The 72,089-nt window shown below is 45.8% G+C and overlaps 1 pseudogene; it reads right to left on the bottom strand.

The window, feature by feature from the left end:
- Nucleotides 1-35,748: 35,748 nt before the first annotated feature.
- LOC138293944 (protein bicaudal D homolog 2-like) lies at nt 35,749-37,958 on the bottom strand (annotated as a pseudogene).
- Nucleotides 37,959-72,089: the final 34,131 nt, after the last annotated feature.

Genomic DNA, 72,089 nt, shown 5'->3' with positions numbered 1-72,089 from the left:
ATATTTATACTTTGGCGTTAGACGCGTCTAGCGCCAAAGTCCATGGAGTTTGCGTCATTTTTTAGCGTGGACACCTACTTTGCGTTAATGAGATGCAAGGTAGGCGTTCCCGTCTAAAAAATTGACTCCGAGGCATGTGCGCCGTATTTACACTCCCGGGCAAAATTCACGCCCGGGAGTGGGCGGGTCAAAAAAAATGACGTACGGCCGCTTTTGCGCAGTTTTTTAGCGCCTGGACAAGGCAGGCGTTAAGGGACCTGTGGGCTCGGAAGGAGCCCAGAGGTGCCCTCCCATGCCCCCAGGGACACCCCCTGTCACCATTGCCCACCCCAGGAGGACACCCAAGGCTGGAGGAACCCATCCCAGGGACATTAAGGTAAGTTCCGGTAAGCATATATTTTTTTTTTTGTGGCATAGGGGGGCCTAATTTGTGCCCCCCTACATGCCACTATGCCCAATGACCATGCCCAGGGGACAGAAGTCCCCTGGGCATGGCCATTGGGCAAGGGGGCATGACTCCTGTCTTTGCTAAGACAGGAGTCATTTCTATGGGGGTTGGGAGTCGAAAAAAATGGCGCAAATCGGGTTGAGGCGAAAAATTTGCCTTAGCCTGACTTGCCCCATTTTTTGGCGCCCAAGCTCCATATCCCCCTACGCCGGCGCTGCCTGGTGTACGTCGTTTTTTTCCACGCACACCAGGCAGCGCCGGCGGCTAACGCCGGCGGCTAACGCCGGCTAACGTCATTGATTAAATACGGCGCCCGCATGGCGCTCAGAATGGCGTTAGCCGGCGCTAATTTTATTGACGCAAAACTGCGTTAGCGCAGTTTTGCGTCAAAAAGTATAAATATGGCCCTTAGATGTTTAAAACAGACATTATATGTAACATTGAACCCATAGCATACACTTTACAGCTAGCATAAATCAAATTAACAATTGGCCACAAATATATGAGAAACACTCATTGACTGCAGTGTTTAATATCCATACAATTGTTGACTGAAAGCCAAAATAGTGAATGCAAAGGGGTTTCACTGACACCTTTAAAAAATGTGTTTAGTAGACTGTGGGGAGGCACTGGCCTCTCCATTGGGACCTTGCATGAATGAGACCATTGTGTAGAGTAGGGTGTAAAGAGGCTCTGACTCTTCACTCGCACATTCTTCCAAGGGTCACTGGTATGCATAGTAGAGCAGAGAAGGTACTCACCTCACTATTAAGACCTCACTATTCCACAACAAGTATAACAAGTACAGGCCTCTCAACTGAGACCTTTCCCCAGAGAAACAACCATACATATCAGTGTATGGCAATGTATTTGACTGTCCAGTCACAGTTATCCCCAGCTTAGCCACTAACACCTATCTCCAGGACAACATGAATGTCCCATAGGGTGTGGGCAAGCATGGCTTCTCTGCTGAAACCTCTTCTTAGAGCAACAGGTATATGCATTGGTGTCTGGGAAGGGAGTGACCTGTCCACTAATACATCTTACCACAGTGGGAGGTGCCTGTAATAGGCTTTCAGAAAAATACATCTCTCTGTTCATACCTCTTCCCATGCTGACAGTTATGCAATGTAGGCTGTGGGGAGGAACTGCCTTGTTTGCTGACTCATCTGTCTTGCATGATAAGTCTGCATTCTACAGTGTGGGGAGATACTGTCCCCTTTCCCTGTGAACTGTCTCTTGGATGATGTGTGTGCAAATTAAACTGTACAAGGGAGCTTCCCTCTCTGGTCACACATCTCCCCAGGATGACAGATGTAGAAATGAAATGATGTCTATGCTAAGAAGTCTGTCTTGCATAACAACTAAGACACTGTGTTATGGAACATACTGCCCTGTCAGTGGAGACATCTTCCCAAAGTAATATATGTTGAAACGAAACTGAGAGTAGAGACTGTTCTCTATGCACATACTTCTCTTCATAGAGACACATGTCTATAGTAAAGTATAAAGTAGAGTATCCTCACTCTTAAAAAACTTTGGCCCATATTATAAGAAGCTTCCGTCACTGCATCATAATTATTTGACACAGCAGCGATGCATTGACTGCAGCATATTTACAAAGTGTTGCATTTGCTGAAATACATCACTTTTATCTCCCGTACATATTTTTAAACCGCGCTACAAACGACTGCGTCAGTTTGCATTAATTAGATTCAAGATAGGTGCTCTCACTCAAAAAGCCATGCAGAACTGATGCATCAGTATTTACATGATTTGGGGAAAGTGATGCAACACTGGAAAATGACACATGGACTGAAAAATGTGTCAAAATTCCTGTGTATCGGCAAGCCAGGTGTATAAATTATGCATTGCCACTGGTACATAAGCTAAACATGCACAGAACACTCTAGCAAGCACAACGTCACCATGGGGCTATTACTACTCCAGATAGGAGCACTAAGAAGAATCAGACACTACCACCACCTCCACCACAGAGGCAGCACAAGAGAAGGGAGTGCATAAACCACTAGAGGTCTACCCTCATTGACCTTAGGGAGGAGGAGGTCATTACATTTTATAGATTCAGGAGGGAGTCCATTGTGCAGCTCCTACACCAGATTGTACCAACGCTGCAGACAAGATCAAAGAGGTCCAACAACATCCCTCTGCAGGCTAAGCTGATGGCTGTATTGCATATGCTGGTGTCTGGCTCTTTCCAAATCACCACAGCCAGCGTGGCAGGAGTTTCCCAGGCATATTTTTTGACATTTCTCCTATCCATCCTTGATGCCATCATCAGCCTAATACAACAGTACCTCATGTCCCCCATTCCACACATGAACAACTGGAAAATAAGCAAGGCATCTATGCCATTGATGGGTTTCCACATGTGTTGGGGACAATGGACTACACACACATGCAACTGGTGCCTCCTGCTGCTACATCTCACCTGTTTAGAAACTGGAAACAGACATATTCAATCAACGTGCAGGCCATAGTGCAACATCTAGGGATGTTCATCAATGTGCTCACAATGTATCCTGCTCATGATTTATGCATCTTCTGACATTCCATCATCAACAAGCACTTCCACAATAGGAGATATGGGAATGGCCTACTGGTATGTAAGTACATTCAAAGCACATGAGTCACCTCATTACAGTCAATCATGTTGCTCAATCTAGACATATTTTGGTTCAGTGAATAAGACAGTGTATATATAGCAGGGTGTGTGCCTCATACGTGCAAAGTGACAAACGGTGTATGTGCAATATAACATATAACTCACACGTCATGATCTGTTAAATCACTTTGACCCTCAGTACAAGAAGCTTGTATTGCTCTGGTGTCCATTTCCGTGATGCTCTGGTGAGCCATGGGATTCCAATCATACATATGAGGCTATGCCAAGTCACCTTGTGTGCCTTGGCATGGCCTCATGGATATAGACAAAGGCAAGGCAGTGCAAAGTGCAGCATTATCTTACTGTGCATCAAGGATGTGTCACATGTGCTTCATGTTGAGTTTCTCCATGCAGCACCTAATGCATCTGATACATTTACAGATGACCAAAGACATAGTGATCTGCACAATTTCCCCATATATACGTCTCTGCAGCGGAGCTGTAAGAAGAACAACACAATTTAATTTGAATTGGTACTCACTCTCCATATGTGTGCTGCATTCTGCAGTGTCATAAGCCTATCTTGTCTGTCCATATGCATAAAGATTTCCCTATGGCATAAAAAAAAGTGAGTCCGAAAGGCAGACACACCTGCACCATGATGCAAGGGGGCATGTGTTCCCACCTAACACCAATCAGTTATTTTGTAATTGCAGGAGATACACACATGTGCTGTATATCATTAACATGACACATTTATGCCCTTGCCATTTAATTCAGAGCAGTGCAGCTAAGTGACTCCTTGTCTGCCCTGTGCCAACAACCTTGAAAAGAGTCCCTAGGCATGCCACAAAATTGTGTAAAGGTCCTGAGCAATTCCACAACATCAAAAAAGCTGTGTAAAAATACTGTGATCGAGGAATGGACTTTTAATGTCTGTGGGTCCACAGGGAACTGTCATGGTCATGAGGCATATCATGTATTGAATACCTAGTACACTTTATGAGGGACAAATAATTGATCATGCCCAGACAATGTGCACCCTGTGAAAATACCTCACTCATCGTATTAACTCACCTGCTATCCTGTGTCTGATCCATTTTGTGACGAAAAACAAGGGGCTTATTTTCAAGCCCCTCAGCACTGCCGGAACGTTACTTTTAGTGATGGTCCAGCAGTGCACACTGCAGGACTATCTGCAGCACACATAGAAAAAAGCAAAACATCTCTCTTGATTGTATTTGTGAAGGAAGGTGTCCTTTCTTTTACAAAAACAATCATTCCAAACACAGACACCCTTGCACTATGGTGCCTGCATTGGTGCATAGCAGCCCATTGTACACCAACATAAGGTAAAGGGACAGGGAAGTGCAGTATCTATAAATAAGGTGCATTCCTGTCCTTTTCTTCTGTCACAGGGCAGTGCAGCACAGCAAGATGTCTTGCAAAACTGCCCTGCGCCAAAACATCCTTAATGAGGCACCAAATCAAACTGTATGCCAAGGCTTACCAATGTGCTGCAAGGAAGGCCCTTATGCACACAGTTTAACCCATAGACCAGGCAACCTCGCTTTCACTAAACCCACATTTTGTCTGTCTTTGTGCAATGCTGTCCACTGTCTGCAAGTGCAGATGGGAAACAGATCACAATGCATCATATTGAAAAATCTTTCCAACAGTGTTCCTAATAAGTGAGGCAAGGAATTTATGAGAACATCATAGTTGCACTGCACCCCTATGAACTCCAAACAATCTTGCAAGTTTGTTACTGTCAACACAGTGGACACAGTGCACTACCATGTGTAGACTATCAGGCAGCACAATGATGTGCACTTAGAAACCCTCCCTGTCTGTAGCTAATGTACAACAGTGAGTGTTACTGTCACGTCCAAATATGTGTGAATGACTGGAATAACATCACCAGCACTTGTCAACATTTGAACCATCCAACATGTATGAGGTCATGATATGCCAACATAAGTTTTAAAAATATAAATATATAAATATATTGAAGTGTCAGGCCAATTGCTAACTGACTATCCATAAGACTGCAGGATTGCCATTGGTATGGCATTGACACTCACAAGTTAGAGAAATAGTAAATGTAACACCAACGCTGGTACACTTGAATTTGTCATACAGTGTTAGTCATACCAAAACAAAAATGCATGTATGTCAATCAATGTCAGTACACCTTCATACTGCCTGGAAAGTTAATGAGTTAATCAAGACATTAAACAGTATGCAAATTATTGTGGGCATAGCAAACATTATGACGATTGCCTTATTGTTCCCCTCCTGACTTTACAGCTGACCACAGATATAAGCTGCAGCCATGGGTCATGACCCTTGTGCACATCCCAGACGGAGCCACAGTACAACTACCATAATGCCCTCAGCAGGACCTGGTCCATTGTCAAGCTGACTTTTGGGATACTAAAATCTCTCTTCAGGTGTCTAGAGTTGTTTCAGGGAAGATTGCTGTACTCTACCTCAATGGTCAGTAAAATCACCCTTGTCTGCTGCATTCTACACAACATCTATGTGAGGACCAATGTGCCCTGGGATGCAGAAGATGTGGAACAGGAAGGGTCTGATGAAGAAAAAGAGGCAGGAGAGGGCCTGAGTCAAATCAAGCTACAATTAAAGGCCATGTGTACCTGATTAAAGGATATTAAACAAACATGTATTTTGTACCATTTGCGATGTGTAAGCATTCTTTTTCTAAGTTACAGTAAAACACAAAAACATCATACTTAACCTGCTACTCATTGGCAAGCAACAAACGTTTGTAGCAATGTGTAACAAACAGGGCTGGACTACATCATCTTCTCAAAAAAGAGTGAGCTGTGACAAATTCAGGTCTGTTGTGAATACAGATCACAAACAACTATTTTACTGTGGCAAAGTCTAGACAGCTCATTATACTGTGTTATGTAACACTGTCAATAACATCAGACAACACAACTCTCACACAGATTGTGTAAAAATACATTTTCTCAAAATACTATGGCCCTCATTACAACATTGGCGGTAAATCCAGCTTACCGCCGTGCAGAAGACTGCCAACACACTGCTGCGGCAGCGGAATTCCGCTACAGCTATTACGACCCACAGCTCAGAATCCGCCAAAATCCAGACACCCACACAAGTCCGCCACACCAAAGGTCAGTGATAAACTGGCGATAACAAAACTGACACTGTCACGCCAACAGGAATACACCCACACTATCATGACCCACGAATCCACACGGCGGTCTTTTATCCGCGATATTCCATTGGCGTTACACACCGCCGCGCTCAAAATACACACACATTTACAAAACACAACCACATTGGACACACACCTGATACACATACACACACCACTCCCACACACCCAATCCAATATAAAACACACACCCACAAACCCTTACTACAAAAATTGCGAAAGAAGGCCAGAGAGAGACACCACCAGAAACAACACTAGCATCCACAGGCACGCAACACCATCACCCACACCACATCATGGCACCTCAACGACACCCCAGGTTCTCTGAGGAGTAGCTCAGGGTCATGGTGGAGGAAATCGTCCGGGTAGACCCACAGCTATTCGGATCACAGGTGCAGCACACCTTCATTGCTAGGAAGATGGAGCTATGGTGCAGAATCGTCGACAGGGTCAACGCAGTGGGACAGCATCCAAGAGCTAGGGATGACATCAGGAAGAGGTGGAACGACCTACGGGAGAAGGTGTGTTCTGTGGTCTGCAGACACCAGATTGCCAGTACAGAGGACTGGCAGCAGACCCCCACCTCCTCCCCCACAACTAACAACATGGGAGGAGCAAGTCTTGGCTATACTGCATCTTGAGGGCCTCGCAGGAGTAGCAGGAGAAATGGACTCTGGTAAGGCAAATCTTAACTATTACATCCCCCACCCTACCTGCATGCTATCACATACCCCCACCCTCACCCTCAACCCCATCACTCCAACACCACACAAATGTCCCCCTATCACAACCCACCCATCCCAACACCAAGCCCTGCATGCAACACCAAAGCATGTATACCCATCACCGAAGCATGTCCACAACAGATACCCACACAGACCCCAAACCAATTATCACACAAGGTCCTAGACAAGAATGCAGGCACTGGAGTACAGGGTCACCCACCCATTGCACACCATGGCACACACAGATGCAATAATCATGCCTTTACACCCCTGCAGGACCCCTATTCAACATCACCAGACAGGAGGTTCCAGACATGTCCACTCCCCCCACAGAAGAGGCCCACAGTGATGACAGCAGCTCTGTCCAACTGGATCAAGATGACCAGCCCAGCCCATCAGAGACCTTGGGACAGTCGGTTCCCCTGACACTGGCACATGCCACCACAGAGCGTCCCCCCTCCGGAAACACCAGCACAGCACCCACCCAGCAGGCCCATCCCTCTGTCCCCAGGACATGTCAAGCAGCAGTGTGTCCACCACTACAGGGAACCCAGGCAAACCCACCACCCCAAGAAAATCAGGGACCAGGGGGCAGTGGGCACACGGTTCAGGGGACAGAGGCACAGGAAAACAGGGGAACTGGGAGGACTGCTGTGCGACAGTGGGAGGACAGGCCCAGGAACCCACTCTCCCCGAGACCCTCTCCAACATCATGGGAGTGTACCATCATTCCCAGGAGACGATGGCAACGGTACTGGCCAACTTTCAGGATACCCAGCGGGTGCAGGAGGAACACTATCTGGGGATCAGGGAGGAACTCAAGTCTATCAACACCACCCTGGTCACCATTGTAGGGGTGCTGAAGGTCCTTGTCAACACCAGGAGGGACACTGTGGCACAACAAGGTGCCCCTGACATTAGCCTGGATGATGAACAGCCCACCACCTCCGCCGGCGCTAGTGGACAGGAGGCACAGCCAAAGGAGCACGACACCAGTACCCCAGCCCCTGCAGATGGAGAACACCCCTGCAAACGGTACCTGAGATCCAGGAACAAGACAGAGAACAATGCCAAGACCCCCCTGAATGTCATCCTTCTGTCCCACTTTGTCACCCTGTCCATCCATCAACTGCTCTAGCTCCACTTGCTATGCCCTAATGGACAATGCACCTGTGAAAAAAATAGACTGGACTCTGCCATGGACATTCCTCCACCATCACCCCTGCCCATTTTACAACCCCCTCCACTAATTTGCACAGAAATAAACACCCTTGAATCACAAAACAATCTGGAGTCAGTCTGTGCTTTCACAAATGTGTATTTGCAATAACTATGGAATACAGCAATGTCAATTGTATTGTCAACATACCGATGTAACACAGCTCTAGCCCATGAGGTAATATAGCAGAGGTCACACAGTGGGACCCACATCTGTTAAATGGAAAAGCAAAGTGACAAGTCAGGGTCCATACACTGGGTGAAAGTGACAGACTTATGATATGTTAAACAATTGTATGAGATGTGTGTGGCAGTGACATCTTCTTACCTGTGTCTCACTGGAAGTATTGCTGGATAACGTTGTTTCTGTTGTAGGTATCCTCTTCTTCTACCTCCTCTTCTTCACTGTCCACAGGCTCCACAGCTGCCACAAGACCTCTTTCTGGACCATCCTCCTGCAGAAAAGGCACCTGTCGTTGCAAAGCCAGGTTGTGCAGCACACAGCAGGCCACGATGATCTGGCACACCTTCTTTGGTGAGTAGTAGAGAGAACCACCTGTCATACGGAGGCACCGGAACCTGGCCTTCAGGAGGCCGAAAGTCCTTTCGATCACCCCCCTAGTTCGCCCATGTGCCTCATTGTAGCGTTCCTCTGCCCTTGTCCTGGGATTTCTCACTGGGGTCAGTAGCCATGACAGGTTGGGATACCCAGAGTCACCTGTAAATGTCGAGGGACAACTGTCAGACACACACTAACCTTTAGTGACAACCCCAGACCCAGACAACAATTCACAGGGTATAGGGTCCTTGTCCTCACCTATTAGCCACACACGGTGCCTCTGGAGTTGCCCCATGACACAAGGGATGCTGCTATTCCTCAGAATGTAAGCGTCATGCACTGAGCCAGGAAACTTGGCGTTCACATGGGAGATGTACTGGTCGGCCAAACACACCATCTGCACATTCATAGAATGGTAGCTCTTCCGGTTTCTGTACACCTGTTCATTCCTGCGGGGGGGTACCAAGGCCACATGTGTCCCATCAATGGCACCTATGATGTTGGGGATATGTTCCAGGGCATAGAAGTCACCTTTCACTGTAGGCAAATCCTCCACCTGAGGGAACATGATGTAGCTGCGCATGTGTTTCAGCAGGGCAGACAACACTCTGAACATTACGTTTGAGAACATTGGCTGGGACATCCCTGATGCAATGGCCACTGTAGTTTGAAAAGAGTCACTTGCCAGGAAATGGAATACTGACAGGATCTACTTGAAAAAGATGGCCACAGCACACAGAATATACAGTCCAATTGTGTGACAGGGAGAAACAACCCTGATAGTATATTAGTGAAGCGAAAGGTAGACTGGAATCCAAATTCTTGTTTTGCAGATATTGTCTTTAATAGTAGATGCTATAGACCATAGTGTCATCAATGAGATACAGCCAACACGTGTTTCGTCACACAAGTGACTTCATCAAGGCTGCAAAACAGTAATGAAAAACAAAAAAGAGAAATGCTAATGTTAGGCAAACATAAGTGTGTGGTGTGAAGCGTGAGCTCATAATGAGCGTGAGCATGTGAAAGAGACTCTCAGTGGTTGGAAATCCAAAGCCAGTGATGTATCTGTGAGTTAAGTGGACTAACAAGAAAAGTGAGGTGAGTAATGGCAAAAGTGCTACAAGTAAAAGTACATGAGAGGGACCCTAGGTGCAGATAGTGAGTAAGAGGGTAAAAAACAATGGCTGGAAGTTGTGTAACCTGGAACTAAGGTGACGAACGTGGTATATCCAAAGTTTGAGGGTAGAAAACTACACAAGTGTCCTGGAGTGGTATCTACGAGCCTAAAGACTGAGAAAGAACAAGTAGAAGAGAGGCGAAGGGCTGAGAGAGAGAACCGACAAACGGATGAGTATGGGCACATAAGTGAATCAAGTGAGTGGAGTAAAAGATAGAAATTTGGCAGGCATTAAGTACATAGAACATACCTGGGCCAAATGGCCAGAATGGTACGTGACATGGGTAAGTAGCGAGGGAGCCCCGTGATCAGTTAGCTGGGCTCCAGAAAGTCAATTGTAGCTGGTAGGAAAGATAACATGGGAAGGGAAGAAAAAATGAGAGAGTGCACAGTGAGAGTAAAAGTGTAGGAGTAGAAGCATAGAATACATCAAGCAGGGGGAAGGAAGAGGTATAAGCGAGCGGTGTGTAAAGAGAGAGGGAGAAAGTAAGAGGAATAGGTCACAACAAAAACATACCTGGTAGTAATGGACCTAGTGGTCATGTGTCTGGGTATGGTAATGAAACCGTAAGGAAAGGACAGTAATGGAAGGCCCTGATAAGCCTGTGGTCGAGAGCCTAAAATAGTAACGGAGAGAAAAAAAAAAAAAAGGGGGGGGAGAGGGAACGAGGAGTGAGCCAATAGAACTACAAGAGGAGACCATGAACATAAGTAATTAGTAAAAGAACAGGTCTAGCTATAGCGGTGTGGAGTGCGAGAGTTGAAAATAGAGATGTGAGCACCAAGATCTTGCTAGATAGGTAAAATTGTCCTGGCGTAATCAGTTATGACCAAGCAGCGCAGATATTTGATCAGTTAAAGGAAGTGAAGTGAAAAGTAAGCGCGGTAATGAAAACTGAGAAAAGTTAAACTAATGACAAGGCAAATCGTACAAAAAAGTCAAGGCGGGTTGGGCGAAGGATAGTCAGTGGAAAGCAGCCCATGTGTAAAGGGCCGCGTTGGTGGCAAAAAACACGTAGTAGTCGAAAGAGAAAAAAAGTGGTGAGATGTAAAAAACCATAACGCGTCGTATGTAGCCCCTTCAAAAATCGTAAAATCGGGATGAAGCAGAGAGTTGTGAGTGTGCAGCTAAAAGAAAAATAAGCGTAGAATCGCCTTAATGCACAGTGAAACCTGGCAATGAGGCGATGAAAGAATGAGTAAACCGCCAAACAGACTTGCAAATGAGCGGCATTTGTATAGGACAAGGAGGCAAGCGGATAGAAGAGGAAGGCTTACCGGAAGAGTATGAAGTGTGGCACCAAGTAATCGGAGCGTTGTGTTTGTCCGTGAGGACGTGTGATCTTCGTTTAAAAACACGGAAGGAAGTGTGGGAAGGCGGATTGCTGACATCAGGTCTGGCTCCAAATGGGCACACAGTTCATGGATCGTTGCACGATCAAGTCTGTAGGTGACTATTACTTGTCTCTCTTCCATTTTCAACAGGTCCACCAGCGGTCTGTATACCGGAGGATGACGCCATCTCATTATCTGTCCCAGCGGACGTACCCTATGGACAAGAACAGCGATCAGAGAGTCAGCCAACACTGAGGTATTACAAAATGTCATTAGCACACGTTTGTTAATCCGCAATGTGCCTGTAACTGGGTGTATGCAAAGCATAGATAGGTGTGACGCAGTTATTTGCCATGTGGCCCCCTGAAATGGCGGCTGCCTGACCTGTAAGGTGGGACAGGGGGATACGAGGTAACATCGTTGGCGTTCTACACTGTCGCTTTAGGCAGGCGAAGACTACGGCTCAATCCTGCATTGGTTAACATCGGGCAGTATGGGTCCCAGGAGCCAATGATGATGTACGCCGGCGGTGACGGTACGCACCGCTGCGGACATGACCGTCATTTTCTGTCCGTTCACTCACTTGATACCTGACCTTCTACAGGAGAGGACCTACACTCCAAGTGCTGCTGTGACCTCAGTCTGAAAGCGACAATGGCTCATGTGTCTGGGAAAAGGGTCCCTGCCTTCACTTCGGAGGAGTTGGAGAAGTTAGTGGATGGGGTCCTCCCCCAGTACATGCTACTCTACGGTCCTCCAGACAAACAGGTGAGTACACTGTGAGCATGCTGCATGGGCAATGGCTGTTTGGAGTGGTGTGGATGGAAGATACATGGGGGGGGGACTGAGCCCTGCATGAGCGGATGGTGAGTGTCTGTGCGTCAGGGCGAGGGTGGGAACGTGGGCCAATGACTGTGACGGTCCGGATGGTTAAAGTTTTCCTTTTCCCCTGTACTATTCCTGTAGGTCAGCGCCCACCAGAAGAAGGATATTTGGCATGTCATCGCCAAGGACGTCCGGACCCTGAGGGTCCGCCACAGACGGAGCACCCACTGCCGGAAAAGATGGGAGGACCTTCGCCGCTGGAGCAAGAAGGCGGCGGAGGCCCAGCTGGGGATTGCCTCCCAACGTGGGAGGGGTGCACGTCTCACCATGACCCCCCTGATGTTCCGGATCCTGGCGGTGGCTTATGTGGAGTTGGATGGACGCTTGAGGGCATCACAGCAACCACAAGGGGGTGAGTACCATCACATCCATCTGACTGCGCGCATTACGAGGTGTCTGGGTGGGGGAGGTGGGCAGTGGGTTACCCTAGGCCAGGACGAGCTTTGTAGGCAAGGACCCTTTGTGAGGCAGGCTTTGTGGCACCCCAACCCCACCAGTGGTGAGGGCCATCTACACCTAGTCAGGCTTCTGTGACTTCCATGTGTGCAGCAATCGGGCATATGCCTTGTACCCCATGGGCAAGTGATTAATCTAGGAACTATAAGTGCATGGCGTAGTGCAGAGGGCTGCTGTGTCTGTAGTGTCCGCCAACGGTAGTGGTATTGCATGCACTGAACATGTCTTTCTTCTGTCTCCCCCCCCCCTTTTTGTGGTCTCCCTGTTCTTGTGTGCAATAGCATCATCAGGCGGAGGAGCAGGGGCACCGGAGTAGGAGGGAGCTGCATCCCACTTGGCCATGGAGGGTGAGACAACGGAGTCTGAAGCCACCAGTGGGACAGAGGGCGAAGTGAGCTCCACAACGGGGACAGGAGGTGTCAGAAGTGACAGCGACTCCTCCTCTGATGGAAACTCCCTTGCGGTGGTGGTCCCCCATGTGCCCCCGCATCAACAGGTACAGCAGCCACCCACCCTACCAGCACCCCCCTCCCAGCAGCCCCTCAGCGTGTGTCCCGTGGCTGCTCACCCAGGAGGGTGGGCATCTCCTTCGCCCCAGGCACCTCAGGCCCTGCCCCAGTCAGCCCTGCTGCCCTCAGTGAGGAGGCTATTGGCCTCCTGAAATCCCTCACTGTTGGGCAATCTACCATTGTGAATTCCATCCAGGGTGTTGAGAGGCATTTGCAACAAACAAATGCATACCTGGAGGGCATTCATTCTGGCCAGGCAGCCCAACCGAGAGCATTTCAGGCTCTGGCCTCAGCACTGATGGCAGCCATTGTCCCTGTGTCCAGCCTCCCCCCTCCAACTTCCTCCACCCAGACCCAATCCCCTGTACCTCAGCCTATCCCAAGCACACCATCAGACCAGCCTGCACACACCTCAACACTCAATGGTGGCTCTGGCAAACATAAGCACCACACATCCCACAGGCACTCACACAAGCATCATACCCATGCACACATACCAACATCCACTGCCTCCACTGTGTCCCCCTCCTCCACATCGTCCTCCTCCCTCCCTCTCTCGTCTCCACGCACACCTGCATGCACTACATCTTCAGCCACTACCTCCATCACCAGCACGCCCATCACCAGACACCGCTCACGTGCACTCACCATCCACACTACCATTCACACATCCCCTGTGTCCTCTCCCAGTGTGGCTGTGAGCCCTCCTCCCAAAGTACACAAACGTAGGCACAAACCCACCCAACAGCCATCCACCTCACAACAGCCTCCAGCCCATGCACCTCCACCCAAATTCAGCAAACGTACACCTCCTTCAACCACTACCTCTTCTTCCACTCCCAAACACACTCCATCTACCCTTCCCAGTGTGTTGAAAAAACTTTTCCTGGCTAATATTGACCTCTTCCCTACACCTCCCCCCGTCCGTCCACTAGGGCCAGGCTTTCCAGGTCCCAACCCAGCACCTCAGTCACCACATCACCAGGCACAGTGGTGCCAGCAACTGCGGGCTATTGGAGTGTGCCAAGCATCAGGGCTCCCAGTGTGCCACGGAGCGAGGGCAAGGACATTCCGCCACCTGCAAAAGTTAAAAAGTTGCCCACATCCCGAAGGGAGAAGCCGAAAACATCTGCACCAAGGGCTCAGGGAAAACGAAAGGGGATAGTGGCAAGACAGCTGCGCCACCATCCAAGGTGGGGAAGGGCCAGAAAATAAAGGGCAGGTCAGGAGAGGGCATGGTGGCACTGACAATGGGACCAGTGTCACACCTTCTGTCCACGTCGACGGCAACCTGTACGGCGGAGAAGGCCGTCACCTGCACCACCACATGCACCGCCACATGCACCGCCACCAGCACCGCTGTCATTGAGCCCGCCACCAGCACCGCAGTCACTGAGCCCGCCACCAGCACCGCAGTCACTGAGCATGCCACCAGCACCACCGCCACAGAGCCCGCCACCAGCACCGCAGTCACTGAGCCCGCCACCAGCACTACCACCACAGAGCCCCCCACCATAGAGCCTGCCACCAGCACTGCCGCCACAGAGGCCGCCACCACCACCGCCCCCACAGAGGCGGCCGCCAGCACCGCCGCGACTGACACTGCTGCAGCACCGCAAGCAGCCCCGTGACATCCTGAGCCTGTGGCACCACTGCAGACATGGCTGACATCCCCAGTGGTCAGTCATCCAAGCCTGGTGGTTAGTTCCAGGAGCCTGGGCAGCTTCAAAGATGCACCACTTTCAGTGGAGAAAGGCATCCACTACCTCAGTCCTTGGCAGGATGAAGCACTCTGGGCACAAAGCCCCCTCCAGAACCAGTGGAGAAAGGCATCCACTACCTCAGTCCTTGGCAGGATGAAGCACTCTGGGCACAAAGCCCAATCCAGAACCAGTGGAGTATCACATCCACTTGAGAGACTGTGGCTTTGCACTCCCCAGGATAAAGCAGTGGGCAAACCACCCACTGGAGAGACTTGAGAGACTGTGGCTTTGCACTCCCCAGGATAAAGCAGTGGGCAAACAACCCACTTGAGAGACTTGAGAGACTGTGGCTTTCCACTCCCCAGGATAAAGCAGTGGGTAAACAACCCACTTGAGAGACTGTGGCTTTGCACTCCCCAGGATAAAGCAGTGGGCATGGAGCCCCCTCGTGGAGCAGTGGCGTTGTGCACTCATCCGGCTGAGGTGCACCCCCCCTTCCCCCTGAGGTGCCTGTTTCATTTCGATCTGATGCCCCTGCAGTGTTCTCTCCGTTTGAAGTCTGGTATCATGTGTGGGCCTCGCCTATGCATTTTGGGCCCATTGGTCCACGGACAATAATTGGTGCACTATCGGACTTGTGTAATTGGTGTACATAATTGTATATACTGTATTTCGCGTTTTGACTACTGGATTTTTCATTATTACAATCGTTTAACTCATTTCCTTTTGTCCTTGCGTTCTTCCAGTGGGGGTGGGGGGGTGTAAATGTAATGTTACAGTATGTATTTGTGTGTATGTTGTTGTGGGTGAGGGTGGGGGTGGGGGTTTTGCGTGTTGCGTGTGTGTGTCACTCTCTTGTCCCTCCCCTGTGTTGTAGGTTCAGTACTCACTGTGGTCATCGCTGCCGTCTTTGGTGCCCCTGATAGAGGAGCAGGAATACCATCGCAGGGAGTATCTGGAGTTCTGGCTCCATGGCGTCCTGGTTCCTCCTGGGGTGTGGAGAGGTGAGTGTTTTCCCTTCCAAGTCCTATTGCCGCTGTTTTTTTGTTTGCGTTGGTTCCGCCCCGGAAAAGGTGGCGGATTGGCATCTTCTGATAGTGTGGGCAGTACATTGTCTTCCGCCTGTCTGTTGGCGATGACCGCCACGCTGTTTGTTTGTACCGCCGTGGCAGTCGGAGTGTTAAAGTGGCTGTCTATGTTGGCGGTTTCCACCACGGTCGTAATCCCATTTTTTTTCCGCCGGCTTGTTGGCGGTATTACTGCCGCTTTAACACTGACTGCCAGGGTTGAAATTAGGGCCTATGTGTATGTTATTCAGCTACCCATGTGTGATGCAACACACTTGTGAATGATAGTAGAGAGAAATCATAGTCTGATGGCTGTCAGTTGAGGCATTTAGTATGTGCATGTGAACACAGTCCAAGCCAAACAGACAACTTATGCTTCATTACTATGTCTGTGAAAATATGATGTACTTTGTGACATATCACAACACACATATTACTTGTAAACAAATAAAAAAGTCAGTAAAAGATTTTCCTTCTACTAACAAAGTTGCCACATCAGCCCCAGTAGGCGATTATGGAAATGGACCAAGCACGGATTTCACCAAACATTGCTTAACTCCGCTTACAACATGCCATGTGTGATCGTTACAACGCAGCGCAAAGAGTCTAAATATGTAAGCATTACACAGAAGCAAAGACTTGATGCAAGATTAATATAGCCATGGAGCCATGCACTGATGCCTTCCATGTCAGAGTGACAGAATGTGACATTAAATGGACAGCTTAACAGAATTTGTGAATGCATAGCCACAGCCGAAGTCCAAGTTACCCCACAACTTTTATACATATGGTAAGGCCAGCCAAAAACAAACAGATCCTTCCTTCAAAAATCTGAACCCTTTGTTGCTAGCCAAGTTGGCCTTGTCAACACAAAAATGAATCTAAGGCTACATATATTCAAAAATTGAATATTAACACTGTGGCCATGAAGTGCATTGTGTGTGTGCCATAACAACATGTAGTAGTTGATCAACATGACTCTCTGCTACCTGTTGGTATGCATGTATCAACATGGACCTCAGGTGGAACACGCATCTCAAACATATCCATGAGGGCATGCCAAATCATCCTGTGTGGCTCATCCTTGGCACCACTTGATCAACTTGGTGCCATGTGTGTGTTCCTTGTGACTTGCATGGTATTTTGACAGCCAAGACATATGAATATCCAGGATGACAGAAGTAAATTCAAGTATTAAAAAAGGAGTAGCAGGAAACACTCATGCTTTCATCCAATGTGATGTCAACTTGTACCTAAGTCACCTATTCAGCTTACTGTACCCAAAACATTCATGGTTTTGTTTGGCATATACCATGTGTGCTGCATGTTGCAGCAGAGATTTTTTATGACAAGCATGTTTCCTAAAAATGCACCTAGTCACACCTATTCTGGGGATGTGTAAAGCTTAGGCCCAGCACCAGGTCCATGTGAACCTAAGAACATGAGTCAGTGTCAAACTCCCTTGGTCATCATTATGAACTTTCACAGCAACGTACATGCCACACTTCCTTGATACGACTCAAGGTATGCTGTGCTTCACGCTTCATTACCTTACCAAATGATCACGAGTTGACACTTAGCTATGCAGGCTTGGTTTGCATAGCACAACCAGCATGATTAACAGTCCTGTGCACCAGAACAGTCAAGAAAGGAAGTTTCCTGTGGGGTTGGATTGGTCATAATAAACAGCATAATGTCAAGAAATGTAGATCATTACTGCCTCAATAGCACACCAATCTGTGTCAGCATTGCACCACTATTGTTACATATCTATTAGCCAAAAACAAAACTCAACACAAGAGCCATCTAAGGGGTAAACTGACAACCCCTTGTGTGTGTGTGTCTAATAAATGTTTACAAATCTGTGCCCAGTGCTGCAATGCTTTACATCTCATTCAGAAATGCATTCCATGTGGGGAACATAGCCATCATCCAACATCCACCCAAGTCTTTGAGGCAATAACTGATTAGACAAGGCCTGAAACCCAGGTATTGCAAATTTACCAATGCATCGGGGAGGATGGCGTGACTATGGGAGCAATATGTCTGAGACATTGTCATTGACTAATCACATGTGTGCGATATTATGCAGCACACATAGGTAAAGGGAAAACATTTTCATTTGTTGTCTTTTGAATGACGTGGTCCCTTCCTCCATATAATCAATTGTGTAAACAACACAGACACTATTGCACCATGCTTCAAGGGTGCCTTTGTTGGTGCCAGTCTGCCTGCAATGCATCAGTGCAAGAAGACACAGCCAAAACACTACATCATCATGTTCTTTGAGGATTCCTGAACTATCTATACCACAAAGCACAGGGCATCAACTTGCTTTCTTGCTTTTCTTCACTGCATAGTGACAATAATTGTCCTGCAAGAGGATCAGTGATAGGCTATGAAATGGCAGCTCAGTGCTGCATGCACAGTACAAAATGGAGGCATTTAAAAAAACAAAGCTCTGCGTAACACTTCACCGTGTAGCCACCAGGATAATGCAACTCTGGCCCAACTCTGGCCTTAGTTCAATTTTAAATATGTGTGCATTTTCAAAGTTAATGCAGGATGCACTCCTTGAAAGCTGTGCGGTTAGTCAATTTGAAGAAATGTCCAACTGCACTCTGCAGAACCATAGAAAGAGGAAAACATCTCTTGCGATTGTTTTCTTGCAAGAAGATGCACCTTCTTTCCCAAATACTATCAGCCCTCCAACGCAGACACACTTGCACCATGATACAAAGGTGCCTGGGTTGATGCTAGGCAGCCCACTGTGAGCCAGCAAATGGGTAAAAGGACAGCAATCTTATATTATAGGTACATGCATTCCTGTCCTTTTCTTTTGACACAGGGCAGTGCCGGAAGAAGGGTTGCTGCACTGCCCTGTGCCAAAAAGTAGTAAATGAGTCCTCATGCATATCCCCTCCAATAGTCTTGTGCAATACACTGATCTATGCGCTTGTTGACATGTATTTCAACATACAATACACTGTAAAACAAACATTTGCACAAACAGATAAAAAAAAAAACATAACATTTGTATTAAGCGTGCATTTTTGCAGCCAGCGCTTCATGCCGATTAGACGCATCCCAGCAGATGCATCAGCATTACTACATGGTGCCTTTTCAGGCCATGTGCAAAATTCATGTATTGGCAATGTAGTCATTGGAGGCTTGAAAAAATTATGCATTAGCTGAAATGTGACACATCCACCCAGGAAATGATGCAGTGGCTCTGGCATGCTGCAAACCAGTAAAGGAGTAAAGAACAGATGGGAAAAGGTGCAGTACCACATGCTTTGCATGTTCAACGTAGAGCAGATGGTCTATTAACTGAAATATCGCTGGGCGGATGAAGTTAGCCATGAGCATGACCTCCTGACCTACACATAGTCGGTAGAGAAGTTGTTAAGTACACATATTTGGTGACACCTTCCCTGTGTTTCATATGAGTTGGGTTTATAGGGGCATATGTACAATCTTTTGATGCAGGGCAGTACCACAAGGCTTCTTGCTGCACTACCCTGCTTCAAAAGAAAAGGGCAGGAATGTGCCTCCCCTACAAGATACAGTGCATTTCTGTCCTTTACCCATGCACTGGTGCACAATAGGCTGCTATTTGCAAACCTAGCCATCCTTTCACCATGGGATAGGTGTGTCTGCATTGCTGATCCAATTGTATTTGGACAGGAAGGGATATTCAATGCCTGTTGCAATTTGTGCATTGTAATGCAGCATGCATACAGTTCTGAAATGTGTGAAGATAAATGTTGAGGATCTTCCTTGCTATGCCTCCCCTGTTAGGCACTCAGTGATGAAGCCTTTCATGCTTCATATTTTTTGGGAATTCTGAGAAGGTGTTGAAACACATTTATGTTGTGTGGGATATCAATTGCAATGGCAAAGGTCTGAATTCTTGGCGTAGAGCATGGCTATGCTGTACTATGCACTACCTGGCCTCACTCCATACATCTGATTGCATGCCGGGCCATGCAGGGTTGCATGGAAGTGCCTTATAGACATGACTGAGAGGGCTGAGCCACTGGAGTGCTTCTCATAATTGACAGTCCAGTTCTTCATACCTCTTGTAAAGGAGTCAAGATGTATGTTAAAGGGGGCCTCCTTCACTTATAAATTCATTATTGCTGATGCGTGCCATTGAAACAATTACGGCAAAATGAATGAAGGGGAAGATGTAACTTATTTTCAATGTCCAATGACACCTTTAATTGTCACTGGCAATAAGATTATTACCTCAGTTAGTTATTTTTTATATAAAGGAATCAAAAGACCAATTTTTCACCAGAACCAACACCAGAATTCAATGATATTCAACACATGTATTCATAGCATAAGCATATGAAAACACACTTAAAATGTCTAATAAAGCATGTTGCTTCCTGGGATTCCTTGTAGTTCTCCAATAGTTCAGGCTCGGACGTTAGATCTTTTACAATGGACTTTACTGTGTGCCATCCTAGGATGTCCCTAGAACAGTGAGGCAAGGGTGAGCAGTAATAGTCGGCATATGGATTTCATGACAGCCTGTGATAGCTTGTTAAATACTGTGTAATCAGACATTGGTTAGTTGACTAGTGTTAATAATTTGCTGACCTGTGGACCTGGCAAAACTATTTGAGGAATTGCCTCATAAATGTTATTGAGAAAATGGATTTTAGTTCATATGTTTATTAGACTCTTTAATGAGGTGATGTTAGATCAGTGACAATGGACTTTAGTTCTTAGTCGACATAATGGAGTGCATGACAGCCTGTGATAGTTTGCAAGATATGGTGTAATCAGGCGTTGTTCTGTTGACTACTAGAGTTATTAATTCTCTGACCTGTGTATCTGTCACGACTTTTTGAGGGATTGCCACACTGATTTTATTTAGATGTTCCTACTGTTATATTACATGTAAATATGGCCGCCAAACAGGCCTCAGAGGGTAAAGTCACATCTTCTATGTTCATGCCCAGAAGTCTATCTGGACAGTCTCGTACAGCTTTTTCTTTTTTGGGAACAGGTCCGGTTGGAGTTGTGTTCCCGATAGGACTTTTAGAAGAACTACTTGGATGCTCCTACACGCTGGATTTAGTCCCAGTTTCATAACGGTGATCCCTCAAATTAGGCATGGGAGACTATAGGTGACAGAGTGAGTACTGGGAGTGGGTGACGCTAGTCTACAGTGTGTGCATGGCCCTTGGAGTTTCCTATTGCATTTGACTTTGACTCACAGTAGCAAGGCGCTTCAGATTATGGTTCTCTTATAATGTGTCTAGATTTCTTAGAAGAAGGGTGATGACAGTGTTTGGTGTTGTTTATCCATGCAGGACAGGACAATTGCTTGAACAAAATGCTTCCAAGCCTAGGGAGTAAGCATTCCCCCATCTATTTCATGTGTGATATATGCGTTGGTATTGAATTGGCACAACATTGGATTTTTTTTGTTTTATCTAGAGAATTCCTTAAATATGGAACTATTTCCAACACAAATCTGATGGGATTGGGATGAGTGGTTTTACTCCCCAGCTGGTTAAACTATGCAAATAAATATGTGCACGATATTGCAGGCATGAATGAGCATGGGTCAGTTGGTATATTAAGATCTTGACCACCACTAGGTGTACCTTCTTGTCCCTGATTTAATAAAATGAGATGCTTAGACTAACTTGGTTTAGACTTTTACAGGGTGATTGCTTCTCTTTATTAATATTCATGTATGGGCATGCCTTACTTTATGGAGTAGGAGAGGTGCTCACCAATAGCATGTGGAGGTTGTTTCCTTGTTTTAGCATAGGTGTTTAAATTTTGTATAATAGTGGTATATATTTTTATAGGTCTTGAAGAGTTTTTCCTTGTCTTTCAATGTCCTGATAAGGCTGAAGTAGTAAAGGTCAAAATTCGGTGACAAGCTTTTGAAAGGAGTCCGGAAAAAATTATAAAGCTTTAGTTAGTGTAGAATCATACAGGCAATAGAAAAACATTAGGCCATAAAATCCTTGGCAGATGATGGACTACCTGAGGTGGATTTCATTTGCTGAATGACTGGTTGCAACCACCTAGGCCTGAATTATTGGAAAGCTACAAGGAGTCTCAGGAAGCAACATTTGAATTGTGTTTTCATGTGTTTGTGTTAAGTGTATATGTGTTGATTATAATTGAGTTCTGATGTTGCTGAAGCAGTAAAAAACTGGTTCTTTGATTCTTTCATATAAAAAATAACTAATTTAAATAATAAACTTATTGCCAGTGACAATTAAATGTGTCATTGGACATTGAAAATAAGTTAATTCATCCCCTTGATTCATTTGTCGTAGTATTTATTTCGGTGAGTCCAGAATCCGGGGGTGATGGGCACAACCCTTCTTCAATGGTGGTATTGATGTGTGCCATTAAGGCATGTCAACTATGCATTTTGATTTATCAGAACTTGAAGACTTATATAGCCAATTGCTATTCCTATTTACTGTGTTTCACTTTCCCACAGTGTATGTGTTCGACAATTTCAGTGCAACGTATCATGTTATGTCTTGTAGGTGGACCTTAATCCTTACACAATTGGTGAGAACAAGAGCATTAAGGACCTGGATATTACCAATGAGTATCGTCCTGAATGCCTATTGTGCAGCGCAAGGATTGTGTGTGATGTAGTATAGTGTGTACAATGCCAAGTTCAATGTGCATCCCTCACACAAAGTAAATATATGTCATATGAAGGTTAGATCTGAAACCTGCATTTGATTTCAAGCATGTGCAGTCACATCTGTGTGAATATGTTGCCAATATCTGATGGATCACATGATGGGTGGTCTGAAGGAGGAGACATGACCAAGATGCCATAATCGGTAAAAGCATGTGGTAGTACGTTATTATATGAACATGGCTGGGGATGGTAACACTTCAAAATTAATGTCAGATGCACAATTCTAACATAGTTGCTAACATTGCATCCTCATTCCAACTTGTTTGCCTAGTCCACGCAGAAGGAACGGAATGACACAACAGCAAGGAAAGGCAACATATGGACTATCTTTAGCAGAACTTGGAATGCCAGACATGGTGGTTTTAAGTATGCTAGTGAAAATGGTCCTGCTGTCTGCGCCCCAGGCCCATCACTAAAAGTGAGGTTCTGGTGGCAGAGAGGGACTTTTCAATAAGCCACCAAGTGTATCAAGCACAGATTTCACAATTTCACATATATTAAAGCTTTTGAAGGCCCTCTCATGTTGTTTAATGTACCATTCTCCATGGTGGATACATGAACATTATTTTGCCCTGTATATATTTCTGAATTGTCAAGGTATTTCTGATCAGAGGCATGTCCGCATAGCATAGTTATCCAACATGCCATTGCCCAATCCATCTTCAGAATGTGTTGCACATGAGACTCCTCATTTTTTGTCCCAACTAGGATCACACTTTCTACAGGAATTGGTATTTACATCACAAGATTCCTGGGATAATGAGATGTAGAGCATGCAGGCACACACCTATCACAAGGATGCGTGGATGTGCAGCAAGGTGACATAAATATCTGACATGTAAGAACAGACACTAGGCTGTGTTGAGGGATACATGCTATTGCGTTGGCTGTATGTATTGAGTGATGGTATGCTCCCCTATGGGCTTACATCAGGAGATGTTTCTGACCTCTCTGTGTGATATGAACTAGCTATCCATACTCCATTCAGCGATCTTATACCTGGCACAAGTTAAGTCTATGTAGCAATGTGTCCAGACATGTCTCTTTGCCATATCAGGTACCCAGTGTTGTCACACAATACTTTGCAGACATTGGTCATCTTACTGTGGCTGATGCAAATGTAATTTATGGAATTGCAGGATGCAAAAGGGACACTAATGATCAGTAATTGTGACATGTACCATAGCAATGGTTACACAACAGCATTTTTCCAAGTCGGTACTCATATGTACTCAGTCATACCTAGATGTGTCAGGATGATGCAATAGCATTGGCCAAACTTTGGTAAGCCTTGGTACTTTGACCTTAGTCAGTTTGGTAAAGGGAAATATTATGTGGCTGTATGTTCACTATCACCTTTGGGTTCATTTTTAGGATTAGGAAATTCCACTTGGGATGTTTGCAACAGATGCTAGGTTTCATACTGATCGACCCATTTGCTACTTGTGCTTGGACTGACAATTTTTCATTCTGCTTCCACAGACAACATGACCACAGAGCACAAGAGGGCACACTACTTCCTGGCTGAACAGTGCATCTACATTCAGCTCATATCGAAGGCCTATAAGGCAGTGGCCAGGCAATGTACAGAGAAGGCCTCTGAGAAATGGTGCACCTGAGGCACCCACCAAGAAAGACAAGCCAATACGAGGCAGGGATTATGGTGCAGCCCAGGGTGGGTCAGCCAAACGAGTTGCCAGCACCTCCAAGACCCAGCCCACAGGACCTGCATTTGCCTCCAGCTCCAGTTGCAGGACAGCTTAGCTCCTTTGAGCAAATGATTCTGAAGGACATTTTGGACCTAAAATAAAATAAAGGCTAGTTAAGCTGGAACATAAGGTGGACACAGTGGTCCTGCTATTGCAGGAAGTGAAACAGGCTGTCCAGAGACCTGCACCCCTCCCCCCTCAATGAGCCACAGGAACCATTTCTGTTCTTCCCCTTGTATACAGTTTTTTTTAGGTAATAAAGTTTAAATAGCTTAGTGTAGGGTTAGTCAGTAAAGATGTAGTGTACGTTTAGTATTTTATAGTTTTTAGGTGGGGTGGGTACACTTTTAGTGGGAAGGGGAGTTAGGGGTTTTTGGGTGGTGGGTTCATATGTTGTATATGTCATTTTGAAAAAACAAAAAAAATATACATTTTTTTAGACTTATTTTTTGGAGGTAGGTTTTGTATAGGTGCAGTGTATGTTGTTTTTGTATGTCGATGTGCATTAAGGTGGATGGGGTTGATGTTTAGCCTGTCATGTTATATGTTTAGAATATCCTAATTTATGTTAAGATAGATTTAGATCTTTTTAGGATACGTTAGTGTAGGCCATATAGCATAAATTTGCACAGGTATAGTTTAGTTTCAGTGGGTTAAGGTAGTGTAGTTAGGTATTTTTTATTCTCTGTTTAATCTTCAGATAACATCTGTTTTAATTCAATATGAGAGTCTAGTTCATGTTTTCTGTGTAGGTGTTAGTGTGTGTGCCTACGTAATGGTAACTTTATGCATTTGGATTTGGTAGCATTGATTTTTGGACATATGTGACTTAGTGAAATTCATATGGGAAGAAATCTGTCAGGTTGGGCACAGATTCACTTACCTTACGATTCACTAAATAATTTGTGCTGTGTAAGTGGCACTGTTATTGTGAAAGGGAGACAGACCAAATCATATTTTATCATTTATTGCTCTGTGTGTGTGTGTGTGTGTGTGTGTGTCATGCTACATGCATTGTAGGTGTGTTGATGTAAAACCATTGTCAACAATACGGTCACTCTGTGGTCCCACACTGTTTGACAGCATATTGCACCCTGCACCTTCCCTCATTTGCTTGTCACACCAGTGTAATGTGTAGCCTAGTGTCGATTGATAGAGTCCCCACTAGTACTATGACTTTATTGCACCCTCTACATTGACTACATGTTACATGTTGAGCTTCATGCTTGGGACCTTGGGTGAATACATGGTAGTCGACAGACACACATGGTTCACATGAACTATCTCCCTCAGCCAGTAGAGATTTGTTCATGGCACCATTACACATGTGTCCCTTTGTTGAGTTACCTTTTATTTTTACACAATACACCAGGTTCAATTAACTACATACTCCTACAGATATACAACACACAGTTTTGATTCAGAGCATTTATTTGCATGTGCAATATTATTTAAATCACAAGCAACAACACCAGACATTTTCTTTGCCATGGAATGCTCATAGAATGTCCAGACAGAGTCCATGGGTGAAGCCCTGCATGTGCCATGGGGAGTAGAGGCATGGTTTACTGATGAGGATATTGAACAAATTGCCAGTAAGGAAGGCCACATTGAGAGTACAGACATAGTTAAAGTCAACAGCTGGGACAACAAATTGAGATCATTACAAGTTGTGAAGTTTGCTGGCATAATCATAAGAACTGGGGAAAGGAGGAAGTGGCATCTTGGTACAGAAAACTGGTATTGAGCAGTTTAACGTTAGAAACAGGAAAAGTCCACCTCCTCCTCCTCTGGTGTGTCTGTTGCTTCCTGTGAGTGGAGAGGACTGGAGGTGATGGCAAAGGAGGAGCACGCACATCAGGGACTGAAGACACAGCTTCCCAGTCCATAGCAGCATTTCTCAAATTTTGCCCAAAGCATCTCCCCACAGTGAATACTCCACTCAGGTTAGGTGGATCATGACTACACGAATGCAGTATGCTACTGCCCACAGTTACTTTTCTGAATTGGCCTTTTTTTATAGTCTTACCATCTACCCTCACCATGATATCCAAAAAATCAATCTCTGATTTATGTGTCTTATGTGTGAATCTCAAGTTTAGATCATCATCAGAGATGAAAGTAAAAAATCAGCAAGCTTCTTCTCAGGACCGTACCATATAAGGAACAAATCATCTATATAATAATGTGTCCGGAGAATAAGATGTTGTGTCCAATTCTCATTCACCTCTGTCCAAATATATTGTACCTCCCACCTACCTGTAAAAATACAGGTGTAGCTCGATGATAAATAACTCCTTATAGCAGTCCCTGGGAGCTGCTCATACCATTGTTCTCCAATAAGAAGAAAACTGTGCTCAAGGCAAAAATGCAGCATACTTAGTAGCATCGTGGAATTATCATTTCGATACAAGGGTCTATCTCTGAAAAAGTATTTGCAAGCCTGTATTCCAAGCTCATGATTTATACATGTGTATAAGGATACCACATCTAAGGTGACTAGAATGTGATTGGACTTCCAGTGAAATATCCGGGATTTTGGTTATGAAGTCAGTACTATCCATACAATATGCAGGCAAGTTCAGGACATAGGGGCATAGTAAATAGTCCAAATAAATAGATGTATTCTCTAGGAGACTATTGTTGGCTGAAATGATGGGCCTGCCAGGGGGATTAAAGCTGTTTTTGTGAATTTTAGGTAGCATTTAAAAACATGGAGCAGTAGGTTTGTTAACTCTAAGGAATTAATACTCTTCGACACCTGGGAGCCCCTTTTAATTTCAATCAGTTAGAAGTGTATGGGAATTATTAATTGTAGATTTCTACACTCTAAAACATGACCTCTCACAACAACCAAATAACTCAGCTGCCTTTTAGATTCTTCCTGATATTTGACAGCAGCACCACATTACCACATTTATTGGCAGGTTTGGTCACAAATCCAATATTCTTTTTCAGGGTTTCAAAGGCCTGCCTCTGCCCTGGGCTCAAAGTCCTAGCAAAATCATTATTAGAATTTTTCATAAGTTCAAAAATCACAACCTTGTGGAAACTGTCTATACCAGTATGGGGGGTGACTGGGTTAAATCTGGACTTAGGCTTAAAATCACTTTACTAGTCCTATCAATTTCTAGACCCATATCAAGTAAGTAATACTTGATAGATAATACAGTAGATCTATTTCCGACACCCAGTCCTTTTTTCCCCTCTCCAACCCTCTTAATGTAGCAAGATCCTCAATGCCTCTAATACATAGTTCACCAAATATGCATTTTTTTCAGTAATTGGCTATCCCACCAACATATTCTCTCTTTTCTTGTTGCGTAACAACTCCAATAATTTCTGTTTCTTTTTAGGAAGGAATACATCAATACGAGTCCCAGAGTAATTCAAATTTGCAGTAGTACAAAATGACAACTCCAGTTTCAACAGAGAGCATTCATCATCAGTAAGTTCACAGATAGGAGCTCACGTCAGCTGCTGTTTGGAAAGATTTTGGGTCATCGTCAAGCGGGTGGGCAAGAAAATGGGTGGTCCCAAAACTCGTTTCCCCATTCTTTTTCCCCTAGGAATTTTGAACAGCAATAGCACCGAAACCACTAGAAGGAATTACACCAAATATGGCAGAAAGATAGCTCTTTGTCCAGAAATCAACCTTTTTGTTATTTGATGTCAATCTGTTCAGTAGTTTGAAATCCAAATTTGTATATATAGGGACGCGAAGCATTCACAACCCCTCCCGATCTCGTGGTGAGATCTGATTGGCTGACAACACGCCAACACTACAACAAGGAAGTGTTGGCAGCCATCTTGGGACTCAGCTTTAGCCGATTCTCCACAAAAAATAAAGAAAAGGGGCCAGGGTAGAGTCACCCTGACCCCTTAGCTCTGGTGGTAGGGTCCCAGAGGGACCCCCCCAGGGGTAAAAAGCATATTTTAACATTTTTGCCACAGAACGGCAATTGGGTCGCAAATCTGTGGCAATATTTTGTTTTTTTAATTAAACTGGGGTTCCTGTGGTTTGTTATTGAGGTGCCCCTAGGAGGCCAAGTCCTGGGGAATTTATATTTTAATGCCTGTGGGCCACCAAGCCCCTCCACTGCTGCTGGGACCACCACCTCCCCGGGTATTTCAACTAATATGCATGGGGGCTACGTGGCTCCGCTGCTGCCCAGAGGACAGCCACCTCCCTGGGGCCTTGAAGAAAAACAATGCAGGGGAACACCCGGCCCCCCACAGCCCCAGGGACCACCACCTCCCTGTGGTTTTACACAAATATTTATTAAGCAGGGGCCCTGCACACACCCTCCCCCCAAAGCCCTGTGGACCACCACCTCCCTGGGGCTTACAACTTATATGTGTGGAAGCCGCGTTGTCCCCCCTGCTGCTGCAGGGACCACCATCTGTTTGGGACATTGAAGAAAAACAATGTGACGGCTGTGCAGCTCCCCTGCAGCCCCAGGGACTACCAACTTCCCTGGACTTTACAGAAATATTATGCAGGGGCACCACCTCCCCAGGGCTTTAAAAAAAAGAATGAAGGGGTTCCAATTCGGACCCTAAAGCTCCCAGGACGTTCACCTCCCCAGGGTTAGGTATGCTGGAGGCCCGCCTCATGTAACCGCAGATGGCCCTGAGGACCACCAGCCCCCAGGGCTTTGCACAAATATTTTAATGAGGGGGCCATGTGCCCCCAGCAGCCCCAGTGACCACCAACTTCCCTGGACTTTACAGAAATATTATGCAGGGGCACCACCTCCCCAGGGCTTTAAAAAAAAGAATGAAGGGGTTCCAATTCGGACCCTAAAGCTCCCAGGACGTTCACCTCCCCAGGGTTAGGCATGCTGGAGGCCCGCCTCATGTAACCGCAGATGGCCCTGAGGACCACCAGCCCCCAGGGCCAGCTCCTGCTATGTCCTGGGGTGCCTACCCCGGGACATAGGTGTTTGCTGTGACTTGGCTGCAGCTTTGAGAACTGCAGCCAAGTCACAGCAAACACTCTGCTCACAGTGAGGGAGAGCTGTCAAACAGCTCCCCCTTGCTGCAAGCAGATGTTTTCTCTGTCTGCCTGCCCACGGAGATGCAGGCAGGCAGGCAGGCAGAGGAAACTGCTCTCAGAGAGAGGGAGCTGGTTTAGCTGTCTGCCTTAGCAGCTCCCTCTCTGTGACAGCAATGCTGGTTCCCACAGAAGGTGGGGATCCAACTGTGATCGTGGGGGGTCTACAGGTTCCCCCCTCAATCTCCAACATTGTGCACCCAGGTAGCATAGCCGGGTCACAGGGGTTGGGGTCCCTGAGGCCAAAATCAGCCCTGGGGAGGGTGGCCACATAACTCCCATCCCAAAAATAAAATAGATATATGCCAGGCCCCAGGGGATGTGGTCCTTAAGGATGAAATCTGCCTAGGGAGGGACCACAGGGTCCCCTTTCCCTCCCAAGAGGCCTTGGGGAATTGGGTCCCCTGGGCCGAGATCGCCTGGGAGGGGGCCGCACAGCCCATGGAGGAAGGGAGGTAGTAAACCCACCACCGCGACTCCTCCCTCAGTACCCAGAACCCTAAAAAGGAGAAGTGTAGATCCCACTCTCACTCTGACAAGCAGAGGCAGGGGCACCCAGGGCTAAAAATGATCTTGGATAAACAGGCCTGTTTTGACTGTCAGCAGACAGGACACTTCAAAGGTGATGCAGCTTGTCACAAGAAGGTGGCTAGCAATGGGTTGTCTGGTGTAGCCCTAGGGCAGGACTCCTCAGATGAGGAAGCCCTCTCAGCATTTTGCTGGGAGACAGGTCCAAATGGTAAGCTGGTGATCCCTGGGGGTATAAATAGGCATTTCCAATCCATTCAGGTAAATGGAATACCTATCACTGGCCTGGGAGACACATGTGCCACTCACACTGTAGTGAGTGACAGGTTGGTGTCCTCTGACATTATATGCCAGGAGAAACCAAGAGAGTGATGGTAGCCCCAGGGATTTCACTTTGGGGGGGCGGCCCCCTCGGAAAACGATCGCACCCCCCCCCCCAGGGTGGCAATATTGTATTTTAGATGTTGTAGGGTTTCACTGGGGGCCATTTTGGCCCCCAAGGAAACCATACAACAACTAAAAAAAAAAGATCTATATATAGATCTATATATATATGTCTATGTAGATAGATATATCTATGTACATGGATATATCTATAGATATATCTATGTAGATAGATATATATATATATATAGAGGTAGATCTATATATATCAATCAAAGAGATTTATAAAGCGCGCTACTCACCCGTGAGGGTCTCAAGGCGCTCGGGGGGACGGGGGGAGGGAAAGGGACTGGGAGGTTCACTGTTTGAAAAGCCAGGTTTTGAGGCCCTTCCTGAAAAGAAGTAGGTTTTGGGTGTTGCGAAGGTGGGTTGTGAGGGCGTTCCAGGTTTTGGGTGCAAGGTAGGAGAAGGATCTACCCCCGGTGGTGGTGTGTTTGATGCGGGGGACAGAGGCGCGAGAGAGGTCAGCTGAGTGGACGTTTCGTGTGGGGGTGTGGAAGGTGACTCTCGTTGAGGTAGGCAGGGCCTGTGTTGTGGAGTGATTTGTGTGCGAGGATGAGGATCTTGAAGGTGATCCTTTTGTCAATGGGGAGCCAGTGGAGGGATTTGAGGTGTGGAGAGATGTGTTCATGTCGGGGGAGGTCGAGGATGAGTCGTGCTGCTGAGTTCTGGATGCGTGTAGTTTGCGCTTGAGTTTTAGAGTGGTGCCGGCGTAGAGGGCGTTTCCGTAATCAAGCCTGCTGCTGATGAGTGTGTGAGTGACAGTTTTTCTGGTCTCTGTGGGGATCCATTTGAATGTTTTTCAGTATACGGAGTGTGTTGAAGCATGAGGAGGTGAGAGCGTTGATTTGTTGGGTCATCGAGAGGGAGGAGTCTAGGATGATGCTGAGGTTGCGTGCGTGGTTGGCGGGGGTGGGTGCAGGGCCTAGCGTGGTGGGCCACCATGAGGGGTCCCAGGTGTTTTTGTGTGGGCCAAAGAGGATTATTTAGGTTTTGCTTGAGTTGAGTTTCAGGTGGTTGGCTTTCATATATATATCACTTTTGTCAATATGTGTGTGGTTTCCCTGGGGGGAAAAGGGTCCGACTTGTCTAGTGGCAGTTTTAGTGCCATAAAGAAGCGCAGAAGGTTTATATGCCTACTGCAAAGAGCAAATCTGTATTTTATGTAAATAGCTGAGTACATTAGTAAAGTCAGCCATTACCTGCGCTATAATACCAATGAAATGTATGTGCGGGGTGGAGGGCGGCTATAGAGAGATGAAGGGCACTTTTGCTGGGTGGTAATGAGGGAATCCGAGGAGGAGGGAGCGGGAGCACCAATAATGATTGTTGGACTGGGCGCAGGAGGTGCTAAAGACTGTGACGAATGGTATGTTACAAGGTGTTTTTTGAGTGTCTTGAAAGTACGTGCTGATTGAGGGAAGAAGCGCAGGTAAGGTGGCCTCTACTGTTGCACGTATCTCACACACACCATCGATTTTGTGATTGTCTATGTAGGCTAGTGTTTTAGAGCAACAGTTTAGCCAATAGCAGAGATTGCATCTTGATGGATGACTGCTGCCTGCACTCGGGTTATAGAGGACCGCTCTGACATAGGATCAGAGACTGAGACATCAGATACTGAGACAGCATCTGAGGGATAGGACAATGGCGCAGACTCTGGGAGTGATTTTTCAGTCAGAAGAGTCCCATTCGATAACTCCTCTTCCAGTACATTATGAGGGAGGTGATGAGGACAGTCCTGCTGTCCCTTCGCAAGCTGTTCGTGCAACTGGGTAATAGTGGGTTAGGCCAACCCAGAGAGCAGGTGAATGCGGCGGCAAGCAGAGAGAGAGAGAGAGAGAGTGCTCTCTTGGGAGCTCCCCAATTTAGTTCAGCCCCAAATTCCACCACCCAAATCATATTGTGGAGACATCAAAATTATCTATGGCAAAACAAACTGGTTTTGTAAGGCAGGCACCTGTGTTTTTGGTCCTGGATTCGGCGGCCATTTAGAGAAACACACTAAACCCAAACATTTCTGGAAACTAGACATTCGGGGGAGTACACAGAGGTGTGACTTGTGTGGATTCCCCAAAGTTTTCTTACCCAGAATACCCTGCAAAGCTGAAATGTTGAAAAAAAACTCAATTTTTCTCGCATTTCTGTCACACAAACTACAGGAATATGCTGGGATCCACAACATTCCTACCACCCAGTGACTCCTCACCTGTCCTGATAAAAACACTACCCCACTTGAGTGCCTACACCTAGTGCCTGTGTCAGGAATGGATCACCCCAGGGTCAACAGCTGCCTCATGTAAGGACCAACATTGACCGTTGTGTGATCTATTCCTGTCGCGGGCACCAGGCCTAACCACACAAGTGAGGTATCATATTTATCGGGAGACTTGGGGGAACGCTGGGTGGAAGGAAATTTGTGGCTCTTCTCAGATTCCAGAACTTTCTGTCACCGAAATGTGAGGAAAACTTGTTTTTTTAGCCACTTTTTGAGGTTTGCAAAGGATTCTGGGTAACAGAACCTGGTCAGACCCCTACAAGACACCCCATCTTGGATTCCCCTAGGTCTCTATTTTTCAAAAATGCACAGGTTTGGTAGGTTTCCCTATGTGCCGGCTGAGCTAGAGGCCAAAATCTACAGGTAGGCACTTTGCAAAAAACAGCTCTGTATTTTGTCAAAAAATGGGATGTGTCCACGTTGTGTTTTGGGGCATTTCCTGTCGCGGGCGCTAGGTCTACCCACACAAGTGAGGTATCATTTTTATCGGGAGACTTGGGGGAACGCTGGGTGGCAGGAAATTTGTGGCTCCTCTCAGATTCCAGAACTTTCTGTCACCGAAATGTGAGGAAAACTTGTTTTTTTAGCCACTTGTTGAGGTTTGCAAAGGATTCTGGGTAACAGAACCTGGTCAGAGCCCCACAAGTCACCCCATCTTGGATTACCCTAGGTCTCTAGTTTTCAAAAATACACAGGTTTGGTAGGTTTCCCTATGTGCCAGCTGAGCTAGAGGCCAAAATCTACAGGTAGGTACTTTGCAAAAAACAACTCTGTATTTTGTCAAAAAATGGGATGTGTCCTCGTTGTGTTTTGGGGCATTTCCTGTCGCGGGCGCTAGGCCTACCCACACAAGTGAGGTATCATTTTTATCGGGAGACTTGGGGGAACGCTGGGTGGAAGGAAATTTGTGGCTCCTCTCAGATTCCAGAACTTTCTGTCACCGAAATGTGAGGAAAACTAGTTTTTTTAGCCACTTTTTGAGGTTTGCAAAGGATTCTGGGTAACAGAACCTGGTCAGAGCCCCACGAGTCACCCCATCTTGGATTCCCCTAGGTCTCTAGTTTTCAAAAATGCACAGGTTTGGTAGGTTTCCCTATGTGCCGGCTGAGCTAGAGGCCAAAATCTACAGGTAGGCACTTTGCAAAAAACAGCTCTGTATTTTGTCAAAAAATGGGATGTGTCCACGTTGTGTTTTGGGGCATATCCTGTCGCGGGCGCTAGGCCTACCCACACAAGTGAGGTATCATTTTTATCGGGAGACTTGGGGAAACGCTGGGTGGAAGGAAATGTGTGGCTCCTCTCAGATTCCAGAACTTTCTGTCACCGAAATGTGAGGAAAACTTGTTTTTTTAGCCACTTTTTGAGGTTTGCAAAGGATTCTGGGTAACAGAACCTGGTCAGAGCCCCACAAGTCACCCCATCTTGGATTCCCCTAGGTCTCTAGTTTTAAAAAATGCACAGGTTTGGTAGGTTTCACTATGTGCCGGCTGAGCTAGAGGCCAAAATCTACAGGTAGGCACTTTGGGAAAAACAGCTGTGTTTTCTATAAAAAAATCGGATGTGTCCATGTTGTGTTTTGGGGCATTTCCTGTCGCGGGCACTAGGTCTACCCACACAAGTGAGTTATCATTTTTATCGGGAGACTTGGGGGAACATAGAATAGCAAAACAAGTGTTATTGCCCCTTATCTTTCTCTACATTTTTTCCTTCCGAATATAAGAGAGTGTGTAAAAAAGACGTCTATTTGAGAAATGCCCTGCAATTCACATGCTAGTATGGGCACCTCGGAATTCAGAGATGTGCAAATAACCACTGCTCCTCAAAACCTTATCTTGATCCCATTTTGGAAATGCAAAGGTTTTCTTGAGACCTCTTTTTCACTCTTCATATTTCAGCAAATGAATTGCTGTAAACCCAGTATAGAATGAAAACCAACTGCAGGGTGCAGCTCATTTATTGGCTCTGGGTACCTAGGGTTCTTGATGAACCTACAAGCCCTTTATATCCCCCCAACCAGAAGAGTCCAGCAGACAAAACAGTATATTGCTTTCAGGAATCTGACATCGCAGGAAAAAGTTACAGAGTAAAACATAAAGAAAAATGGCTGTTGTTTTCAGCTCAATTTCAATATTTTTTTATTTCAGCTGTTATTTTCTGTAGGAAAACCTTGTAGGATCTACACAAATGACCCCTTGCTGAATTCAGAATTTTGTCTAGTTTTCAGAAATGTTTAGCTTTCCGGGATCCAGCATTGGTTTCACACCCATTCCTGTCACTAACGGGAAGGAGGTTGAAAGCACCAAAAATAGTAAAAATGGGGTATGTCCCAGTAAAATGCCAAATTTGTGTTGGAAAATGTGGTTTTCTGATTCAAGTCTGCCCGTTCCTGAAAGGTGGGAAGATAGTGATTTCAGCACCAGAAACCCTTTGTTGATGGCATTTTCAGGGAAAAACCACAAGCCTTCTTCGGCAGCCCTTTTTCCCCATTTTTTTGGAAAAAACGAAATGTTCACTGTATTTTGGCTATTTTCTTGGTCTCCTCCAGGGGAAACCACAAACTCTGGGTACCATTAGAATCCCTAGGATGTTGGAAAAAAAGGACGCAAATTTGGCGTGGATAGATTATGTGGACAAAAAGTTATGAAGGCCTAAGCGCGAACTACCCCAAATAGCAAAAAAAGGGCTCAGCACTGGGGGGGAAAAGGCCCAGCAGCTAAGAGGTTAAGGAAGACTGAGGACAGACATCTATAACAATGTCACATCGAAGAATACTGCATATTGTAACAAAAACTAACAATAGTAAATTGATGTGAGCAATGGTGAGCATGGAATTTGAAAACCAAAGCTATGAAATCCTCAAGTTAGGAAAAATGTATTCAAAGTCTATACTCTGTAGCCAACAAGGTTAAGCTTTTTATTTACACATAAGAGAGGTCTGAATGATGATGTTGATGAATGACATTCTTCTTACTTATGTGTGGTTGGGTAAGTGGGGCTGGTGTTGGCTATTGCTCAGGTAATAGAAGATCCCGCAGTGAGTTGGTGTCACATTTAACCAGATCTGCCCCACCAAGTGTGTGATCTTTTTGGTGCAAATTAAGACACACCTCAAAACAAAGTCACACAGACTGCGGGAAGAGGGTTAGGGATTTCCTGATTGGATGGGAAAGGGGATTTGGGGAAAGGTGTGACAAAGACAAACAGCTCAAAAACAATATTCCTCAGGGCGTTGAGCCGCACATCATCATCAATCTGTTGTAGAAGAAAACAAAGGCATCTAGTGGTTACATTTATTACGAAAGGTAGCAAGAAATGTAAAAAAATGTAAGCTTTAAAAAATTGCATGAAGCTTAAGAAAACCAGGAGCCATAACTATAATAAAGAGTACCTGTTTATTGGCCTTCAAAACAGTCCTCAAAGTGGTGATTTGCTCCTGCTTGCTACTCCACCAGTGCTTCCTTGTTCTTTTCCAGCTCCAAGGACAAGCTGTCCACCAAGGTATGGTGCCAGGACAATGCAAGGGCACCCTGAAGGTGACGGATCTGATCCTTGACAATGGCCACAAGATGTGTAAGGTTCAGGGGCTCGTTGGAATATCACCACACTCTGACCCTAAGGGGAAGCTCTGGCTGCCCAGAGAGACTGATCACAACTGCCACTTGTGTCCAACATCTCTGACTCTGAGTTCAAGAAAATGTTTCCAAAGATATCAAAGGACTTCCTTTTCTGAATTTGTAATTTTGACCCCGGCCATCCTTGCAGTAGTCCAACATGACACGGTTAGGGGTTAGGGGTTAGGGGCGAGTTTATTACACATTCAGATGTGGTGGTAGAGATTGACCAGTTCCTCTATGAAAAATATCAGCTTCTCCTGAGCCATGACGAGTTTACCTTGAAAGTCTAAGGCCAATTTCCTTGAAGCCCCTAATGTTAACTGATCCTCCAACTCAGCAAAGATCTCTGCATCACTCCTGCCAGACTTGATGTACAATTTGATTTTCTCTAACAACTCCAGAGAGACTGCCTCCCACTCATTTTTTTCATCATTTTATTTGGCTTCGAAATCTAAATATTTCTGCCACAGTTCATGAAGTTCTTTTGTCAACCAAGCTATTTCTAAATCATCGTACTTGTCCCCAGACTGGCTAGTCCCTTCCTGGGTGCCTACATTTTCCATTCCACACATACTCATCTGACTCCCCTCTTGAATTTTTTTAGAGCCCTTATTTTGTTAGTTGGTTGTTTTGTACATTTTGTTCAAATAGAACTTCCTTTGTGATGTCAAGTTGCCGCTGTAACCCTTGCATGCAGTTAACTAAAGAAGGCTTATCATGATCGACCTGCTTGAGCTCCTGCTTCAGCTTCAGCTTCTACATGTCTGTCAAACTCAGCTCACTGAAGTGATCACAAGGCAGGCTGGGTGCAGGATTGACAAACATCACTGGTCCAAGAGTGGACATGCAAAAGTCTCCATTGAGCTGCCCAAACCCGGCATTGTTGCAGCCTCTGTCCAGCTCAGCTTTGTTGAGCTCGTCCAGGTTGATCTGAAATTTACCAAGGGATTCGTAGACACTGAGGAAGCCCGAGAAATCCTGCCCCAGCTCGTTCTTCTGCCCCCGCTTGCTTTTCAGGGTCTCCAGGGCCTCCTCCAATTGGTACGCAGAGATCTCTCACAGCCACACCAGCTCTGTCCGTTTAAAATCTCTATCTCCTCATCCTGCCTTTTCAACTCATGCTTCACATCTTCAAATTCCACCAGGCTCTCCTTCAGAGAAGAGACTTGTTTCAGCAGGGAAACATTCACCTCGTTGACCTTAACACTGTGCTGCATTTGCTGCATCTCCCAGATCTTGCATTGTTTGATCTCTGCATGAAGCTGGGCCTTGTCAGTCTCCAAACTCTTACACTCCTTCTTGAGGTCGTGGATGGCAGAGCATACCCCCTCATTCTCAGCTGAGGTGTTGGTCACAAAGGAGCATATCTGCTTTAGCTCATTCTGTAGGTCTTTTGCCTTTTCCTGTAGCTTGGCCTCCTTGGCAGAGTTCTCTTTGAGCAGATTCTCCTCACTTCACTCACAGTCCGCAATAACCCTCCTTTATCTCGGATTCTGATGGAGCCTCCTTGGCCTGATGCAGCTCCAGTTTCATGGCTTCATGCTCGGACTCAAGGTCGGTGTACTTCTACTTCAGGTCTGCATTCTCCTCCAGCAGGTCCTGTCTGTACTGGGCAGTCTGCACCTTCTCCTGCATGGTCCCCTACAGCGTGGCCAAAAGCCACTCCACCTCATCCTAGAGCAGCACCATGGCCCAAGGGTCCATGGCTTCTCTGGAGTGTGAGGGCTGGAGGGGGACTTGCCCGCCTCCTTTCTGATATTACTCCAGGCTACTCTCACATACTGGATGTCACCCTTCTTCCTCCCTCCAAACTCCTTGAATTTTTGAAATTCCTCACACTGCTAACAGCCCAAGTTGCCACTTTTGTGTGGCTGGGAAGGCAGAGGGGAGGGAACCAGGAACTCATTGGCCAGAGAATACATTGGTATTGGTAGCTTTGCATGTGCCACAAAGTAATAATCAACATCGTTCAGTTAAATTCATTGTAAATAGTCCTTCTGACCCTGAGACTCAAATTATTAGATATCTAAATGTTCTGTCTTCTATGTTTGAAAAAATGTAATTAAGGAGGAGTGAAATAAACCCAACCAGTTCTAAAAATATGATTGCCAAAAGAAAAATTATACTGTATTGCCAAATTGGGCGGCACATCTGCATTCTCTTTGGAAATGTCCCTCACTCTTGGGTGCCTGTCTGAACTGGTCCAGTAGATAAGCAGAGGTGCTGAGCTCAAGTTTTGCCTTTTGTTCATGTAGGGGAGGAGAAGGTCTGAAGATTGTAAAAAAGAAACTGTATCATAGAGTCAATAAAAAGGACAGAAGGAAGATAAGCTTCATTAGAAGTGTACCAAAAGGATCAGAGGCAAAGAGAAAAACAAGAGGACTCTGAGTTTCACGTTTGCCACCCTTCAGCAGCATTTCCCAAACCAACACACCACTCTCAATTCCACATAGATGAGTACTAGGCCTCAAGTTCATTGTATACCTTTGAAGTTGATAACTTCCTTCTTGTTACTGTTGATGTGGTAGTCCAATCCCACTCCTGCTGAATCTGATCCAGTCCCAACCCAGTCAGCCCAATTAAGTGATGCAAAAAAGGATAGGTATGCGAGGAGGGCAGGGATTGTCTCCAATGTCATGAAAGAATTCTGGAGGTTTCTTCACTGCACACTGGTCCAACTCCAATCTGGCATATATGTGACTACAAATGATGGGGCAGCATAAATATGACACAAACAACGTTCCACTAGATACCTTGTTCTTTTTTTTTTGCAAAGAAAGAAAAAAACTTCCATGGTGGCACTGGCACAATCAGTCTGGAAAGTAGAGTTCTTCCTCAAACTCAGGTGGTTCACTCAGAAGTTGGTCAGCTAATGCACTAGATTCTGACAAATCATCTTCCTCCTCCTCCTCCTGTGCTGTTTTAGGATTGGTGTAATCATGTGGTATGAAATATTGGCTTATTTTGATCATGATCAATCTCTCCATGTTTTGAGACAAGAGATTTGTCTTTGTCATTGGTCTGGTCATTGGTGCTGTCACTTGCAGGACCGCTTTTGCCTTTGCCTACGCACTGGACTTAAGATCTGACACTTGCAATCAAGCCAATGCAAAGGTTGTGTCTGATTCTTCAGTTGCTTTTGTTATCGGTGTTCTTGTTGCTGGTGTTGGCTGCTGTGAGACAAGACTGCCCTCTTTGGAAGTTGAAGGCGGCACCCCAGAACTGTAGAGTGGGACTCTAAGTTCCAGTCGTTCTTCTTCCACAATCCTCCACCTTCTTTAGCTGGTCCTGTAGCAGATGCAACAACAGAATAGCTTGCCCCATGATACTGTCCTCTTTGCTATATTCCCGTATGAAAACCTTAAATGGAAGTAGCAGCTGTGTCAGGCATTTGACTAGGTCCCTTTTGTCCGCATTCATGATCATAGCTTTCCCAATTGCACCTCCTCCTCTTTAAATTACATAAGGGGTCATTATGACCCCGGTGGTCGGTGTTATAGTGGCTGTAGTACCGCCAACAGGCTGACGCTACATACCGCCATATTATGACACTGGAGGTTTGGCAAAAGCCAAACCGCCAATGTACCACACCTACCGCCACAGCGGTAACGACCGCCGGGCTGGAGACTACAGTCTCCAGCCCAGTGGCCATCACTAGGCCGCCCATGTTCATATGACCCGGCCTACCGCCATGGTTTCCGTGGCTTTTTTACCACAATGAAAACCATGGCGGTAGGCACTATCGGTGCCAGGGAATTCTTTCCCTGGCACTGATAGGGGTCTCCCCCGCCACCTTCCCCTCCCCAGAGCCCTTCCAAACCCTTCCCCTCCTGACCACCCCGACATACACACACCTACACGCACAGACATAAACACGCATACACACACGCATACCTACATTCACCCATGCACGCATACATCCATGCACACACACTGACATACATACAAGCACACACGCATTCACACATCACAACATACACGCACACTCACACCCATTAAGGCACACACGCATTCAAAACGCCCCACACCTGCATGCATGCACACACAAACATACATACACACCCCCATACACAAACAACAGACCCCCCATCCCCTCCCCTGTCGGAGCACCCGAGTTACCTGCTTGCAGGGGGTCCTCTGGCAGGAGACGGGACAAGATGCTTCTGCCAGCAGCAGCAGCATCCGCTAGCAGAACACTGCCAGGCCCTATCATGGGTCATGATACGGTCAGTGGCAGTCTAATGGGGTGGCGCTGCTTTGGCAGCAGCGCCACCTTACCGCCGTCATTCATCTGTCTGTACTGCTCAAAAATATGTTGTATCATATAGTAAGTCACGTTCCAAAGTGTTGGTACCTTCTGCATCAGGGCATTAACTGGTGCTCTATTATGCATGCTGAATAATCTGCAACTGCTTTGAAGATTTAAAAGAATGGCTAAAATGAGTGCAAGTTCTTCTGCAAGTGATCGGTATGTTGCTGACTATGTCTACTTTTTTTAGAAACTCTTGGACAATTAGGTTGATGCAAAGTGCCAAACAAAGGACCCTGAAATGGCCACAGTCTGCCATGGTCTTTTTTATGTAATTGGCATTGTCTGTGGTAACAAATCAATTTCTGAGAGCTCTGGGACGCAGCTATTCAGACACCTTGCTGCTAAATTCGTCTAGGATATTTGCGGTTGAAATGTAATTTCTCTGTGGTGAACATGGCAACTGCTGCATGCCGCTAAATGCTCTTAATTCTTTCGTCAGGGCCAGACCTATGGATAAATTAAGCTTTACCCCCTGCAAAAGAGATTCAGTGTGCAGTAATTTACACATAGGCTCTCATCATGACTTTGGCAGTCTCAAAGCAAGACCGCCAAAGCCATGGGCGCCAGAAGGCCGCCACTGCTGGCGGTCTTCCACCTGCCATGATATGGATAATGCCGGATACCCGCCACATTTAGAATGGAAATCCGGCAGTAGCCATGCTGGCGAATGAGGTGCCTGGGCAGTACTACCACTTGCACGGCCCCCCCAGTAGGACTCTGCAGGCCATATTTTGACCATACCGATGACCTGTCAGTGGCCTGGGGGTAACAGCACCCCTTCCCTGCCAGACGGCCTCCTCGCCGGACAAGTTATGTCAAAGTGTCTGTCAGGGGAGGGGGCAGTGGGTGGGGGGTGTTATGTGTGAGTGTGTGGTGTCTATGTGTGCGTATGAATGTGTGTGTGCGTGTGTGTATGCATCGGTGAGTGTTGCGGTGTATGCTTGGTTGTATACATGTCAGTGATTGAGTGTATGAATGTTACAGTGAGTGCATATGCGTGTGAGTATGTGTGAGTGAATGCGTGCATGGATGAGTGTGAGTGAATGCGTGTATGGAAGTGGCGGTGCATGGGTACATGCGTTGTGTGTGTGGGTGTGTGTGTGCATGATTGCGGGGTGCTGGGGGATTGCTGTGATTCTAGGTGGTGTTGGGGGGTGCTGTGATTCTAGTGGGGCAGGGGGTGGGGAGGTTAGGCGATTGCTGGGGGGATGGGGGAACCTTCTCCCAGTGAGAGGGAAGAAATTCCCTGTCACTGGTATCCCTACCGCCATGGTTTTCGTGGCAGTGGTACCGCCACTGAAAGCATGGCGGTAGGCTGGCTTTTAATACCGCTGGTGGTCATGTGTGGACCGCCGGGTCAGAGATGCACATCTCGGGCCCAGCGGTTCATACCGCCATGGTGGTATGAGTGGAGATGTGGCGGGTTGGCCGCACTCATAATGTGGCAGTATACACTGCCAGCCTGTTGGCGGTGATACTGCCACATTAAACCTGGCGGTCTAAAGACCGCAAGGTCCAATATTAGGGCCACAGTCTGTTGCCTGACAACTCCTCCATATGTCTGTCATCAGCTGAATAGTGTGAACAACACTTTGCTGCAAAGCTTGTCCAACCAATTGCAGCACATCATGATGCAATTCTGGAACAGGAACTCAGGCAAAATAGGTCCGACATAGAACCTTCCATTTCAGGTGGATGGCTGCCACAAATCCTAAGATTGGCACTTCTTCCACAAAAGAATATACAGAGGAGGTAAAGTGCTAATATTTGTACCCGCTTCCCATTTTACATATGTGCCATTGGGTGGTTGTGGTCATAGGGTCCCTCCTGCCTAAACATGCCTCCGACAATACCCTGGATTTTCTTCTTTTCTCGGGCCACTGATACAGGTGATATTCAAGAAGTAGATAGGGGTAGTCATTGTGTCTACATCTGACTCTAAGATGGTCATTATGAACATGGCAGTCTGGACCGCCATGCCGGCGGTGGCGGTCATTACCGCCAACGGCATGGCAGTCCAGACCACCATATTCTGAACATAGTCAACTGGCTGCTTTGCAGCCAGTTAACTATCACCCACCGCCAGGCCAGATTCGACCACCGGGCTGACTGTGGGCACATTTGACCCGGCAGTTGAGACCGGAGAGGCGGTGGGATTATGATCCCATTTCCACCAGTGATTCCCCGGCGAGTTACCTCTCCAGGTAATCCCTGGCAGAAAGCATATGACATGTGACATGCCAGGCCCCTCCCCCTTTCCACTACACCTACCCACCCCCTAGACCCTAGAACAGCCCCCACCCCGAGCCCTGAAAACTGACCCCCAAACCCTCCACCCCTAAAACCCCATGTAGGTCCCCCCAACCCGACCCTCGCCATCCCCCACCCCTACAGACAGGTGCACCCAAACCCCAACCCCCCACATCCACATGCACGCATTCACTTACATGCACCCATGCACTCAGTCACCTCCCCACCCCCTACACTCACGCACACCCCCATACACTCACACACACCCTTCCCTTTCGGACAGCACTTACCTCTTCCGTCATGTTGTTCCAGGAGGGAATGGGCTCCCTGAATACTGCTCTGCCACCAGCGCCGCCTCTCCATACACCACCACGCCTATAACTGCTTCATTATAGGCATGGCAGTGTATGGTCTATGGGGGGTTGTGAGGGTGGAGCAGCATTCACCGCCGCCACCAACCGCCAGCATGGCGCATGACGGCCCTCACCCCCATCAATGGCGGTGAGGCTCCATGCATCATTATTTGGCGGGATGCCGGCCGGCAACACTGGTGGTCTTTCATTGACCGCTGGCACGGTTGGCGGCGGGACATCCCGCAGAGTTCATAATGGGGGCATAGGTCTTTTTGTGCCATTGTGAGGTCATTGAGGTGATTGAATCTGGTGCACTGCTCGGAACAGTCTGCTTTGCATGAGGGTCAGCAGACAACCTGGCTGCAGCACAAGTCAGATTCTTTATTGTCACTCTGCTGAGCTCTGGCAATTAATAGATCTTCTGTTCCTTCTCATGACATTCCACCATGATTGGACTTCTAGCTGATGTTTCCCAGCTCTCCTCAACTTCACCACCACAGCCACGTTCAGCAATTATTTTAAGGTGCTCCTCCCACCGTATTGCAGTATGTTTTCACATGGGTTGTTTGGTCTACAATTCCATAATGTGTACCAGGCTTACCTTGATGAACACCCATGTGGCACATTAAGCACACAGCAGTGTTCTCCTCTTGTTTGCTACTCATAAAAAGTCCCAAACTGAGGAGAAGTACTTTCTTTGGGGGCCACTACCAGTGTCTGAAGCAGAACTGGAGGTAGGTGGGTGTGTTGCTGATTGCATCTCTGCAGTGCATATTCTACTGAGGTAGGGGTTGGTACAAGTTTCAGCTGGGGCCTTACAAATATGGGAGCTGGTGGTACTACCTGTGCCACATCCTTCAGAGTATGTTGAATAGGACAAGTAATGTCAGACTCCTTTGTGCCAGCTTCCACAATAACTGGCTCACCATCCTCATCCTTCTCATCATACCTATCATCATAATCATCATCAGAAGTGGTCTTCCGAGAAGAAGGTGGAGCAGTAGCCAACCTTTTCCTTGCTGGATAGCTGGGAGCCAATGATTCTAAATAATGAGGTTATTTCTTGGCAGGAACTTGACCTCCTCTGTTTCTCTAACTTCAGGAAAATCTACTATTTCTTACTGAGACTGCTGTCCACTTTCCTCTGTTTCCTGAAATTATTGGGTACTACATTGTGAAATGGACATATTAAATTCAGCGACACTGCTCATCAATATCGACACGATTGCAGTGGCTGTCTCACTGACAAACATGGTCTTAGGCTAAGGTTGGGGTGGAGCTGCTGTTGCAGGAGTGCTACTCCAAGGTTGCTAGATAGAGGCCATCTCCAGAAAAAGGTTGTGTTTGGCACACCACTGGTGGAAAGCTGCTTCTTCTCACGGCCAACTTTCTTGTGCCAAACTTCCTTTGGGGCCATTTTAAAGCTCTCATTTGGCAGTGGCACTAAACTGCATAAGTGAAAGGAGGACTGATGTCACTTTACAGGCCTTCAGTTTGGCAGTATTGCAGATGATATCTCTTTTTCAAGCAATAAAAACATTTTGTAAAATGTGGCATTGTCGTTGTTTCTATTAGTACAGACAAAGGCAATATTAGTGTGGTTACTTAATTGGGTAATTAATACAAATTTATCCAAACATTTTAAAGTCAAACTACACCAGCATACCATAACATGTAATTTCCAATCAGGATAACACAACATACAGATAAAGCTCTTTGCTTTATGTGCATCTATTCTAAAGGAGACACATGTGGCAGTCAAGGAGGTGAATGGGTAAATGAAATGATCATCAAAAAAATGAAGATTAGTGTGCGCCTATGGCAAGTAAGGCGGTCTGGGGGAAATGGAATGATCATTACAAAAAATGAATGATGCTGATGTGTCTTCAGTGTACCTGCTCTATGGCAGACAGGATGTCCAGGAGGAAATGGAGTTATACCTAAAAAATGACTGCTGTAATTTAGCTGTGTGCCTATGGTGGATGCTTGTCTGACTCTCAGTTTGAGGCCCATTTCCACCCACAAGCTCCCATCTGCGCATTATCCCTGGTGGCCTATTGGCCTTCCGTATGTAAGTATCTTGCTGTCACTTTTTACTTTTGCTTAATTTTCTGTCATCCTTATTTTTTCTTTTCTTTCTTCCTTGTCACTTTCTGTTTCTATCAGCCTTTCACTCTACCCACATTTCCTGCGTTTCATTCCATGCAGCTGCTGCCCCTGTGGCCCACCCCCTTCCCTCTCTGCGAACAGCTTTCCCACCCTCCGCCCTCCCAATTTGCATGCTACAAACCTTGGCCTGCCAACCTTCTTTCACTACAAAGTGGAGGCCTTCCACATGCTAATCACAGGATGCTCCACCACCTGCCATTTTTCATCACCCAGAGACAGCCATGGACCATTCTCCTGCCTCTAATGCCACCCACCCTCACCCTGCAACAAGCACCGGACCCTCCTGCCACTAAGCCATCAAACACCAACCTGTACTGCCTCAGCCGCATCACCTTCAATATCTGCTCCCTCCTTAAACATTACATAGAATTCTGGGACCTACTAGACACCAGTGACTACAAACTACTGCACAAGGACCGGGTTTCTTGCTCAGGTGGTGTACTGGCCATCATACACAAATCCACCCTCTGTCTGACAACCAATGTGGAAGAACACTCCCCCTTCATGGAGTACCTCCACTTCCAGAAACTCACCAACCCTGAGTCAATCTTCCATGGCACCATCATCTACAGGCCACCTGGCCCCCAACCAGCCATCAGCGCCTCTATCGTCAACATCATTTCTCCGTACGCTCTTGCTGACTTGAACTACTTCCTCCTCGGCAACTTCAACTACTACATTGACAACAGCAACGACACCAACACTGCCTTCCTGCTTGACAACCTCACTACAATAGGACTAAAGCAACTGGTCACTTCACCAAGACACATCGCAGGGCACACACTCAATACCATCTTGTCAACAACACCTTCACACTTCACTTCACCACTGCATCCATTTCACCATCACCTCACCGACCATCCACCTCCGCACACTCTGAGCCCCATGCAGAAAATGGAACCAGATCACCAAGAAACAGCTCACCAACACCCTCAGCAAGTCTGCCTGACCCTCACTGTAGGTGCTGACATCTCAGCACAGAACTTCCACCAGTGGACCTCTGAATGTGCGAACACCCTACCACATCTCCACAATACCTCAGGTAAACACCAGCTAAAGAAGGCCAGCTGGTTCTCCTCTACACTCCAGGACTTCAGGCACACCTGAATATAGCTAGAGAAAAGATGGAGAAACAGCAAGTCCCCTGAAGACTTCAAGGCCTTTAAAGCTGCCACTAATTCCCACTACTACCTCAGGGTCACCAGGAAAGCCATCCTGCAGGACTGTATCAGCACTACCACTCACATCAAAGAGCTCTTCACAGCAATCAAAGAATTTGCCAAACCTCAATCGGAAATGGCAAACATCCTTCCATCTCAAGAGCTCTGCGGCAGACTAGCCAACTTCTTCCACTGATAAATCAAAGACATATATGACAGCTTTGGTTGGGGGCGTGGCTTGGGACCCACGGAGTAGGCAGCTCCAGAGAAAACCTCCGGCCTGGGTCGCTCGCCAAATGACTATCCTGACACTTTTTGACTGCTACCATCGCACCTTTCCCTCTCTCCAGTGGCCAGGAGAAGAGGGGCATGAAGAGCCGAGCCAAAAAAAGGCGCATATGAGCCCTGGAACTGAGGTCAGGCGAAGCGGCTTGCCGACCGCCTGGCCCCAAGATGGTGGGCCCAACGCCGCTGCAGGCGCGTGGGCTGGATGTGGCCTGCCGCGCCTGCTCGGCATGAGGGGCCCCATTGGAGGTGAACGGACCCCGCCTCCCAGGGATTGATCCTGCTGCCGGTCTGCAGACCACCCCGCCCTCCATGAGCAGTGGTAAGTCGACCTGCGAGGGTCATGAAGAGAGCGCCACACTGCCCCCCCATCCAACTACCACATAGGGAGCCCGGACGTGCCTCTGGACTGGCAGGACCCCGGGGGGACTGCTCTCTACGGTTAGGCAGAAAGGAGGAGCGTAAAAAGAGCAGGGATAAAGGGAGTACCAGGGACACCGAAGGACCCCGAGTTGGGGTGGAGGAACGGGGGAGCTTGGGCATTGCCGTGGTGTGCTCACGCTAGGCGGGCCGCTGCCCCGGATTGCGTGAACTGCTTGGGGCCCACCAAGGGGTCGCACTAGAATAGGGAAATGCAACAAAAAGAAAGACATTCCCAGCGATCCCGGAGCACAGCAGGATGGGCTCCCTCCCCAGCCGAGTCGGCACAATCAACAGCTGCGAGTGGCCTGATGGAAGTCCCTTCATTGGGGACATCATCCTGGCTATCACGTCCTCCAGGGAAAGCCTGGAGTCCAAAATCAACACGGTAGCGGTAGATCTGGGATTGCTGAGAGAGGACCAATGCTGACTGGCAGAACGGGTAATGACAGCTGAAAGAACTGTGGAGGAGCTCCGGCCTGAACTGGTAGCGACTGGGGATCGTGTGGTCGACCCCGAACAGGAGGAGCGACGGGGAGTCGCGTTGGCGGTGTCAGCGCTGAGCGGAGGGGATATTAGCCCGAGTTCAGGGATGACGCAGAAAGAAGCCCGGGGTCAGGCTCTGACGCCGAATCAGAAAGCTCGGTGGCCACTAGTGTGGAGATGCCGGTGGTGACACCGAGAACTGCTGAGGATATTATATGACATGGTGTCCGGGAACCACGCATTTATTGCGAAGCCCTGGAATGGTGACGCTTCCAAACATTGACAAAGCGCTGGGTAGCACGGCCTTCAGAATCGCAGAGGGGGCTGCCTTGGTGCTGGCTGCTCCGACTGCCTGGAAAACCCATTACACCCACCCAATAAACATTGACTTTGGTCCGTAAAAGTTTGGATGGGGGGCTGTTCTCACACCTGTCCTGGGGAAGGGGAGTTGGGGAAGTTGTTGTTAGATTTTGGGACGCCCGCTGAATGCCACTCCCGCGAGAAAGAAATGGCCCTGACTGCTGCTACCCTGATGTGGCTGCACGTGTCCAGGACAAGCAAAGACATAAAAGGACTGACCATTTCCTATGGGTAGCCTACACGAATACAAAGTTATCTCTTGGACTATACGGGGCATGCATAATATGGCTAAGCGATACAAAGTATACTCCTACCTACGTAGAAAGGGAGTGCACATAGCAATGTTACAAGAGACTCACCTGACGGCGGCGGAGGGCATAGCATTACAGAAGAGATGGAGGGGCCAAGTTTTTTATACAGCCTACTCAGCTTATTCAAGGGGCACCCTGATTTGGATAAGACTGGGAGTATCATTCCAAATGACTAATACACTAACTGATCCGGATGGGCGATATGTGAGGGTCACAGGTCGATTAGGATGGCGGGACCTCACGTTGATAAACATATATGCACCTAATATGGATCAGGGCACATTCCTCGATCGGATATCACACACACTAGCTCCTCACTTATGACAGGCAGTGCTGATTGGGGGAGATTTCAACTGCGTAGCCAGACAGAGGCTTGACAGATCTCACCCTCCCTTGCAGGATTACTCAGTTAACACCCTAGATAAAAAATTCCTAGAGTGGCAAACTAGGTGGCTGCTAGTAGACTCGTGGAGAATCCTTAACCCCCAGGCCAGGGATTATTCTTATTATTCTGCAGTGCATGATCTGCATGTGAGACTGGACACCTTCCTATCTACGCCTGCTGTACACACCCACATTACAGATATAGAGTATTTGGGAAGAACCCTCTCCGATCACAATCCTGTACTTTTGCATTTGTCATGGACACGGGCTACCCCCTGTATACCCACCTGGCGCCTTAAACCCGATTCCCTTGAAAACCCGGCATACTGAGACCAAATGAGGGAATGCATCACGCTGTACTTCGAGGACAATGCGGCTACGGCCCCTTCTCCTCAAATATCATGGGAAGCGTTCAAGGTTGTGATGCAGAGACGCTGTATTGCTACATCAATGGGGGTTAGGAGAACCTTACTATGAGACATTGATTTAGCTGAGACAGAGCTCCGGTCTGTGGAGAAGATGAGGCCGGAGCGCCCTGAGCTGCAGGGAAAGCTCCAGAGGGCCAGAGAGAGGGTCTCTGAGCACACAGAAAGGCTCAGCTGCTTTGATCACAAACAACACATGGCAAGGGCGCACACGGAAAGGGATAAAGCGGGAGAGCTATTGGCATGGTTGGCCAGCCCTGCCAAGCGGGGTTCCCTCATCACAGAGATTAGCACATCCTCAGGTATTAGGCTTTACAGACAGACTGAAATCAACCATCACTTCCTCGAATATTACACCACCCTTTATACTAGTACATTGCATGGGGAGGGAGAGGATGTACGGACATTCCTGGATGTACTGCCACAACCACACATTAGCGAAGAGGAGATGGAAGTACTGGGGGTGATATTGAGACATCAGAAATTAATGATGCCATTAAAGGACTGGCCAGGGGGAAAACACCTGGGACAGATGGCCTGCTCATTGAGTTCTACGCCACATATGTGCAGGAACTGATCCCCTCTTTAACACATCTGTACAATGAGTCATGCACAATGAAACAACTCCCACACTCCACAGGTGAAGCCTTGATAATCCCCTTGCTGAAACCTGGCAAGCCGCCTGATGACAGCAGATTTTATAGACCCCTCTCTATGCTGAATTCGGATTACAAGATCCTAAATCGGATACTGGCAACTATATTGTTCCCACACATGACCTGACTGGTACACCCCGATCAGGTGGGATTCATCCCCACTAGGAATACTGCCCAAAACATACAGCGTGTTATCCACATCACGGACACCATTGCCCCACTTGTGGGCATGGTGGCAGTTTTGTCCATAGAGATCAAAAAAGCATTTGACTGCCTAGAATGGGATTATCTATACGCGGTGCTGGCCCGCATGGGCCTAAGCGAGGGTTTTATCAATTGGACAAAGCTGTTATACACATGTCCCAAAGCAAGCGTTAGAGCCGGCACCATCATATCGGAATAGTACCCAGTGGAGAGGGGCACCAGGCAGGGTTGCCCTCTGTCGCTGTTATTGTTTGCTCTAGCGATGGAGCCACTGGTTGCCCAGGCCCGAACAGCCACCTGGTACCAGGGACTACTGCAGGGCGCCTGACGCCACACAATAGCGCTTTATGCAGACAACCTGCTCCTGTTTTTACAGAACACTGGCCTGGAGCTGGAGGGAGCTCGGAACCTGTTGGCGCTGTTCGGCTGACTGACGGGCCTGAGGGTTAGCTGGTAGAAGTCATTCCTGTTTCCCCTGACGGTGAGCTGTGGCCTGCCTGGGGAGATGGGGACTGTAAGGGGGGAGCCTCGCTGCATGCCCTACCTGAGAGTTAAAATCTATCACTCCAGACCCGACCTCCTGGAGGGTAACATAGGGAGCGCCATCGGGGCCCCGCAAGCCAGTACGAGCTTCCGGAGCTCGCTCCCACTCTCGGTGGCTGGACGGATAGCAATCAGCAAGATGGTAGCACTGCCAAGACTATTGTATTATTTTGCAACCTTGCCGCTTTGCATCCCTATGGCGATGTTCAGAGAACTAGATTCCATGCTTACGGCGTTTATCTGGGGTAGTAAGAGACGTAGGGTGGCACTACCAAAATTAAAACGACCACGAGCAGAGGGGGGCTTTCGGTCCCGGACTTCGAGGCCTACTACCTGGCGGCCCAGCTGCAGTGGTTGACCCGGTGGGTGGCGGAGCAAGGTGCTGGATAAGGAAACGCGGACATTGAAGCCCCCCCCCCCCGGATCAGTACTGGTGAGAATGTTCTACGGCGGAAGGGCCGTTGGCCCCAAACTTATGCCTGAGGCTGGCGTCCTCTGTCGGTGCTGGAGATGCTGTTTCCAAAGAGCGGGCTTGGCTGCGCCATATGCACCCAAGATCCAAATGGCTTGGCTCCAATGGCTGCCCTGAGCTGGAGATTGGAGGGGTCTGTTATCTTGGGAGGAGGCAGGAGCCTTGCAGGTGGGGGATTTATACCGGGGGGTAACCTCCTGCCTTTTGAGGACTTCCGACAGGGCCACGACCTCCCACAGGGTCATTTCCTGATGCACCGGGCAGTCACATGTGTCATTCGGGAGCACTCGAGGGTGTGCGGCGAGGAACCCGTGCCTCATTGCCTCAGTTCTTACATATTAACATCCAACGGATTGCGGAAAGCTGTTACAGGCTTACACAGAGCGATCAGTGCAGGTGAACAGAGGCCTCTCAAGGACCTGCAACATAAACGGGAGGCGGACTTGGGGACCCCAATACCCGAGGGTGATTGGGCCCAAATACTGGAAAGGGTGCCGAGAATATCCTGAAACTCTAGGTTTCAACTCATACAATTCTATGTCTTACACAGAGCCTATCTTACCCAGCAGTGGTTGTGAGATCATCTCCGGTTACTAGAAGCGAAATGCCCTCATTGCGGGGCTGAGGCGGCTGACTTCATGTATATGATGTGGTCCTGTCCCCAACTGCGGAAATACTGGGACACAGTGGTGAGGGGCGTCGCGGACATCATAGAGCGCGATATAGCAAGTACTCCTGCCCATTGCTTGCTGCATTGGTTTCCTCATACCCCCAAGAATAAAGCAACTAGCAGGTTTTAGGACCTCACATTTATACTAGCTAAAAGAGAGCTGACAAAAATTGGAAAGCCCATCGGGTCCCCACACGTTAAGCTGGAAAAGGGAGCTGAGGAAATGGGCAGAATGCAAGAGGTTAGTTCTCCACATAGAACTTGGGAAGGGAAGAGGCTCCCCTGAGCTAAAGTAGGCATGGGATGGCTACTGGTCACATTGCATGCTGAGCCTTCGCACACACGTGCGGAAGAAGCGGATGCTTCGCCCTCAGGAGGGCGAGATAGCTCCCTCATATACTCGCCAGACAACTGAATTAGGAACCAGGGCCTAGGCCAGAACCATTTAACTGGTACCTATTGCACAACAGTCAGGGGTAATATAGATCGCAGAACAGTGGGGACTTTCAGTACAAAGGAATGGATTGGCGGGTGGTGGAGTTCAGGGGGAAGTTAAGAGTTACATAAGTTACGTGCTAAGTTCACCACAGTATATTGTTGAGGGAAAGACCACACTACCATTCACTATATACTTGGACACTAGTATCCAGACTCCATCAGATAAGAGATAGGGACCAAGATGAGAAGTACACTGGGTCACTCATTTTTAAGGTACCACAACAAGAAGAGAGTGTTTGTTATGTGATATTCATCATAGTCAAGATTCTGAATGTATAATACATGCACACAGATAATCCTTTACTAAATGTATCTATGCACTTATACTATGAAATCAATAAAAGTTGTTTAAAAAAAAAAAAACAGCTTTGGAACCCGAGACCCTCCGAGCCCTCCAACAACCCTCCAGCTTTGACACACCGAACCATCACAGATCCTGCACCACTGAACCACTCTCACCACAAACAAGACCCACACCATCATGAGCAGCATCCACATTGGAGCCCCTACTGACCCCTGTCCTCACCACATTTTCAACAAAGCCATCACCTCCATTGCACCCGAGTTCCTCCACACCCTATATTGTTTCATAGAGACAGCCACTTTCCCAGAGGACTGGAAGCATGCTGAGATCTGTCCGCTCCTGAAGAAATCCACGGCCGACCCCCAGGACCTCAAGAATTAACACTCCATCTCTCTGCTACCTTTCCCAGCCAAAGTCATCAGAAAAGGTCTTTGACATCTACCAATCAGGTTTCTGGAGCAACCACAGCAGAGAGACCATCCTCCTCACAGCCACAGATGACATCTGCTGACTCTTCGACCACAGCCCTACAGCAGCCCTCATCCTACTGGACCTCTGTGCTTCCTTCAACATGGTCTCGCACCTCACCCTCTGCTGCAGACTCCATTCAGCTGACATCTGTGAAAAGGCCCTACAATGGATATGCTCCTTCCTGTCTGGCAGAACACAGAGAGTCAGACTCCCACCTTACTTGTCAGAACCTATGGAGATCAGCTGCGGAATACCACAGGGCTCCTCCCTCAGCCCCACACTCTTCAACATCTACATGACCCCGCTGCATCCATTGTCAGGAACCATGGGCTGACCATTGTCTCCTAAGCTGACAATACCAGGCTGATCATCTCACTAACATAAAACCCGACAACTGCCAAGAAGAATTTCCACAATAGGATGTAAGCCTTAGACACCTGGATGAAGGACAGTTGTCTAAGCTCAACTATGACAAGACTGAGATCCTCATCCTGGGACCCTCCAAATAATTCTGGGATGACTCCTGCTGGTCATCCACCCTCTTCAACCCCCCACTCCTACAAACATGCATGCAACCTCACCTTCATTCTAGACTCATCGCTGACCATGATCCACCAAGTCAACACAGTCACATCCTCCTGCTTTTACACACTCCGACTTCTCCAGAAGATCTACAAATGGATCCCAAAGGACTGCTGTAGAACTGTACACCATGCCCTGGTTACCAGCAGACTCGACTATGGGAATGCCCTCTATGTTGGCACCACCCAGAAGAACCTGAAGAAACTACAGCACATCCAAAATGCCTCCTTGGACATTCCCCACTGTTAACACATCTCCAATCACCTAAGCGACCTCTACTGGCTTCCTATCGAGAAAAGAGTTAACTTCAAACTCTTTTGTCCACACAGACAAGGCCCCCCACAACATAGGAATCACCTACCTCAACCAGACCTCTCCGCTCCACTCAACAAGCACTAGCCACTTTACCCTGCATATGGAAGATTTTGACTGGTAGAAGACCCTTTGCCTACCTCGCTGCAAAGATCTGGAACACCCTGCCCCTGCTCCTCAGGCAGTCACCATCGCTATGTCAACCCAGGAAGGACCTTAAAACCTGGCTCTTCAACTGAAGCTCAGAGGACAAACCCCCTCAGTGCCTTGAGACCTTTGCAGGTGAGTATTTGTGCTCTCCAAATCCTGATTTGATTTGATGGTTGGATCGAGGCACAATGAAAAAATGAATAAATATTTAAAATAAAAAACACTACATTAAAAATATCAAAAAACTGAAAAAAGAATACAAAAATAAATAAACAATGTAAATAAAAAATTAAATACATTAAAAAAAAAGGATAAATGAATGTTGATATGTATATGGGAGTAAGAGAAACCTATTGTGAGTAAAGGAGGTGCAAATAAAAAATGCAAAAACATGCAGGGTATTTAAAGCACTGCTCATCATAGTATTATTCATTATATACATATACTACAATGATCCTAAAGCATATTATTAAGCTGATATCACATCCGTCCATGCAGGCCTCTGGCAAAAGCAGACTGGCTGGCTGCACAAAATGGCTGCCAGACATATGGTCAAACACCAACAGCGAGCATGGAGACATGGGGAACAAAGATTACATGTAAGCCTATGATAAAGGCACACTAGCTAGATGAGCAAATTGGTCGCCAGCCACACGTTCAAACAACAATAGGGAAAAAGGAGGCATGGGGAACAAAAAACACATGCAAGCTAATGGCAAAAGTACACTGGGTGCCTGCACAAAATGGCCACCAGACACATGGTCCTAAAAATAACAACATAATTGTGATCAAGGAGCCATGGGGAACAAAGAGAACACATGCAAGGTGTTGTAAAGTGGATTTTTGGTAAGGGCAGGTAGGTACTTACACTTACCAATAAGCCATAAACCCTCAGTAGGTCCAGTAAAGATCTCTGTAAATTAATGTTTGCTCAACCCTTGGTAGCTTGGCCCACGAGCAGTTAGGATTAACTTAGGAGACTGGTGTGTAAACCATTATATAACAACAAAACATGTAAATGAGTAAAACACAACACACAATAAAAATGCAACACCAATTTATAGATTTAGGAAATATGTGTATCCTTAAAATGACACCAAAATGACACAAATCTAATGTAGGGAACCAGAGACATGTTTTTTTAAAGATTAAAAGTAAATCTAGCACTTAAAAGCAAATAGCGCTCAAAGGGTTAAAAAAGGGTTAAAAAAGGTTACACTGGACAGGGACAAATCCTAGAGTTCAGGCCTCCCATGATGTAACATTGTTACATTTACTTTCAGAAGTTTTTCTTGATACAGGAAAGTGGATCACAGCACCAGCCAAGGGTTTAGAGGTTCTGGTTTGCCTCTGGGAATACAGCTCTCACAATACACCTCTTCAACTTATGGAGCTGTTTACAACAGTTGCTCCAAATGTCTTCTTACATAGGTCTTTTTTAGGTCCTTGAAGTGTCCACAACTGGATCCAAGGTTCAAGAAGCTCTGAATTGTTCCCTGGAAGTTAGGACTACAGTTCCAGAATGCACCTGGTCAGACTCCTCTTATGGCCACTGGTCAGCTGGACTATTATTGTAGGACTTCATGCAGGGGACTCTGATCAGCTCCTTTGTATCTGTAGCTTACAGGGGGTCCACTCCTGGAATTGCAGAAGCAAGGAAAAGTCCTTGTCTTGTTGAAGCTCAAAGAATGCAGCTGGTGCTGTCTTAATGAGTGTAGTGCCCAGGTGCAGGCCAGTTGTTCAGAAGGGCAGTCTTTCTTCTCCAGTATCTTCTTCCAGCAGGGATCTGAATTGTGGGGCAGCTCTGCCATATTTATCCATGCTCCTGAGATGGGAAGCAGGAGGGTGCTCCTGTCCAATAGAGGACAGGCCACCACCCTCTTAACTGACCACTTCCTGGGAAGTGTGGCAGAAATCAATCCCAGAGAGCAACATTCTTCAAAGATCCAGATCTGGCTGAGTCCAGCCATTTGTGTGGCTAGGTTTCCCTTTACACACCCCTTCTCCTAATCTAATCAGGGAGTTGCTAGTTGTCTGGAGCTGCAGGAAATTGGGGATGTCCAATTTCTGTCCCAAGTGGCTTTCCCGCCTTTAAAGACCAGTTTGGCTACTATTCCCCATCCTGTTCTGCATCTACTGTAGCAGTTCTCCGCCCACTAGATTCTTCCTTTGTTTCAGCCCAGGCCACTTCACATCTCATCAAGACAGCCTGGTTCAGGCTATCAGTGCTTGACCAATCAGGTAAGGGAAGTACAGGGCTGAATTTGGTAACTTTCAGAAAGAATTTCCCTCCGCTAGTTATACTAAATTCAAAATAAGCACATTGTTGGATTTATTATAACATTTAATTTGGTACCAAACGTGCTACATTTATCACATCCCTATGAAAAAAAAATGTTATTATTTTAAAATAAAGTCTTGTCATGTTATCCTAAAGGGCCCATTGCCTAAAATAGGGAAAAATGAATTTGGCTGTTTTTCCCTCGCCAGTGCTTATAAAAAGTATTTTATAAAGTCCCTGCTTACATTTACACTGCATCTAATCCTTGGGGCACACAGGGAAGAACTTAGGGATGACTTATATTAAAAAATAAGGTAGTTTGAGACTCTGGAAGTACTTTAAACTCCAAAGTTGAATTTAGGGCTAATTTTAATTTAAAAACAGCTAGCATGGTAGGCCTGCCTTTACATTGACACTTCGTACCACAGCAGTGCAAATATGGGTGCACTATCTATACTGTAGTCCCTAAACCGATATGCCCTACCATATAGTAGGGACTTGGAGGTAGGTTGTCGGGGCCAATTTAAACCATGCCTAATTTGCATATACCATTTTAAACAGAGCAGTGGCCAGGGCACAATCAGAGTCGGAAAATACCAGTATAAGCTACAAATGTGGGCAGAAAGTAAGGGGACTACTGCAATCAACCCAGTTTCCCCATACAAGTCTATGGCAAAAGCACACTGGATGAATGCACAAAATGGTTGCCAGCCACATGGTCCAACAGCAACACTGAGCATGGAGGCATGAGGAACAAAGAACACATGCAAGCCTATGGCAAAAGCACACTGGGTGGATGCACAAGATGGCCACCAGCTACAAGGTCAAACAACAATAGCAAGCAAAGAGGTATGGTGAACAAAGTACACATACAAGCATATGGCTAAAAGCACACTGGCTAGCTGCACTAAATCCCCACCAGCCACATGAACAAACAAAAATAATGAGCAAGGAGGCATGGAGAACAAAGAACACATTCAGGTTTATGGACACAGACTATACAAAATGGCCCCTGGTCTCACAGCATGGAGAAGAAAGACAAATTGTGGCAGATAACAAACCCACTTACACACACACTGGCCAGAAAAAGAACACTACCATTAATTCAGCAATGTGAATTGAGCTATAAACATTTTACAACAATACATATCCTCCAATGGCATGAGATATAATCCTAAACATACACTTTTTGGAGAAAAAAGCATGTACAGTAGCCAACATTTGTAATTCACTCCAATGCCATCCCTGCCCTAATGATTGTTTTTTAAAAACATGTAATAGAGAAACATTTCTTGAATGCACTGATGGCTAGTAATGGGCCTACTGGATGGATGGCCCATTGGAAGACTAGGCCATATAGCAAAATAAATGAATATCGCAAATGTAAAAAACATGGAGAAAAGGTACTTAACTGTGCAACATTATTCCTTCACAAAATGTGAAAAATGAAATGCAAAAAAATAACTAGGCCCCTACTTCAACTCCAGGCCACCCAGGCTACCAATCACAATTACATTTTAAAATCAAATTAAATGTACATAGAAATATTGGTGCATGCCCTGTCAAACAAACAGCACCCTTATACAATAGATTTTGAATTTATTTTTGTGATATCACAAAACCAAACTTCTTAAACGTATATATCCAGCAGACAAAGAGAGTGTACCTTCCACCTCAAACTCCAAGTGAAAAGTGACCAGGAAATGGACAAAGCAGTGAGAGGAGTCTCCTAGACAGGAACAGGAAGTTAGAATCTCAGATGTACTTCCTCCCTGTTGGTAAATAATGTAAGAAAAAAGTCTTCTTGCACTAAAAAGTAACTTGAACGGTCCATCGGAAAAGAAAATGCACTCAAAACATCTTTTGTGGAGATTTAGCTATTTCATGACCAACAAATCTTCTTGAGGTGCGATTGTAAATGGCATTATACTTGCAGCCTCAGAACATCATGGTGCGAGTGCCAAAAACTATTTGTGTGTGCAGAAATAGAAGCCAATAAGTCTGCTTCATGCTGAATCACAGAATTCGGGAGCTCTGCACTACTCTGTGTAGCGTGCAGTGCCTAAATTCCAAAGACTCCATGAGAGGAGTGGAGTTGACCACCTGGGCCTTCTCTTTAGGCCTATGTGGAGAGAAACTGTACTTTAGTGCAGATTTCCCCTATAATGTGTGTGTTAGTCCTAAAATAGTTAGTGTTGTCTTCCACCAAACTTTTTGCCTTCACCCCTCCTGTTTACCTAGTTTATTGTGGTTGTTGGCATTAGGACTCTCTGCACTTTACTAGTGATGGTGCTCTTGCTTTAAAGTATGGTAGCATTGGCCTACACCTGATAAGCACACTTAATTTATCTATAAGTCCCTTTTATATGGTTCTACATGTACTTAGGGTCAGTAAATTAAATCCTACCAGAAGGCCTGCAGTTCCCATTGTGCCACTGGCTAAAGTAGCCGTTTAACGTATGTCTCAGGGCTACCGTTGCAGCCTACAGTGCAGTTTTGAACTGCCAATTTGAGATGGCAAAATATACATTTTGCAAAACAAAAGGATGATGGACAGAGAGCTAAAACTTTTCAAACTCTCACCCCTTGTCACAGATCTGGGTTAAATCTGTTGTTTTTTTGCTCACCACACCACCCCAGTTGGACCCAGCCATATGCAAATCAGTTTTAACCCCATTCCCCATGGGAACAGTCCAACCCTGGGTTCAAACTGGGGTGACTTAGGGAGCAAAATAAAAATGGATTAAACTCAGATCTGTGTCTGGGGGTGAGTGTTTGAAAAGTTTAAACACACAGTCCATCATTTTATTTTGTGACATTGCTAAAGTATACCTTTTGCCAGACCTTAACATTCATTTTAAAGCATATATCATACCTAAGTTAGACTCTAAAAAGCCCATAGGGCTGGCTGCACTGTATTTTCAAAGCAGGACATACGTTTTTAAGTTTTACATGGCCTGATAATAAAAACTCACAAATATGGTTTTCACTATTGTAAGGTCTATCTCTCCCATTAGGTATCATTGGGTTACCTTATTGCATTTAAGAGAGTTAATGTTTGATTGTGAACAAAAATCAATGTCAAGTTTGAATTGAAATGAATTGTAACCCAAAATGCTCTATGATGATGAAGTCAGATTGTAGCTCACATTTCTGAAAATGACACTTTTAAATTTTCTTGTCCTAACCATTTGGTGCCTGCTGACAGAGCCATAGTCAAGTGGTTGTGAGTAGCTTGGCTGTTGGGCTTTGTGTTTTCCACCTAGACAGTGAAACAAAGGGGGGCTAGGAATTGGCAGAATGGACCATCCTGTCAGTATGGCTGAGGGTGAAGCTGTTCCTTGTCATACTTACAGTTCAAAGTGCCTCCAGCACCCAAAAAGGAACCTGACACTAGTGATTTTCTGCCTTGGATGTCTTGGACCCCTGATAGAGGAAATTAATGACTTTCCAGAACCAGATGTGGAGGTAGAAATGGGAATCAACCCACTTCAAAGGCTGGCACCAGGTGCAAATACTGGACACACAGAACACCTTCAGTACACTCTGGGATCTGTTTACATTACAGAAGATGGGCTGCCTGGTCGCCCAGAGGACTGCCTGCCTTGTTCCACAAAGTTGTTCCCAAGAGGCCTTTCCTGCTGCTTGAGGCCTGCCCTACTATCTAGGAAGAATAACTGGACTGGCTCCTTTCATTCCAGGCTAACCTGAGTGACTCAATGGGTCAGTTGGCTAACCTTCTGTTCTGAACTACAGGGATAGCACAAGCTCCAGAGGCCTTTCTTCAACTGCCATACTGACCTGCTGGAAGTGGAACTGCCTGGACCCGCAAGTGAACCTGCCTAAATCCTGCTACCCTCTGCTAAAGAGAATCCCTTATTCCCAAGAGGTGTCTCCCTAGATCCCAGACCCTTGGTTGGCATCAGAGGACACTCTGATAGAAAAAGAGAATTCTTAAATTTGTAGGGTCTTTGTGAAATCACGCCATTTGTGCTTATGCTCTGGTGACTGAGCTGAGCGTCAAAGCAAACTTACAGTGAACCTGACTATTCATGCCACAGCAACAAATCTCAATGCAGGATCTGCAATACAACAATGACAGCCCTCTGTAACCAGCAATGCAAAGCTCCAACAATGACCGTCTGTGACAAGCAACAAACTCTTCACAAGACAGTAATGACATCCTGTGCCACCCGATCTGCTCTGCACACTAGAGTGCCAAATATCCACAACCCTGTCTCTGCTCCGCACCACGAACAAAGCTCTTTGACTAGAAATTAAAAAGGTAGTATTTTCTTCTGGACTAACTTGTATCTGGCCAACACTCCACCATAGTTGGCTTGTGACTTTTCTCCGGTCTAGCACAACCAGATAACCATGAGTGGTGTTTTGTGTTACACTTACCTAAAATAGTGAAATTCTAAATCCCCTGATTTACTAATTAGATGTTTTTCATTTTGGTCTCATTTTATTCAGTAAAATTTACTCTATTTTTCTAATTTCGGTTGGGACTTTTCTTGTTCTCTGTTTCCACTTTATTACTGTTTGTGTGCTGCATAAATATTGTATATTTTGCCTCTAAGTAAAGCCTGACTGTTTTGTGCCAAACCACCAGAGGGTCAAAAGGGAGACTTTTGCACTTCAAAACTACTTTTTGAAGTTTTCCCCACTTCAAAGGCATTTTTGGGCATGTAACCTGGGTCTTTCACCCCACCAAATTAGACAGTTCTGGACCTACACCTGGACTCTGTCAGAGAGACTACCTGCTTCCCAAAGGACTCAAATAGAGTGCTGTGGTGAAGGACCGCTTTCCTGCTTGTTGCCGTGCTCCTGACTCTGCTAAAAGGACTCTGTCTTCCTCCTAAAGTACTCTCCAAGGGCTTGGATTAAGCTTGCCTCCTGTTTCTGAAGTCTCAGGGCCAACAAAGACTTGACCTCTTCAAGAAATCCCCATGCGTCTGAAAATCAATGCAACACTTGCAGAAAGTGATGCAGCACCGGCATCATGGCTGGGAAATCACCTCACTGCTGCCAGAATGACTCAGCTGGAAATCTGATGCAGCGCCTGCCTCGTGGCTGAACTTTCACCGCATCACCAACCGGATCGATGCAGCATCTGCTCCTTCTCCCAGCGTGTGAAGGATTTTCAACGCATCCTCCCTCTGCATCAATATATCCCCCATCGCAGTAAGGAACCAAGGCTGTGCTCCTGGAAGTTGATGCATCACCCTGCAGCATGGAAAGAAACAACGCATAGTCTGTGCTGCAATGAAAGATCCAATGCAACACCTTATTTTTCCTTGCATCTCCTCCTCGCAGCTTGTCTCTGTGGTCCCCGTGCGTCATTATTTTTGACCCATCCCAGATACTGTGTGCTACAAAGAAACAACAATTGATTCTTAATGATTGAGATTCCTTTGCATCTTTAAAAAGTAATATTTCAACTTGTGCTTATTGGATTATTGTTGTTTTATCCTATTTTATTCAGATAAATATTATTTATTTTTCTAAACCTATGTGGTGTATTTTTGTGGTGTTTTCACTATGGTACTGTATGAGTTATTGCACAAATACTTTACACATTGCCTTCTAAGTTAATCTTGCCTGCTCTTTGCCAAGCTATCAGAGGGTCAGCACGGGATAATTTGGGTTGCGTTGTGATTAGGATTGTGGTTCCTACTTGGACAAGGGTGTATACCTCTGCCAACTAGAGACACAATTTCTAAGACTAATGATTACCACGTTCTTTCTAATTACTGTGAATTTACAGTGAGTGGGACTCATGCAGTGAGGAATACTCACTGTAAAATGCAGAGAAGCACGTGAAAAACCCAGAGAGACTAAGTGGGCAGAACTCACTTGCTATACCAATTTAGTGATGAAGTTGGATGCTAACAAATATTAAGGAAAACTATTTTTTAGAAAATTACATTTTCTCTGCTTATAGCTTCTCTAGGCTAATTAGCATTTACTCTCCAGCAGTTGCACAATGTTTGATTAACACAGGTCAGATGTGAAAACTGCCCACAGAGCAGAAATGACTTTTGTGTGGGGAGTTGTTTTCTCTTCCCCTGGCAGAAGGACCAGTGAACTTAATTTACCTCAAAGGGGGCACTACTAAAGCAAATGTTAGATGACTTCCAGAAAGACCCAGTCATGTATGCACCAATCCCAGAGAGGTAGGACCGGTTCCCAGAGATGGGTTTGAAGAAATCACAGAGGAGGGGACTGCTCAATAACTTGGCCAAACCGCTGGATGGGCACAGAGGATCAGCAAAAGTGGAGAATGGGGCCCCCATCTTGGTTTTTTGAGTAAGATGTACTATATGATTATTTGCAATATGGAACACTGGAAACTGCTACAAAAATGTGTAGGGTAACCACATTGGTTAGGGAGGAACCCAGAGTCACCCCACCTACTACCTTAATCTAGACATACGTGTGGGTCACAAATGCAACCTCCTCAATTCAATTCAATTACATTTATTTATTTATGTTTTGGAACTCAATTGAGGTCCACATAAAAAAGACATTAAAACCATACATTAATCCCTATTTACACATGTAAACAAATTGAACACATTTAAAAATCCATAAAAGTTCTGTAAAAAGCTCAACATTGATTTTTACGAATATACTATTACGAAGTACAGTACTCCAATTAAAGTGCAAGTAACAAAATAGTGCAAATGCGCATAATGACTCAGTTAAAATAAATATATATATATATTTTCTAAAGTGCTAGTACAGTTTAAGGACATTACATTCAATATTAACATTAACATGTAAAGTGCAAATGGGCAGGTAAAATATTAGGAAGACAGATTGCTGGATTGAGACAAAAGCAGCTAGTAGGAAATCATGATTCAGACACAGGATGTCATATAAATGCAATATATTAAAGTGCTTCAAAGCAGAAACCTCATACATTAGAGAGTAAAATATGAGTGGAAACCATTGAATACCTTGCTAGTCTACGTAAAAAAAACCATGGTTAAAGATATGGAAAAGTATATAGATACTTTGCCAGACCGCCTGTAGCCTATAGGTGTAATAAAGTGTGTTATCATAAAGGATCCATCCAATTATGAAACATACAGCGTCCTTGACCCAGTTTCCAAAGAAAACAATGAGCTTACTTTACAATGCAAGTGGTTAGAATAAAATGTAAAAAAACATTTAAAAAAATTAAAAATTCGGAAACAAAGGAATTCATTGGGGGGTTGTATAAGTCTCTGAGAAACTCAGGTGCAGACAACAAGGAAAGCTGAAGACAAATAGGCTTTAACATTTTACATCGAAGTGAGACAAGGGATGGACAGACAAATAAAACATGGTTTAAATTGTGAGATTCAGCAAGACACAAATTACATTCTGTAGCGTGTTCAAGGGAAGGCAAGGAGTTATCCAGCCTTGTGGAACTCAGCACCAGATATTGTCACATCCTTGCCTTGCTAAAGGAGTCACAGATCAAAAAAAGAGGCTAAACGCAAATTAAAAATGTTGCTAGGTAATGACACCAAACATGTCTGGCAACAGGACTTCCTTTTTGTAAAATTTTAATTTCTCCTGCTCAGAGCTTTTGCAGCCACAACTAATAGTTTCAGCAGTACCTCTTCCACTGCCTATCCAACTTTGTGAAAACTTCTTTATAGAGCCTGTGGCCTTGGCAAAACCTAATTGGTGCATCCAACCCAGTATTGACTGTGGTTGTCCTCAAAACACATCTAAATCCTGATCCACTGTGACCATTGACTATCATTGGCACTATGCACTTTTATATGCCATTTTCACTTAAAACTTCCAAAATTCATAGATCTGTTTCCACTTGCCTGATGTTTGTTATTTTGGTGTCATTCTACTGATTATAAGATATGCTATTTTCTTAATTCACTTTGGGATTAGACTTAATTACTGTGTGGGTACTGCACAAATGCATTATACATTGTCCTAAGTGAAACCTGTCTGTTGTGCACCATAGCCACCAGGGGGTCGAGCTCAAGATAATTTAATGACTGTGATGTTTCACCCTGTCAAGAGTTGTGATCATTCCTTGAGGTGTGCAATCATCCACCACAAATAAAAATACAAATTCACATAATTCACCATTGATTGGATGCTTACAAAATAATAAAAATAGCAGGCAAATCATTTCTGGAACTTATTACAAGCAACGTTGTAAGAAATTGATTTATTAATTGGGGTGGCAGTACAAGACAAAGTAACAGAGTCACTAACATGTTAGGACCAGGCAATGGTTTAAATTGTATAAAGCTTTGCTCAACTCCTGAGGAGATGGGGTTAACTTAGAGAAAATATGCAAAAAAATTAGCAAATGAAAGACAGTTATAAGGTCCTCTTAAATATGAATAGCCAAGTCAATTCAAGTCATCTTTAAATCATAACCATTCAAATCATAAAAATGTGCCAATATGAATGCAGGTGATAAGAGGCATACAATAAAGTCAGTCATGAAATACATGGCATGAAGTGTAGACCACATGATATATTTGATCATGCTGAATCATCGTTTCCTTTATAGTCAATACTAAGAAAGTAGTTTGAGACAAGGCAATAATTTCTGCAGCCCTGAGGTTGTGGACTATTTCAATAGTGCAAGTTAACAAGTTCTCATAAAATCATAATACTTAATACAATTCTGTGCAAGGCATGAATCACAGGAGTCCTGTTGCAATGCACAATTGTCAGAAGCAGGGCTGGATTACACTGATATTTACTAGAGGGACTTTGATAAGGGCCCATATTTCATCTTTTGTTAGTGGATATCTGATATGAGCCCATATCTCATCATTGCATAATCCAGAACAAGTCATTACCTAATTCTTAAATCAGTAACAAAGTGGGGGTGCAATGGTGCAAAGTAGGCTGAAAGGACTTTCGGTGGGATTACCCCTTGTCAGTGAAATGAACTGGTCTTCTCATCATATTCCAGGCAGCCCAATTAGTTACTGGATGAGGTCCTGCTGAAGCAATTGGTTGTCACTAGAGAAAACATCAGGGGGAAATATTAAAATCTCTCAGCAGGCAAAACTCTAGAATTGGGCAGATACTTTTCTTCTTTTCCCCATTCAAGATTTTGATCTTTGTACTTAAGGCATGGTTTTTGTTAAAGTACTGAGTAGAGGCAGAGTGACTGAGGATTTTTTGTCTGCGGCAGCCTTTACTATGACTGCAAACTTTAGCGATATTCTCCAGCTTTACGGACATCTCCAGCCATTGCACATACCACTCTCATGGTAGTTCCACTCAAACTAGAAAATATTTGACAGCTGGCTCCTTCAAACGTGCCTCCAGCCATCAAACTTTCCAAAGTCTTTTATTCTACAAAAAAGCTCCCAAAGCCTTAGTTTGTTTATGAAAAATAAAACAAAACGAATAATCCCACACCATGGGAGGTTCCTCCCAAAACCTCCTATGGTTTGTGGGTCGTTTTTCTTTCATTACTGTCTCTTGCTACAATTATATTCCTGGTGGTAATGAACACTGTCCATTCTAAATACGGCGAATGATGGAATGAGTTATGTCTGATGACCTCTACTTCCGCTGGCTCTAGGAAGAATTTTTGCACCAACATTTTTACTAATTGCACCAGAATGTACAAGTTTTGTAGCACTTTCATAGATGCATTGTAGAAAATAGCTCATTAGGTCAAAATACATATGTCGGACTTACTAGTGAAGAAAGCTATGCTAGGACAGTTCACACTCATCAAATACCTCCTTTACCTGTTGTTGTTTTGTAAATCTGTATGTAGTATTTTGTTGACTAATACTGGTAGTCATTGGTTCTGACTGTGACCTGGGCTCTGCTAACCACACCCAGAGCCAGTGCTCTTTTAAAAGGTATAATCCAATTAGGCATAATTGCAATTGGCTCTGATAACCTACTTGAAAGTCCCTAGTATATGGTAGGGCATGAACGTCTAGGGACCCCACTTGAGTTAGGGTACCCATGTGTCTGCTGCTGTGCTGTTTGGTGTCATTATAAAGGCCTCTCTTGCTATCTGCTTTACAAATGAATGTATGCCAAAAATTTAATTTGGATCAAAGTACTTTCAATGTATTAAACTAACTTACTTTTACATATGTGACCCCTAAAGTCTGCCCTAGATGCCCCTAATGATAGGGTGCAGTGTAAATATAAGCAGGGACATTATAAATGTTGTTCTATAAGCCATGGTGAGGGTCAAACTGCCAATTTCATTGTCCCCATTGTAGTGCATAAGCTCCATAGTCGAACAATGGAATGGCTTTATTTTAAAATAATAGCCTTACTTTTAAAAGGAGAAAGCTAATATAAAATTAATAGCTAGAATAAATACAGTAACTTGCCAATGTCCAGTTTATTATAACTATTACAGTAAAAGAGGTTTAGAATTCTTTAGAAAAGCCCAGTAGAAGCCTTTCCTGATTAGTCAGCCTCTGGCAGGTTGAGTCAAGCTACCTTCATGAGTAGCACTCCATTTGTCAGGGGTGCCTCCCTGGTTGCCAACCCAGAAACCTGCATTAATATAGAACAGCTGCCCAGCAACTCAGATCCCTGCTGGGAGACAATCAGAAGAAGAATGTCTGCCTTGCTGTGCCCCTGTCTGTACCTGAAGGACTGCAACCACAAGGACTGCATCAGTTGCGCACTGTGGGCTTTACCACAAAAAGGACATTGACTTGCTTCGAGAGAACCAGAAGTGGACTGCCTAGAAACAACAGGTGCAAAGGAGCGACCAAAAGTCCCCTGCCTCAAGTCCTGCAAGAAGAGCCCAACTGAGCAGCATTCAGTGTCCTTTTAAAAATGTTGATAGATGTATTCTGGGAATCATATTCCCAACTGCAAGACCACTAAAAGGACTCCCAGAAGAAAATCCAGAATTTGGAGCAACTTTGAAAAAAACGCCATACCGAACCCATTGATTAGAGTCTTGGTGGACAGATGTCAACCGGCTGCCTGGCTTGAATTTCAAGATCATCCTGCTGAAGATCTGGAGCTCCTCCCCACTTATGAGACTTCCAAGAGTTGACCTGGACCAAGCTGATGACGTTGCATCGCAAGCCGGCCTGGAGATGAGGCTCGCTCGATGACAAGAGAAAAAGTTCTGGATTAAGGGCCTGATTATAGTCTTGACGGTTGGGATACTCCGTCACATATGTGACGGATATCCCACCCACCGTCTTACAAGTGCCCTAGTATATAATATAACTTGTAATTTAGTGGACGGGATATCTGTCATATTCGTGATGGAGCATCTCATCCACCAAGATCGTAGTCAGGCCCTAAATCCGAAGGTAAAATTTTGACCGCTTGGGCTCAACCAAACTATGACTTTGCTCCAGTCAAGCGTGAACAGATGTCCCACGGTTGGCACTTTTTGCTGTTAGGCACTAGAAAGCACATTTTTACATTTTATACTTAAAAATTCATATCACTGGTTCCCCACATTTGATTTTTGCTGTTTTGGTGTCAATTTAAAAATTAAAACATTTCCTGTTTTTATACATTGGTGTTGGAATTTTTATTGTGTGTTGTGTTTTAGTTATTTACTGTTATGTTGGTGTTAAATGCTTTACATACCTGTCTCCTAAATTAAGCCTTACTGCTCATGGGCTGAGCTACCAAGGGATGAGCAAGGATCACTTTACTGAGACTTTGACTGAACCTACTTTGTGATTCTGCCCATATAATTAAATGTAGGTGCCTAACTGCCCTTAATAATTGACCACTTCCGAACTTCAAGATTTAAGAATTTGTCACCAATGTTCTCATTGTCTTGGTCCAAGTCAGCCGAGGTGAACAGTAGGTCAAACATCACCAATGTATAAGTTGTTATACATTTTATTTCTGATGTAGATCTGTTGTCTCCTTTCAATGAAAACCACTCATGCAATTTACGTTTTCTGACAAATTGATTTTGATAAAACATGCTTTAGGCCTAACTGAATTTATTCATAGGACAGAATAATAGCCCTAGTTTTAAGACCATCATCTCAGTCAAAGATAACGTACTATTAGATGGATTTACCACATTTGTAGACATCTCCAGTATTGACCTATCTTTTGACCCCCTTCTTGATATTCCCATGAGGGCTATTCCTCCTTTTGTTTTATCACCCTCTCCTTTTTTACACCCCTGCTCCTTCCTTATCCTCTGCCATGGTCTTTCTTCCAATTCTGTTGTTTTATTTCCTATTTGATTAAATGAAATTCCTCCCCAAAATTAGCTGGTTTAGATACATTATTGTCCATTTGACTACTTGCTCCACCCTCTGAAACATCACTTTCACTGATTTCACTGGCAGATTCACTTGGAACATTTCCATTGTCATTCTCCAGAGAGGCTAGATTTTGTAAAGTCTTCATGCCCTTTTCAAATCAAAACATTTTCTACTGAAGCTAAGTACATTCATTTCCTGGTATTCTTTCTGGTCTCCCAAAACGTTCTACGTTTTTTCAACTGAATTTCATTTTCATTTTTACAAAATATTCTACTCCATTTGTTTGTCAAACATTTCACTTGTGTTCAATTCTTGTTTAAGTTTGTCTATTTTGTTCAAAAGCTCCTATGCTACTGCTATGAAAATTTCACAAGAATTCTCATAATCTGGTTGGATCATTCCCCTAAATTGATGTCCCATTTCTTAAGCATCTCTGAGTATGGGTGTTGTTATGCAAGATCCTCAAGCCTCTAGGCCACAATCAAAGTATTTTTCCAATGTGACTGCTTTCCACCATTTAGTGATTTCTTTTTCATCACTTTCATCCAATTTATAAACATTCTGTTTGACCGTCACATTTGTTTCCGAGTTATATCCTTGCTGAGTGTCAACATTTGCAAAAGGTTCATCATCATTCAATCTCCTTCATGAAGCAACATCATTCGCCATGGCAGCATATTCTAAAGGCACAGTGCACAAATACACACCGAACAGTCCTCGTTGATACACCGCTGTGGACATCGTGAAGTACATAAACTGCATGAAGCCCTGCAACTGCCTGCAAACACCTCCAATCAAAAATCATGTCCTGCTTTAATCCAAAAAAGGAGACTCCCACTGTAATACCAAAGCTCGCAACCAGTTGACGAGGAAGCATACTCACCATGTTACAGTTCTACTCTGCATCCTCATTCTCCTACCCGGTGCTCAGTTTTCTTGTCAACATGTTTCTGCAACCTGTACTAGTTCCATGAATCAGCAGGTATAGCGATTATTATCCATCATATCTGGTCAGCATTTGTAGGTGACATAATATGAATTCATTAATAAAACAGTTCACCAATTCCCCAATGACTGGCAGCCCAAGATGCAGAGGTGAACGTCAGGGGTGAAGACCCGTAAATAATGAACTCCACACTCCCAAATAGTCGGGAGGTATTCACTTCAGTGAAAATGTAATCCATTCACAGCGTAAACTTTCTAAAATTTCTTTGCGTAGCCAAAACATCATGCAGCACAACAACCTGATGCGTTTCAGAGTATACAATCAGTGGCGGCTTGTGAGAGGGAAAAGGGGCGGCGTGGCACAGGTGGATAAAATAAAATAATATAAAATAAAAATGTTACCTTAATTCCACTCTGCGCTGCTCCTCCACTCCTCCTTCGTTGATCCAGGCTGCAGACACAGGCTACCAGCCTGCCCTGTGGCCAATCATGATGCTGCTCAGAGGAGCATCAGGATTGGCTGGCATCACCCAGCCACCATGCTCCCAGGCAGACTGGGAGCTTGTGTTGCCGGGCTGGAGAGACCCTACAGCGCATGTGTGTTTGGCCGGCCTGAGACGGCTGGACAAACATACATGTGCACTGAGGGGAGTGCTCTCTACATTCCCCTCCACAATCAAGCCCCAGTGGGCAACAAAGGAGGGCTCAAATGTTTACATGCATAAAGAAAATGACAGTGTGCTTTGAAAATTTAAAGGGATTGCTATGGCACACAGATAGTCCCCAAGGAACTGCATCTGCACATGTAAATATAATTACGATAATGCTCCTTGGGCATGCCATATATATTGCCTGAGATATCAATATCCCATATTGTGAGCCTAATTCTAATTTTAGGTAAACATTTAAGTATGCATAGAGTGTACCAAAACTGTAATCAACTTTTATATACAGGAGCAGTTTGACAGACTTTGTTGGCTTTTGCTTGGTGCGGGCTTTCAGCTCCCACCAAACAAAAGCAAACAGCTATGTCCTTGGAGATAGCAGGAGCCGGCCCTGGAGGGTGGCAGTCTCCAGGTACATTATTGACTCCGCGAGTGGGACCCCCTCCAACCAACATTGCACTGAAGAGCTGGTGGTCCTTGGGGCTCAGGGGTTCACAACGGATCCCGTCACGTTTTATTGGAGCCCTAGTTTAAGGCCCTTGGGAGCTGGTGGTCCACAGGGCTGTGGGGTTGCCATGTGTCCCCTACATCATATTCGTTTAAAGCCCCAGGGAGGTGGTGGTCCCTGGGGCTGAGGGGTGAGTGGCCACCCACTTTATATTTATTTAAATCCTCGGGAAGGTGGCAGGCACGAGGGCTACAGGTGGGCCGAGCGGATCCCTGCCTTATATTTGTTTACACCCCAGGAAGGCAGTAGTCCCTTGGGCTGCGGGGGGCAGCAGCCCCCGCATCCATTGTGGTAAAAGCCTCAGAGAGGAAGCATTCCCGGACATGTGCAGGAGGGGTGGGCAACCCCCCCATGCAAAATGTATTGGGGCCCCACGACCTGGCCCACCCGAGGTCTGTTCACAAAACAAGCGTGGGAGCCCACGCTGGTTTGTTTTTTGAATTTTTAGTGGATCCATGGATTTGTGCAGAAAACTTTCTAAAACAATGCTTTTTAAGTGCTGGGGGTGCCACTGGGACTCCAGCACCAGAGCTAAGGTGTCAGGGTGACTCTACCCTGGCCCCTTTTCTTATTTGTTTACTTTTTTTTGTGGGCCTTGGCTGAAGCCATGTCCGAACATAGCTTCCAACACTTCCTGGCTGAAGTGTTATCAGCCAATAGGATCTCAGCACAAGACTGACCGGGAGGGTTTATGGAGCCTTCACATCCCTATATATACAAATTTGGGTTTTCTTTAATGTCTCAAAAACTACTGAAAGTATTTACACCGAATAACAAAAAGGGTGCCTTCTTGACCAAGAGCTAACTATCTGCTACATTTGGTGTAGTTCAGTCCAGTGGTTCAGGCTGTAGACCTGTTTAAAGTCCCAATGGTGATTAACATTGCAAATGCACCTTTTTTTACCCAAATCCCCTGCCCCCTTTTCTTGGTCCTTTCCAGACAGCAGCTGACGTGACTACTAATTTTTTGGGGAAAATTCGATCAAGGTTGGTCAAGCAGCGGCATAAGATATATGCAAGTCAAAAAAAAAAAAATTATATGGTAATTAGGTCCTAATTATAACTACCTAGTAGCAAATATTTATATATATTTACATATATATGTTTATATAAATGTAAATATATATTGTTACACTTAGCATCCTTGGCGTGGTCTCCCCTAACTTTTTGCCTCTGTTCCCCTGGTTGTTGATGTGTGCTGGACTCTGTTTTTAGCCAATGCTAAAGTGCCAGTACTCCTATGTAAAATGTATGTGTAATTGGCTTTCCATGATTGGCATATTTGATTTACTAGTAAGTCCCTAGTACAGTGCACTAGAGGTGCCCAGGATCTGTAAATCAATTGCTACTAGTGGGCCTGCAGTACTGGTTGTGCCACCCACATTAGTAGCTGTTAGAAATGTGGTTTCTGGTTGGCTAGGGTGTGCACCTA

The sequence above is a fragment of the Pleurodeles waltl genome, chromosome 4_2 (genome assembly GCF_031143425.1).
Source record: "Pleurodeles waltl isolate 20211129_DDA chromosome 4_2, aPleWal1.hap1.20221129, whole genome shotgun sequence".
NCBI lineage: Eukaryota > Metazoa > Chordata > Amphibia > Caudata > Salamandridae > Pleurodeles > Pleurodeles waltl.
Note: the sequence above shows the minus strand (reverse complement) of the source record. Positions and strands in the feature narration are given on the sequence as shown.